Genomic DNA, 70,356 nt, shown 5'->3' with positions numbered 1-70,356 from the left:
ATCCGAAATGAGAAATACCGGGCTCTAATACCAATTGTTAGGATCAAGAGCACTAATAGAGGGGGGAGGGAGGGGGGGGGGGGTTGTTGTGAATTAGTGCAGCGGAAAACTTTCGACGATTAAAACTGCGTTCGTACGATGAAATCGTTTCCGACGTAAAACCGTTTTCGGAAACTTAACTTGAAAGTGAGTTCATAAATGAGTGTAACAAAAGTAATGAGGAAGTAAAGCACATATCGAGGTTTGCAGTAAGGTAAGCAGCAAAAATAAATGCAAACCAGAGAAGACGAGAGTTTATAGTGGTTCGGTCAATCGTGACCTACATCCACTCCTCCGATTCCTCTTCCGTCGAGGCCACCGGCATCCACTAACGATCTTCCTTTACTAGGCGAAGATCAACCTCCTTCTTACACCCCTCTTCTCCTTTTACTGGGTTTAGGAGACAACCCTTACAAGCACTCACTCTCCTCTCTTAAACAAAATTTTAACACTTAAGCTAGAGGAGGGAAATTCTACAGATTGCAGCAGCGTTTTCTCTCTTTTAATCTCTTTGTGCTTGTGTTTTTACCCTGGGATGGGAGGGGTATTTATAGGCTCCAAACTGGTTTGAATTTGGAGCTCAAAAATGTCATCTCCTGGATTTCCGGGGTCCTGGCGGTACTACTACCTAACTGGGGCAGTACAACCACTTGACAGCTCGGAGACTGAGCCTCTAGGCGGTGCCACCGCCTGATAGGGGCGGTTGCACCACCTAGTCTCGCTCAGAGACTGAGCCCAGGCGATGCGACCGCCTAACTGGGGCGGTTGCACCGCCCAGCTTTCCTGGGAGACCATCTCCTGGGCGGTGCCACCGCCTAGTAGGAATTCTAGTCCGAATAGGTTAATCTATTCGGCCCAATTTGGGTATGTCAAGGGCCCAATTGCCCCCAGATTAAGTTAATGGGATCACCTCCCATTCCTAACTTAATCTACATGTTAACTACGATATTTCTTAAGACATTTACTGCAACTTGCTCCGGTGCGTCAATCGCTTCTTCCGGTGAACATCCGACGAACCTTCGGTGATGCTCCGGCAGACTTCCAGCAAACTCCTGGACTTGTGACGATCCACTTGGCGAGTTCTGACGAGCTTCTTTGGCAAACTCCTGGACTTCTCGGATTTGTTCTCGCAGAACCTCCGACGACCGTCCGGACTTCCGTCGAACTCTCGAACTCCCAACGTGATCATAGTCTTGACTCCGGCGCAACTCCTGTTACATGTCTTTCTTTCATCGTAGTTAATCCTGTACATGTAAAACAAAACTTCGATCAAGACAATTAATCCTAAGCAATTAACCAAGTTGTCCGGCATGTCATTGGTCCCTCGACGCTTCGTCCGATTCTTCGGCACATCGTCCTCTCCTGTAGCCTATTGCCCAATCGGCCAGTTGACTCCGCAACTCCGATATCCTTGGCACAATACCCGCTCTTCTTGGCCTGATGCCCGAGTCCACTGCCCGAAGCCTTCTGTCGATATGTTGACCGATCCACCGGTCCGACGTCCAATCTTCTGACATGTTCCTCTAGCACAACATGATTCTTTCTGCTTTAATTATCTCATCCTGATCGAAGCATCCTGCGTCACTCAAAACACAGATTAAAACATAAACACATATCAAGTGATTTCATCATCAAAATATGAGATTCAACAAAGGCGACATGCTATAGTAAGGGGGTGGAGGAACTATCGAGGTCCGTTGTTGATGCTTCATCAATGTTAGGAGAGCTCATCGGGGCTCTGTTGGACCTCGTCCAGCCTTCGGTTCATAGCTTGGAGTTGAGCTTTTATCGAGGGTTCCTTGGAGTCGTCAGATTGAGCCTTAGAATTTGGTAGGGCTTTGATATGGCTTGGCGCAACACTGTGCTTCGTAGTTGAAAGGTGTAGCATGGGGTCACTTGCACCTTTTGGCCGAAGAGATCATTGGAAGTTGAGGCGTGGACTCCCCGGTTGGACTTTGAGAAGAAGAGGTGTAATCAATGGTTTGAGGGCGAGTCATTATGCTATGGCTGTTAGTTAAGTCAATTGAGAGAGAAGTGGGGTGATGGTTTGCATCATGCTGGTAAGAGTTGGGACTTGCTGAGTGAGGCTTAGGAATGCTTTTGACGAGATGAGTGAGGGGTTTGTCTCTAACCCTGGGTGAGAGCCTCGGATCATTGAGCAGGCACGAGTAGGGCCCCAATGTCTGGGCCGAAGTGGAGGCGTCATTTTGTTGAAATGGTGTACGTGCCTTCTCTGCTCGAGGGTTTATTGGGAGGAGTGGTAGAAGGATATTCCTGTGATATTCGACTCTTATTCTAGTACCAAAATAATATGTCATAAATATCGTCGACTAGTGAGTTGGCCCACTTGGTTCACTACCGAAGGTGCAGGTTCTTCCAGGTGTCTCCTCGTAGCTAAAATTTGGTGCTGACATGGAGGACTGACGAGGGAGGTTCATTGGGGGCGACCTGGTCTTAGAACGGAGAGGCCGGGTAGAGGAATGAGAGTCTTGTTGTAGGGTCATCTCCTAGCTGCCAATGGTCCTGCACAATAGGTCTACGCTGGGAGCTTCCCAGCTCGACCTCTCCGATGCTTAAGTCAGCAAGAGATGGAGAGGGAGGAAGACAATAGTATGAGCTATGTAAATGAGAGAGTAGAGAGGCTACTGTTTGTCTCCTCAGCTTAGCCTAGGGCATGACTTTTATACTTGAGCGTCGAGCGGTCTGGTCTTGTGTTAGCCAAGGCCCCCCTTACTCTGAACGTCAGATGCATTAATGAGGGTGGCTTGCTATCAGCCATTTATGTAGAGGCATGAGTCGAGATGTCAACCAAGAGGTATCTAAGGAAGTTGAGGCATGCTGTCATTAATGATCGTTGGTTCCCATGCCTTTATGAGGGTGCTAATATTATCCCTACCACCTTTATCCTGCCAATCTTCGCCCCCATCATCTTCTCTCTACTACCCTCACTTATACATGGCCATCTCCACCATTTGTGTCCTTACTCTTATCCTTGTCCACTACTCTTGAGGCATCATAAAGACCCCTCGCCCCCCATTCACTTCGCTCCACCATTCGTGTCATCCATCTTGATAGAGGATATGCTTGCTCGTTATTACTGTTGTCGTCGTCACAACATTCGTTGATCGACCAATTAAAGAGGGAGGCTAGGTCAGAGGCTAACACGTTGATAGTAATGACATCGATGTGCCACTAGGCAATGCCAAAGGTTGCTAGTGAATGACAATGAGGTCGAGTAAAGATGAATGTTCTAATAATGATAGTGTAGTGACGTTAAGATCATAACGAGTGATAATAAGTCCAATGAGTAATAGTAAGTATTAGTGAAACCGGATAGAGGCAGATATACCGGTAACAATGACATCGATGCACCACTAGGTGATGTTAAGACCGTTATAACTGACAAAGGAGGGAGACAATAAAGACTAGTGGTAATTTTATATATTAGAAAATAATAAATATTATTTAAAAAATAGATAAAAAAATTGCTAATAGGGAAAACAAAATTCTGGAAAATTGCCAAAAATTTTTTTTGCGCTTTCCAATTCTATTTTTCAGAATCCCTTCACTTCATATTTTTAATTTATTTTTTTATTTGTGTTAATTGAATTAGATCACATCTGCATATCGGTCTAGCAATTGGTAAATCCTTCTTTCTCTTTGCACTCATTTCCAACCAACCCGCGGACTTGCCCTCTCTCTGCCATGCTGAGGTCAAAGTGCGACTCGCATCAGGACGTTTCTATAGCTAATCACAGGACAGGTAGGCTCGAGGGTACACCTGAAACTTGTCTGTGACGTAGCTCGTGTACCCGTACGATCTCCACAAGTGAACGGCTTTGATGTTGGAATTGTACGGTTGCAATCAAAGCCTAATTGGAGAGGATCCTCGCCTGCCTTTCTTAGCGTCGAAGCAATCGGCTTCCGAAAGCCGCCCTCCCCAAATTTCCTCCACCAGATGAGGGCAAAATGGTCAAATCAGTCATCCAACTAGGCAAAGAGTACGCCGATCCCCTGTAAAGCGATTATCTAATCTAATCTTGCAATTTCCAATCACAACCGATGCTTCTCTGGGTCCCATTCTTTACCAGAGAGCCCCAGACGTATGCTTCCAATAAAGTCACTCTGATTGCCCGTTGATGCATCCGTATACTGGAGATGATCCCTTCGCTTAAGAGCTATACTTTTCATACTAGAGAATCAGTTCTCATTCGACTTACCTTTTCAGTGACTGGCCGTGGCTTACGTGGGACCCTTTTCATTGTCGAAGAGACGCGATCGGGTGGGCGGTGGAAGAAGCCCAAGGTTGCTATTCCCTACCACGGAATTCACAGACAAAAGTATTCAACACGTCCCCGACGGTTCCCACCATGGTTAGCAGTGGGCCCCATGCGAGGTTCACGTTACGACCTCACAGTCCGGCGAGTAAGATGCAGGCGTAATATTTACCTGTATCATTCAATTTCTTACATAAGAATCCTCCTTTCTCCGCCGCTTCCATCGCAGCCCCCTATCATCGGTGAGAGAGAGCAAAGCGTGGGAGGACGACGATGTCGTCCTCTTTCGACGCCATCGATGGCGAAGACGCGACGCCAAAGGGTTCCTCCCGCCCCTTCGATGACGATGGCTACGTCGGCTACGACCCCCGCCTCCCCTCCCAGCGCTTCGACGCCTTCTCGTCCTTCTCCCCCGCCGCCGCCGCCGATGGTGAGGTCGACGAGGTTATCGAGGAGGATCCCATAACAACCGTGGAAGTCGGCGGCAGCGCCGGATTCCCTCCCTCGCCTGAGGGCTTTGGGTATGTCGCCGATCCTATCCAGGAGTTCACTTCGGAGCCGGCCCCTTTCTCGATGTTGGATTCCAACGGCCAGGGATACGTGGAGGTGGACGATGGGGGAGCTTTCACTTCAGACGGGCCGATCCTGCCTCCGCCCGGGGAGATGCAGCCGGACGAGGGGTTTATTCTGCGGGAATGGCGCCGGTTAGTCCTCCCTTGTAATTCGATGTGCTTATATAGAGATCTATTTCTTTCTACTATATCTTGGATTGGCTTGTTGTTATCGTATATGCGGTCTTTGGTGTCGGTTTTTCTTGTTGCTATAGGGTTGCTTCCGTATTTGTATTACATGGATAGATTAGAGTTGGAGTATTGGCATAAGAATGATGAAAAGATTAGCTTTTATCGAGATGTATTGCACATGTCCAAGTTGATTTCCTGAAGACGGGGAAGGTGATGAAGGTTCACGCGGTTTGTGGCTCGGAATCGAGTGCTTACTGCAATGCTTTGGGTTTAGCAACGACCTTCTTATTGCTTATATCTATAGGTCTCTCTTGATACCTAGTTGTTTGTATATAGTGGTTGGTAATATGAATGTTAAGTGATTGAGAGCAAAATCGATTCACTTCCTTATTTAAATATTTATCATCTATACTACTGGAACTAGTTTTTCATTTATTTTTGGGAAAAAGGAGTTCTTAACCTAATCCGGTTATGTCGTACCTTCTCATGGTGCCTTTGGCTAACACATGATGGATTGAAGTTGGACTTACTACTTTGGCTTACACATGATGGATTGAAGTTGGAGTTACTACTTTGTCTCCCTCCATAGCGTTTAGGAAGATCTTGATATGTCCACGAGTGTTCTTTTTGACATGTTATCTATCACTATTGCTGCATCTACTGTGTTTTGATGTTTAAAGTTGGTTCTTCTGTAAATTACATTTGCTCTGATTGTTCTTTTGTCATGTGTTGTACGAATTAGATTTCTTGGAATTTTGAAATGACAATGCATGAAAAGATAGAGAATTTGGGAGAAATGGTCATCAAGATGAGTGGATTAAACTTACTATTTCCGTTGATCATGTCGTTGGACTAGTTCATGATGAATTGGAATTGGACATACTGCTGTGGCTGTCTCCATAATCTTTTTGCCCCCTATCTAAACGAAAAAGTGTATAGGCTTTTTGATAACATCACAGCCAGGCTTGATTCTATGTCAATCTTCATAGTTAATACTATGCATCAAGGATTTTTTTTTTCATTATGAATTTTCATTTTAATTTAGGTTAAAAGTACTTTATCTTCATCTACTATGTGTAGAAGTTGAAAGTTTGTTTTATCAGCGAGTTAGTTTCTTTGGGGCTGATTATTCTACTGGTCATTTGGGAGTGTGTCTAAAATTATGCGATAGCTATGAACTGTTTGCAACAAAAAAGCAACTGCCTTACTCAGTAAATGAAGTTACACACAAATTTGGAAAACTTTTGAAGACAAGGATCTAAAGTTGATCTGGACTGATTTCCATTGGTTCTTGCTGTTTTGACCAATGATACCTCTTGATTGCATGTATATTCAGGCAGGTTTGGTCTATCATAGCTCATCCCAGTCAATTCTTAACCATTTCTGGTAGACCCTTGCACTGATCAAACAAATGTTGTCCTTTTTATTAATTTCAGGTCATCTAGAAAAGAAAAGAAGGATCTACAATCTATTTCATCTAATCATTACAATCTAAATCTCTTCAGTTGATGGACTGGTATCATTTAGATTATGCTGTAACATGTGTAACATCTTTCGATAGGAGTTTTCATGTTATAAGTGCATAAAGATAAATGGCTTTGGATTCTTATATGATTTAGGAACCATAATGTAGAACTAATAGATGCCGTTTTCATTTAAGGCCCTAGGTTGTGATAACTCATATTTAGGTGCTTAAGATTATAGGGGTAATTTTTTAAATGTGGCCATAGTATGGCAGGGGTCAAGGTATATGCGGGCGCACATTTTCAAAAATGTATAGTCATACATATGTAAATAAAAAGTACAATTAATTTTTTTTATCATTAATTGTTAAATATATGTTGAGACCAAATAAAAAAATATGAGGCACTTGTTTAGGAACTTATTTAATGATAAGTTATAAGAAGTAAATGTCTAATCCATGAATAATATTTTATTATAGATCATATATCATAGTTTAAGGTAACAATTTTCCTCTACACAGTTAGGTTTGGCATTGGTTAAGACCAAAGTAAGAAACTTCTTTTCTGCCTAGGAAAATTTTCTTTTTTTTTTGGCTTGTGATATTTTACTTGAAGTGCAAACAGGGCACTTGTTCATGTAGCTTCTCTGATAATGGAAAGAAATTGTGGGATCATTGACAATGGAAACGAAAAAAAGAGACTATTATGAATTTATGGAACTCTGAAATATTGAGTAATTGATAAGGAAAAAAAGACTATTATGAATTTATGGAACTCTGAAATATTGAATAATTGATGTGTTTTCTTTACATGGAATATTTTTTCCTTTTGAGTTTTTCTATAAATCAGCTTAAACATGTATTATTGTTTTCTTGAGAGAAAGAGAAGTTTTCTGGGTTAAAAATGTTGAATTGAGAGCAGATCAATATTTATGCTAGCTCCATTACTGTCTGAAGAAAGAAACTATAAGCCAATAGGATCTCTTATTTCCAGGATTTTTTTCATATATGTTCCACTTTATTTTTGTTGAAGCAAAGTGTTAATATTGTTCAATCGAATGCCATGCAGCCAAAATGCCATTCTGCTTGAGGAGAAAGAAAGGAAGGAAAAGGAGCTGCGCAACCAAATTATTGTTGAAGCCGAGGAATACAAGCATGCCTTTTATGAGAAACGGCAACTGAACAGTGAGACAAATAAGAAGCAAAACAGAGAAAGAGAGAAGGTATCTCTATTGATGTTATCTATCGTACACTTGTGAGAGAAAGTACCTTTTCCTGATAGTTTGCTGAAGAAACCCACTTCTGTTATGATTTGTTGGCAGCTTTTCTTGGCCAACCAGGAGAATTTCCATGCAAACGCAGACAAGCAGTACTGGAAAACAATTGCGGAGCTGATCCCCCGTGAGATAGCAAACATTGAGAAGAAGAGAGGGAAGAAGGACCAGGATAAGAAGCCATCAGTTGTCATCATACAGGGGCCGAAGCCCGGCAAACCCACCGACCTCTCTAGAATGCGTCAGATTTTGCTGAAGCTGAAACACACTCCCCCTCCGCACATGAAACCCCCTCCACCACCACCTCCTGCAGCTAAAGATGGTGCTACTGGTGCCAATGCTGGATCCAAACAAGCAGCACCCGCAAATTCAAAAGAAACTCCTGTGCCATCTTCGGAAGGCCGACAGGCATAGAGGGAGTGTCAGTATGACTGTTTAAGCATGTTGTTGAATAGGCAATAGCGTTTATGCTATATTAAGGTTGTGTAAAGTGCAGTGACTGAAATTGGAAGCAGGGACATGGTTTTTTGTTTTTCTTTCTCGACTATATTTCTGACTTTTTAATGCTTCATCTTGTAGAGATCCATCATAGGTTAGGGCTGGATCTGTATGCTTGTGACATTCTGGTTTTCTTTATCAGGTTATTGCATCTTTATAATTTGAGTAAGATGATCACTGAAGCCTTATCTTTCTTGGTGGTGGCAACAGACAACAGGATTCTCTGTTGATAGGATGTCTAAGAGTTGACTTTTTGTGAGTGATGGATTGCTTTTCCTCGGGCCTGGCTACTATTTTGTGCGATGACATTAACATGTCCTTTTTGTGGATTATTGAGATTTTAATAGACTTTTTCCTTAAAAAAGAAAAATTCTACAGAAATCAAATGCATGAACAAATTCATTTCTTTGTTAAAATAGTTTCTTTATATCAAAACTCTCAGATTATCTTATTTGACATCAATATCTTTTTCAAATTACGGATTGGTTTCATTATTTTTTTTTTTCTTGTCATTGACTTTGTATGAGATGATATCGAAAGCTAATAGTAAGCTTGTATGAAGTAATCCAGAGAGAAATTGTTGACATTATGATTACAATTTCTTGTAGTGGCCATAAATGCAAAGTCAGAAGCATTGTCGTGTATATATGGGAGATATTGGAAACTCTTATGGCAAGGATGGTCTATCACGTTAGGATCACGAAAGGATTCGTGGCCGTGAGATTGGGAACGAGCGGCTACGATCGTTCCAACGACATGTCTGTATCCCATTGGTTGGTTCGTTCAAAACTAGGGTTCCTATTGGTCCACGTTGCGCGGATGACATGTTCCCGTTGAAACGGATCCAAATGGCCCTAACTCTTGGATTCCAACCCCAGTATAAAGAACACTCGGATCCCTCGAGACCCGAGGTGAGACTGCAACAAAGCAAGGGGAGGGTTGCGAGCGACTGAGAGACATTGGAGGGAAAGCGGAGATGGATCGATCGTTGCGGAATCGCGGGTCCGCGATCCTGTTGGGTCTCTTGCTTGGTACGTTCTTCTGATCTGATCTCAAGGCCTCGCTTTCTCTTTTGATTTGATCTCGTTGCTCCGATCTTCATCTGTCTGCCTCGATCTGTGATGAACGAATGTCAGGGAGTTGATCTTTGTTTCGTTTATAGCCTCAGATCGATTCGATGTATCATACTGTAGTAAGATCTACAGCGAGGAAGCAGGTTACTTGTGTGGACTGTATCATCTTCTATTTGTTTCGGATGATTGATCCTTTAGATCTATGGGTCTTAGGTTGCAACAAAGTTAAAATTTCTTCCTTCTCTGAAATGTGTGATAGATTCTTTCGCATTCGATTTTTCTCCTAATGCTTGAAATTGTATGATGATTGCTTGAACTGTTTCAGATAATCGGGGTAATGTTAGAAGAAAGACATGTTCCGGTTATAATGGTTTGTTATGAATTGAACATCTATCTCATCATTAATTTATGTTCCTTGCTTAGTATATCGCTAATTTGGTTGACATAAGTTTTAGGTGCTGACACCAAGAGAAATGATTTCTTTTACGGTGGTAGAAGCAAATCGATTCTGCTGTCGATTTGACTTGTTTTAGCTCTGTCAGCAATTTTCTGTAAAGGTTTTTTTCTGAGAAACTCTCCAATGAACTTAAAGTTAATATAAATTATTTCTCAGTTCATTATGCAATCTCAGGTTTAAGTATTGTAATTAATTTGAACTAGAATTTAGAAATATTGACCTGCTTCCCCTTTTAGAAAAAGGAAAATTTTCTTGTTGATAAAATCAAGTGGGGTTCCTTATAGAGTTAATAGGTACTTCTAGTTACTAGACTTGAGATATCTAATTGGTGCCTTTTCTACTTGTCAATAAGGTAATCACTTTAATTGATTAAAGCAATCTTGAAAAATTGCCTTGCTATAGGCTGCTGGAAATGTTACCTTTATTGGACCTTTGGGGTTCTGCCATTAAGTTTTGTGAATTTTTCTGTCAGATCAGTCCTGCATGTTTCCAGGTTTGTACAGAGTGTATATGCAAAAATCCCTTCCTCTATAAATCCATGAGGACAAACAAACTCCTTGTTTGATGTGAGATCAAATTTTGATCCTTGGGGCTATGTCATACTGGTTGACAACCTCATATGCGAGTATATAGGTATTTACTTTACTATACATAAGATGATCAGTGTCGACAATCATTTGTGCAGGTATGGGATTTATTACTTTTGTATCTTTTGTGGCCATTGTTGTTGGTTTTTTTTGGGTCAAAACTTACATGGAGTGTTGAAATAGCGCACAGCATTTCTCTAGCCCAATCGTTGAAGGTCATTCAAGCACAGATATCATACACAATAGTTCTTCTATTAAGTTTCATGCCAAAATTCCAAGAACAATATGTAGACAACTAATTGAATTTCTTATGGCAGAAGCTTGCTGATTTCATAAAAAGAATTTTGTCTGAAAAATCTGTTGTGTTCTTAAACATCATGAACTTTTTACCTTTAGCTGTCTGTCAGCTTAATGTTTCTTTTAGATCACATAGTTGCTCAAATCTGTTATATGAAAAGCATGAATAGTTGCCCTAGGTTAGGCAGAGTCTTATTATTTTTCTGAATATATCTGCAGGATCTTTGTTTGCATTCTCAATTGCAAAAGAAGAGGCCATCAAGTTGGGAACAGTTATTGGGATAGATCTTGGCACCACCTACTCTTGTGTTGGTGTTTACAAAAATGGTCATGTGGAGATCATAGCCAATGACCAAGGAAACCGTATCACCCCTTCTTGGGTGGCTTTCACTGACTCTGAGAGATTAATTGGTGAAGCTGCAAAGAATCAGGCAGCTGTGAATGCCGAAAGGACCATTTTTGATGTTAAAAGACTTATTGGAAGAAAGTGAGTTTGTTTTCGTAATTATTGTTTATCCTGGGATCCTTTCTGTAATCCCAACAGGTTTATGTTATTAGATGCTTAAAAATTTGTGTTCTGCAGATTTGAGGACAAAGAAGTCCAAAGGGACATGAAACTTGTCCCATACAAAATCATTAACAAAGATGGCAAACCTTATATCCAAGTCAAGATCAAGGATGGGGAGGTTAAAGTTTTCAGTCCTGAGGAAATCAGTGCAATGGTTCTGACAAAGATGAAGGAGACAGCAGAGGCTTTCCTCGGAAAGAAAATTAAGGATGCAGTGGTGACTGTTCCAGGTATAAAGAATTCTATGATAGTTTCCCTTCTTGTGTTGAATTTTAAGTTTTTATCCCTGGGAGGATTCTTATTTTTCATCCATTTGCTGCTCCAGCTTATTTCAATGATGCTCAAAGACAGGCAACCAAGGATGCCGGCATAATAGCTGGATTGAATGTGGCTAGAATAATCAATGAACCAACAGCTGCTGCCATAGCATATGGCATGGACAAGAAGGGTGGTGAGAAGAACATCCTTGTTTTTGATCTTGGTGGTGGAACATTTGATGTTAGCATCTTGACAATTGACAATGGAGTTTTTGAAGTTCTGGCCACAAATGGTGACACTCATCTGGGAGGTACTTGTTTGTCTCTGAACAACTTGTTTCTATCTGCAAGGTCAATATAGATAGCACCACTTCTAGTCAAGCAGATAATGAAAACTGTTGGCATTCACATGAACTGTCTGTAGGAAATGATTCCAATTGAACTTTTAGTATTTGCTAGATTATACTCTTTGAAATCGGACATATATAGTGATCTTTGATAGGGCTGCAAATTCATTATGGAACTTGAAAGCTAGAATTTAGCAGTAGTTTGTTGACATAATCATCTTTTCCTCGCCAAATAGTCATTTTCGTGTTGTGAAAAGACTGAGTGATATGTTAAGCATTTGAGATTACCAAGAAATGGCTTCCCAATTGAGTCAGTGGTCCTCTGGTTAAACTATGCAATGCACATTGTTCATAACTCTATACTTTTTCCCCTTGTGGTCACAGGTGAGGACTTTGATCACAGAATTATGGATTACTTCATTAAATTGATCAAGAAGAAGCATGGAAAGGACATCAGCAAGGATAACCGTGCTCTTGGGAAGTTGAGGAGGGAGTCTGAGCGTGCCAAGAGAGCCTTGAGTAACCAGCACCAAGTCCGTGTTGAGATTGAATCACTGTACGAAGGCTTGGATTTCTCCGAGCCTCTGACTCGTGCCCGTTTCGAGGAGTTGAACAACGACCTATTCAGGAAGACCATGGGGCCTGTGAAGAAAGCTATGGAAGATGCTGGGCTGGAGAAGAACCAGATTGATGAGATCGTTCTCGTCGGTGGGAGCACTAGGATTCCAAAGGTCCAACAACTTTTGAAGGATTACTTCGATGGAAAAGAGCCAAACAAGGGGGTCAACCCAGATGAGGCTGTAGCATATGGTGCAGCTGTGCAGGGAGGCATTCTGAGCGGAGAAGGTGGCGAAGAAACCAAAGGTATCATTGTTGATCATCCTTGAACTTTTCCCATTTTGATTCTTATCCTGTGTCAACTTCATTACATTCTCCCTTTGCAATCAGACATTCTTCTTTTGGATGTGGCACCTCTTACACTCGGGATTGAGACTGTTGGTGGGGTGATGACGAAGCTAATCCCAAGGAACACTGTCATTCCAACCAAGAAGTCTCAGGTTTTTACCACTTACCAAGACCAGCAGACTACAGTCTCCATCCAGGTACTGCCGATTTCTTTATCCTTTCTTGATTTCAGGCACGTCTCTTCTTGCTCCTTGACACACTGTTCTGTAGGTCTTCGAGGGTGAGAGGAGTCTCACAAAGGATTGCAGACTGCTTGGGAAGTTTGATTTATCTGGCATTGCACCGGCGCCAAGGTTTGCCTTTCTTCCGCCATTCATATTACACACTTGATGTCTTAGTTCTTGCCGGGAACTCAAAATTCTTGTTATGACACAACAGGGGCACACCTCAAATAGAAGTTACTTTCGAGGTTGATGCCAACGGCATTCTGAATGTTAAGGCAGAAGACAAAGGCACCGGTAAATCGGAGAAGATCACTATCACCAACGAGAAGGGTCGCCTCAGCCAGGAAGAGATCGAGCGCATGGTTCAGGAGGCAGAGGAGTTCGCTGAGGAGGACAAGAAGGTGAAGGAGAAGATCGACGCTCGTAACCAGTTGGAGACATATGTCTACAACATGAAGAACACCATCAACGAGAAGGACAAGCTTGCCGACAAAATCGAGACCGAAGAGAAGGAAAAGATAGAGGCAGCACTGAAGGACGCCCTGGAGTGGCTCGACGACAACCAGAGTGCCGAGAAGGAGGATTACGAGGAAAAGCTCAAGGAGGTTGAAGCTGTTTGCAACCCGGTCATCTCTGCAGTGTATCAGAGGTCTGGTGGAGCACCCGGAGGTGGCGCAGATGGCGGTGATGATGACGATTCACACGACGAGCTTTAAGCAGCAGACCTTCTGATCACGACCCCATGGGAGGAGGGGGAATTCGAGGTCGAGCACTCTTTCCTTCTGTATTTTTGTATTAGCTGAAGGATTGGTACTTTGTTCCGGAATTCTTTTGGAGCTTAGAGTAAGTTCTGCTTTTATAATCAAACATTTTGTTAATTTGGATTTACGCTTTTATCTAGCTTTCAAAATATTGGATTTAAGTGTTTATTATCCTATTACAATCTTTTATCCTGTCATCAGAATTGAAACATGCACACATAAGGTCTTATAATTGGTGCTATAACAATATAATGATCATCCACAGTTCTTTTCTGGTTCTTCATGTGTTATGTTAAGCAAGCAAATCAATGTCGTACTCACACATAAGAGAACATCATGAGATATAAGCCGAGCAAGTCGAACAGAGATGCATATTAAGTCTCAAGCTTCATGTACGTCACATCTAAATCTTTACGAAAAAAGAGCCAAAGAAAGCTCCAAGAAAGATCGAGAACACTTAGAGACCCATTCATTACCCGATTCACCTGTCAGCCACATCAAGAAAAGGTGGAGAGAGCGAGGAGAGAGAGAGAGATGTGCGATCAAGTGGCCGTTGCACTGCTGCCGCCTCCACGATCGCCGCCAGATGAACTGCCGCCTTCTTCTATGCCATGGCTGCAGGAACCGCCGCGGCCCTGGTTGAGCTTCTTCACCATCACCTTCGTCATCATGGAGTAACCATCGAGAATGATCCCCATGTCCTCCAAAGTACGGATGATCGTACTCATCATCACCTCGACCTCTCTCTTGTCCCACAAACCGTTTAGGGTTTTGACCATCAACGTCAAATATGGGAAGGTGGAACTCATGATGCGCAGGCCCTGCTCAAGCCAGACCAGGCTTCGATCCTCGAGCTTCGACATCTCGAGGAGGTCTGCAGCGGCGGAAGCGCCTCCGGCCATGTAGAAGGAGTACTGGATGGTGACTCGGTCTTCGTCGGAGAGAGAGTGGAGGCCGAAGGATGCGACCGGGGGGCATGCGGGAGTTGCGCCGGGAGGGGTGGTGGAAGAGAGGGGTTGTTCTTGAGAGGGCGGTGGTTGGGTTGAGGGACTGGACGGAGCATCGGAGGAGGCGGCTTCAGCGAGGATCTCCAAAGGTTCGGAGGGCGGCGATGGGACGGCGGTGCTGGAGGAGCCGCGCTGCTGCTTGGACTTGGAGCGGTGGCCGCTGTTCTTATTCTTCTTGGGTGCCATGGGAAGCCAAGAGAGAAAAGACTGCTCGCACGCACACAACAGAGAGAGACTATTAATAGATATCTTGGTTTAACATTTTTATAAATTTAAAATATGATTTTATATTTCTAATTTTTGGGGAGAAATATATATCAAAAATTGTAATTTTAAGTTGTTTATAATTTTTGGTTTATTATTATTTTTTGGAATTCTTTTTTGTAATGGTACCATAAATCGAGTTCACAATTGGGTGCGGGTTGAGTTCGAAACAAATGTATGTATCAGAATCGAGTTTGGCTTCAAACGCAAGTAACTAAGTAAACATCTCATTTATGTTTTGGTAGGATGGAAATATGTAGCTATTGTCCATATAAATTACAAAGGGTTGGATTTAATTATATTTGGTCAACCTAATTAGCCTCCCATTTCCCATTTCCCATTCTCTCTCTCTCTCTCTCTCTCTCTGCTCCATGGCTCCCAAGAAGAACTCCGGCAGCGGCTCGAAGACCGAGGAGCAGCCCGGCTCCGCCAGTCCACAGCGGCTGGTGGATGATGTTTCGGCTGCTGCAGAGGCCATACGCAACATGACACTGGATATCCCACATTCGCTGAAGCAGGAGATGCTCTTCCGACGCCACTGTGTCCCGACTATATTCTCGGCGACCAATTTGCTCTACGGATTGGCGGAAGAAGACAAAGACGAGAAGGTAATGGAGACGATCATTCGTATTTTGACCGATCTGGACGCGCTGCTCTTTGGTTACTGCTCCACGATGAGGAAGCTGGCCTGGGAGGTTCAGCGGCAACAGGGGACAGAAGGGGGCGGTGCATCTGGTGGCGGTGAGGCTGGTGGTCCGACGAGCACTTGAATCCTCTCTTTTCCGCCTTCTTGATTCGGTGTTTCGGCTGACAGATGAACTGTTCTTGGTGTCGAATGAGTGCTGGCTTCCGTAACTGGATCTCTGTTCTTGTTCTGTGCCTGTAGAACTTGAGATCCTCTTGATGTACCCTCTCTAGGGATCTGCACTTCTTGATTTGGGGTATTGGTGGAGACATGAATGGACTGCTGTTGGTTGCAAGCGTTCTTGATCTTGGGTATGTTGTTACAGCGCACAGTGGTGGTTTTCTTGTTGTGTTCATAAGATTGAGGCAGTGCATTGGATGTGTTCCTCGTTTCGATCAAAAGCTTTGGGAACTGTTGGGTGCTTCTTGTAGTTGTGTGCCTGTAGAAATTGAGATTCTGGGCTGCATACGTGAAAGTGTATTCAATAGCTAATCTCGTGAAATATATATATATATATATATATATAAATATATATATATATATATATATATATATATATATATATATATATATCGTTGACGTATGTGTCCGGACTCGTATGCATAGGGTTGTTCGAGATGCATCCAACGTGGACACATCAAGCTCTCGATGTGCCTTCTGTATGATGATCGAGGTCGGAAGAGATTTTTCGACCCGATCTCTGGAACGTCCAAGTTAATATTATGAGGTGTATTAATGCGTGAATACGGATGCAAGTGGTCGAAAGAATTAAACCCCCTCTCATCTTGTTGAAGACGAGCTTACTTGGTCACAAAGAGACAGAATATTTTATAAAATATTCTGTGGGATTGCAACCTCTTATCGCTCCCAACGATTTCTTCTTGGTCTCTTCTCTACTTGGGCGACCAGGGGGGATAACCTCGAATTGTCTACCTTGGATATGCTTTGAACTCTTGTCCATGCAGGAGTCCAAGTGGAAGGTGACTTGGATATTTTTCTCTCATTGATGACTCCACATGGTAGCTATATGTCAGATGATGATTAGTTGATGGTATAGTCCTTATCATTTGCACAACCCCCTCCCCCCCCCTTATGGCATGCTTCAAGACTCTTGTGAGAGGGGTTCAATGTGTAGCGTTTAATTTATCCAACATAAGTGCATTCGGGATTGCCTCCCAAGCGATGTTGGTGGTGATCCATTATCGACTATCCCTCGTGGCATCAAAGGTGCACGTTGGTTGGGCGGAGTGGGTTTTTTGACCTCCTTGTCCCTTCACGACCTCTATGCTTTGGATGGAGGTGAGGGCCGGTCTTCTTATCCTCCATACCTCAGAGAAAAGCGAGAGTTAGCCCTCTCAACCTCCACACCTTATGCATATTTTTTCTTATATCTTTGCTATAGTTGATTTTCCTTTACATAGGTTGAGTTTTTTCAAGCTCGTATGCTTCGGGCATAATTTGCCTTATTTCTTTGTCGTGGTCGATTTCTCTTTATGAGGGTCAGGTTTTTCCGACTTATGCCTCAAGCATATTTTGCATTGTGCCTGTACTAATTTAGATTTTTCCTCATATGGGTTGGGTTTTCCTGACTCATGTGCCTCAGACATATTTTGTCTCGTGCCTCCACCATGATAGATTTCTCTTCACATGGGTTAAGTTTTCTTGACTCAGATGCCTCGGGCACATTTTGCCTCGAACCTTCATCATGGTGGATTTCTATTCATATAGGTCAGGTTTTCTCAACTCATGCACTTTGAGCATATTTTTCCTTGTGATTCCATAGTTGCAGATTTCTCCTCACTCAGGTTAGGGTTTTCCTGACTCACATGTCTTAGACATATTTTACCATACACCTATATTGTGACAGATTTTTCTTCACACAGGTTGGGTTTTTCCAACTCATATAACTTGAGCACATTTTACATTGTGCCTTCATTGTAGTTGATTTCTTCTCACAGGGGTCAAGTTTTATTGACTCATGAGCTCAGACGTATTTTGCTTTATGCCTCCACCGTTGCGGATTTATTCTCACAAGGGTTAAATATTCCTAACTCACGTATCTTGAACATATTTTACCATATACCTCAGTTATGACGAATTTCTTCATATATGGTTCGGGCTTTTATGACTCATATATCTTAGGCACATTTAGCTTTATGCTTCCGTTGTGGTAGATTTCTTCTCACATAGGTTAGGTTTTTGCATGTGGGTTAGGTTTTCACATCTCACATACTTCAGGCACATTTTACCTCGTGCCTATACCATAGTAGATTTCTCTTTGAACGGGTCAGGTTTTCTCGACTTATGCACCCCAAGCATATTTTTCCTTGTGCTTTTATCGTTACGGATTTTTCTTTATGTAGGTCGGATTTTCTCAACTCACACGAACATATTTTGCTTTATGCTTCTATCATAGTAGATTTCTCCTCATGTGAGTCTGGTTTTCCAGACTCATGTATCTCAGGCATATTTTGCATTGTGCCTCCATCATAGTGGATTTGTTCTCACGTGGGTCTAGTTTTTCCGACTCATGTGCCTTGAACATATTTTGCCTCATCCTCTACTGTGATGGATTTTTCTTCATGCTAGTTCGGATTTCTCAACTCATGCACCTTAGGCATATTTTGCCTTGTGCCTCCGCAATGGTAGATTTCTTCTCATGTAGGTTGGGTTTTCATGACTCACGTGCCTCGGGCATATTTTACATTGTGCCTCCTTCATGAGAGATTTCTCCTTATGTGGGTTGGGTTTTCTCGACTCACATGCCTTGGGCACATTTTGCATCGTGCCTCCACCATGACATATTTCTTTTCATGCAAGTTAGGTTATTCTAACTCACATGCCTCAGGCACATTTTGCCTTATGCCTCCATCATGTCAGATTTCTTTTCATATGGGTTGGGTTTTTTCAATTTACGCACTTCGGGCACATTATGTCTTATGCCTCTATCATAACAGATTTCTCTTCACACAAGTTAGGTTTTCTTGACGCATATGCCTCAGACATATTTTGCCTTGTGCCTTCTCCATGATAGATTTCTCTTCATATAGGTCGGATTTTCGAAACTCATATGCCTTTATCACATTTTACCTTGTGCCTCCGTCGTGGTGGATTTTACCTCACATGAGTTGGGTTTTCTCAACTAATGCACCTTAAACATATTTGACTTTGTGCTTTCGTTGTGACAAAATTTTCAAATGTAGGTCTGGTTTTTATGGCTCATGTGCCTTAAGTACAATTTGATTTGTGTCTCCGCCATGGTAGAAATCAACTTATGCATGTTGAGTTTTCCTGAATTAAGTGTCTCAAGCATATTTTGCCATATTCTTCCGCCATGACGGATTTCTCTTCACGCACGACAAGTTTGCCCGACTCTCGCAACCCGGGCACATTTTGTCATGTGCCTCTATCATGACAAATTTTTCTCCACGCACGTCAAGTTTTATCAACTCACATACTTCGGACACATTTTTGTCTTATGCTTTCACCATGATGAATTTCTCCTTACACGGGTTGGCTTTCTCGACTTACATGCCTCAGGAACATTTTGTCATCTGCTTCCATTGTGCTAGATTTTTTCTCACATTTTGTCTTATGCCTTCGTCATGGCGGATTGCTTTATATGCTGGTCGGGTTTTGTCGACTCACGTGCCTCGGGCATATTTTGCTTTATTCCTTTATTGTAATAGATTTCTCCTTACATAGTTCGGGTTTTCTTGACTCACGTTCCTTGGACACATTTTGCCTTGTGCCTTTACCACGGTAGATTTTTACTCATACATGTTGGGTTTTACCAACTCACATGCCTCGAGCTCATTTTGTTTCATGCTTCTGTCATAGTAGATTTCTTCTCTCTCGAGTCGAATTTTTCTAATTCATATGTCATAGGTACATTTTGCCTCGTGCCTCTATCATAGTAGATTTTTCTTCATACGGGTCTGATTTTTTCAAATCGCACATCTTAAACACATTTTGACTTGTGCCTCCATCATGGTGGATTTCTCCTCACACTAGTCAGGATTTTTCTGACTCATGCACCTCAAGTGTATTTTGCCTTGTGCCTCTTCTATGGTAGATTTCTCTTCACATGGGTCAAGTTTCTCAAACTCACATGCCTCGATTACATTTTTCCTTCTACCTCCATTGTGGTTAGTTTCTCCTCACATAGGTCGGGTTTTCTTAACTCACATGCCACGAGCACATTTTGCCTCGTGCTTTAAGTTGAGGTTGTTAGTTGAGAGCCTTAGTTTTTGGAAAGTATCAAAGAAGAGGATATCAATAGTGCTACCTAGAGCATTGATCATCCTCACAGGGACTAGCAAGGCATCATCGTGGTTTGGGTCAAGGTACTCCATCTCTTTCTCTGTAAAGGTTATCTCCCAATCGTCCCCCATCCTCAGTTGTTTTTAATTGTAGCTCGGGTGTAAGTTTTATAACCTAAGGAACTGTCTCCTCCTGAGGTAGGTTCACCTATGATGATGTCAATCTATCTCTCCAATGACTCCTAAGGTTGGGGTGAAGGTTCTCGGTGTCTTCAGACGAACTACCCGAGGTGTCCCCGATATATGAGTTCTTCAATATGCAATTTCAAGATGCGACAATCCATCGTGTCATGGCCTAATACTGATAGAAGCGATAGTATTTGGATCTATCTCTTTTCTCCAACAAGGTCTTTATCGGTTGAGGGTCTTTTAGGAGTCTCTTCTCTTTTATCTATACAAAAACTTCAGTTCTAATCATATTCAGGGGTTTAGCTCGGACCTTGGGCAAGGCAATTAGGGTCATTCATTTCTCCTTCATTGTGATGACCTTGGGATCGGGGCGGATTGTAGTCGCTCCTATCTTGGCCTTTTGTGTAACTTCTCATACTTATTTGAAACGATTACCCCGATGGTAATGTGTTGATTGATCCTCAGAAGTGCATATGGTACCATTATCGGTAGCCTCTCTACCAATGACTAGAAAAGTCTAGAGGGCTTGAGTCACATTATGAAAACTTGTATTATGAGTGATGGATGGGCATTTTCCACACCTTAGATTTTGTTGGTGATCCGAGCGATAAAGTTTAAAAGCATTTCCTCCTCCCCTTGCCTAAGTTCGCGAAGCACTATCACCGATGGCCTCAGGTGCATGTTCTTGAGGAAGTGAAGCTCGAACTCCCTTGAAAGTTGGGCAAAAGAACTGATAGAGAGTTGCCAGCCATAGGTGCCCTACAAGCCAATCACGTGAGTGATGACATGTGTGATTTGACATATAATCTTTTTACTTATTATTATTATTTAGTATTTTATCATTTTATTTTGCTTATTACATGAATATATTGTGATGTCCATGGATTTATACAATGGGAATTAGATCATAATGAGATCACGATAATAAGATTGATTCACCTTTAGATACATATTCTAAATAATCCCGATTATATGTTACTCGAGAGGGACATCGAGATAACCGAACATATTGGTGTACTGCATACCCATTTGTATGATGGATATTATTTGTCTTATAGCTACGTATGTAGGGACACTAGGAATACAATACAAGTGCTCATTGGAGAATGAGTTTACTGATTGATCCACTTACGAAATGTTGGATGGTTGATGATATCTTATTGTTAGACAACGATTTCGTCATCTCAGTATTATATCTGGTCCTTAGACTTAAGACACCAAGAATGTCCTGTATGAGTACCCCACTCTTTAATACTAGACAAATAAGTCTGGATGTTCTAGACCTAGCACAACTAGTCATCGGGAGTGGTAGCTAACCTTACGAGGGCTATTGAGTATCGATAGAAGATTATCCTCTCTCGATGTCATGAGAAGAATATCTCATACGTTCTTGCTCACAAATCCCTGGACTTTCATTCAAATTGAAAAAGAAAGAGTTCTCCGAAAGAATTCGATTAGAGTGAAATTCGTATAAAAATTGTATGGGCCTAATAGTACCATGCCCGGTATATGGTCTCTGGGATATTAGATAGATGGAGGACTATAAATACATGGTAATTGAGGACAGATAGGTCTAAAGGATTAAATTCCCCTGTATCGTTTGGGGATTGTAGCGTAATGGACTAGTATGTCCGTAATTGATGAGTCGAGTGAATTATTATAGAGATAATAATTTACTAAGCTAGAAGGAGTTCTAACATGTATAACTCACGACCAGCTCGATATTGGGCTTAGAGGGTAACACACATATGTCAGGTATTGCGACGAGTAGAGGTTCGAATATAAGATATCCACCGGAACCCCTATCTTATTAGATATCCAATAAGCCCCTGAATTATTAGATCCTATGGATGAGATCAAATAAGGGATTATTGGGTAGAGACCCATTAATCTAAGAGGCTTGGGTAGTTAGATGAAGATCTATTACCCAATATGGCAGGATCCATTAAGGTTAATTTGATAAGGGGCATCTATAAATAGGAGGGATCCAAAGACCCATAGGCTAGAGGTACTCATACTACAGCTCCTATTTGGGGCGTGTGGATAGCAAGAAGGGGCAAACCCTTCTTGATTATGTGATGCATGTGAGGAAAAGTTTTGGCCAGCGATTTGAGAAGTATTTTCGTAGCTCTTGTTATGTGGATCACCACTAGAGAGGAGGACAGTTGACCTCCTTCATCATCTCTCATAGATCTGTAAGTTTTCAGAGATATACGATCTTCCTAGGTAATTCTCTTATGCATGGTTTTTCAGTTTTGCAAGTTTTTGTGTATCAACTTTTACATGACGATGAAACCTTCTTTTCTGTAGGAATTCTGAGATTTTACTTTTTTGTTCTTCTGTTGCATATGTGATGTCACCTCAGATTTCCCAACAATAGAAGCTTCAGATGGATGTATCATTCTCATGTTAGGTCTCTTAACGTGGTTGGGAATGCATGACATATTAAGGCATCTAAAGCACGTTAAGAATGCATGACATATTAAGGCATCTAAAGTGTCGTACAATGAAATTTAGGAGTAAAAAATAGTAATCATTGGGTCAGTACTGTAATAGAATGCCTCCAACGATAGGAGGCGAAAGTTCACTAGGATTGGTTCCTCCTGCATTTTCTGAATGAATGAGGATCGACCCAAGGTGGTGTTGACCATCGCTTCCTCTTTGAATTATTGAAACTCTTATTGCATCTCCTCCAGGCATTGGTTCATCTGTTATAGTTAGATTTACAATAAATCCTGTGTTGAATCTACTAATTGGGTCTTAAATTTGGATAGGGTAGAGTGGTGGCGTAATTTATTAAATTCTATAGTTAGGGAGCGAAGTGCCCCCTCGGCTAGCAATTCGACGAGCCTCGAGTGCTCCAGCGATGTTGGCACCATGTCGGGTGCGGGAACCTCGATGGGTATCGATGCTGGTGGCTGTTGAGTTGTTGACTACAATTGAGTTAGTAGCGTCACTTGTTGGGCTAGTTAGTATAAAAGTGAAACGATAGCTTATATCATGCATATTAGCATTTACACATATTGGGTGAGGTTCAAGAACACTTCGATAGAGACGAGTAAGTGGCTCAAGATTATACTCAAGGGTGAGAGGCCTAGGTCATTGAACAAATGCCAGTACCATGTTGACGTTTACGTCGAAATGGATGCATCCATATACGAAAAGGGTGGCTTGTAGTCTCTTCTCTTCTCTTTTATCTATACAAAAACTTCAGTTCTAATCATATTTAGGGGTTTAACTCAGACATTGGGCAAGGCAATTAGGGTCATTCATTTTGCCTTCACCGTGATGACCTTGGGGTCGGGGCGGATTGTAGTCGCTCCTATCTTGGCCTTTTGTGTAACTTCTCATGCTTATCCGAAACCATTACCTCAATGGTAATGTGTTGATTAACCCTCAGAAGTACATATGGTACCATCATCGGTGGCCTCTCTACCAATGACTAGAAAAGCCTAGAGGGCTTGAGTCACATTATGAAAACTTGTATTATGAGTGATGGATTGGCATTTTCCACACCTTATATTATGTTGGTGAACCGAGTGATAAAGTTTAAGAGCATTTCCTCCTCCCCTTGCCTAAGTTCACGAAACACTATCATCGATGGCCTCAAGTGCATGTTCTTAAGGAAGTGAAGCTTGAACTCCCTTGCAAGCTGGGCAAAAGAACTGATAGAGAGTTGCCAGCCATAGGTGCCCTACAAGCCAATCACGTGAGTGATGACACGTGTGATTTGACATACAGTCTTTTTACTTATTATTATTATTTAGTATTTTATCATTTTATATTGCTTATTACATGAATATATTGTAATGTTCATGTATCTGTACAATGGGAATCGGATCATAATGAGATCACGATAATGAGATCGATTTACCTTTAAATATAGATTCTAAATAATCTTGATCATATGTTACTCGAGAGGGACATCGAGATAACTAAACAGATTGGTGTACTGCATACCCGTCCGTATGATGAATGTAGTTTGTCTCATAGCTGCTTATGTAGGGATACTAGGGATACAATACAAGTGCTCATTGGAGAATGAGTTTACTGATTGATCCACTTACGAAATGTTGGATGGTTGATGATGTCTTATTGTTAAACAACGATTCCGTCATCTCAGTGTTATATCTGGTCCTTAGACTTGAGACACTAAGAATGTCCTGTATGAGTACTCCACTCTTTAATACCAAACATATGAGTCTGGAGGTTCTAGACATAGCACAACTAGTCCCTGGACTATTGAGTATCGATAGAAGATCATCTTCTCTCGATGTCATGAGAAGAATATCTCATATGTTCTTGCTCACAAATCCCTGGACTTGGTCATTCAAATTGAAAAAGAAAGAGTTCTCTGGGAGAATCCGATTAGAGTGAAATTCATGTAAAAATTGTATGGGCCTAATAGTACCATGCCCAGTATACGGTCTCTGGGATATTAGATAGATGGAGGACTATAAATACATGGTAATTGAGGACAAATAGGTCTAAAGGATTAAATTCCCCTGTATCGTTTGGGGATTGCAGCGTAATGGACTAGTATGTCCGTAATTGATGAGTCGAGTGAATTATTATAGAGATAATAATTTACTGAGCTAGAAGGAGTTCTAACATGTATAACTCACGACTAGCTCGATATTGGGCCTAGAGGGTCACACGCATATATTAGGTATTGCGACGAATAAAGGTTCAGATATAAGATATCCACAGGAGCCCCTATCTTATTGGATATCCAATAAGCCCTTGAATTATTAGATCCTATGGATGAGATCAAATAAGGGATTATTGGGTAGAGACCCATTAATCTAAGAGGCTTGGTTAGTTAGATGAAGATCTAGTACCCAATATGGTAGGATCTATTAAGGTTAATTTGATAGGGGGCATCTATAAATAGGAGGGATCCAAAGACCCATAGGCTAGAGGTACTCATACTATAGCTCCTATTTGGGGCGTGTGGATAACAAGAAAGGGCAAACCCTTCTTGATTATGTGATACACATGAGGAAAAGTTTTGGATACCGATTTGAGGAGTATCTTTGTATCCCTTGTTATGTGGATCACTGCTAGAGAGGAGGACAATTGACCTCATTTATCCTCTCCTATAGATCTGTAAGTTTTTAGAGATATACGATCTTCCTAGGTAATTCTCTTATGCGTAGTTTTTCAGTTTCGCAAGTTTCGCAAGTTTTTGTGCATCAACTTTTACACGACGATGAAACCTTCTTTTCTGCAGGAATTCTGAGATTTTATTTTTTTTTTCTTCTGTTGCATATGTGATGTCACCTTAGATTTCCCAATAATAGAATCTTTAGATGGATGTATCATTCTCATGTCAGGTCTCTTAATGTGGTTGGGAATGCATGACATATTAAGGCATCTAAAGTGTCGTACAATGAAATTTAAGAGCAAAAAATAGTAATCATCAGGTCGGTACTGTAATAAAATGCCTCTAACGATGGGAGGCAAAAGTTCACTAGAATTGGTTCCTCATGCATTTTCTGAATGAATGAGGATCGACCCAAGGTGGTGTTGACCATCGCTTCCTCTTTGAATTGTTGAAACTCTTATTGCATCTCCTCTAAGCATTGGTTCATCTGTCGTAGTTAGATTTGCAAGAAATCCTATGTTGAATCTACTAATTGGGCCTTAAATTTGGATAGGGTAAAGTGGTGGTGTAATTTACTAAATTCTATAGTTAGGGAGCGAAGTGCCCCCTCGGCTAGCAATTCGACGAGCCTTAGGTGCTCCAGCGTTGTTGGCACCACGTCGGGTGTAGGAACCTCGATAGGTATCGGTGATGGTGGTTGTTGAGTTGTTGACTACGATTGAGTTAGTAGCGTCACTTGTTGGGCTAGTTAGTATAAAAGTGAAACGATAGCTTATATCATGCATATTAGCATATACACATATTGGGTGAGATTCAAGAACACTTCGATAGGTACGAGTAAGTGGCTCAAGATTATACTCAAGGGTGCTCCAGCGATGTTGGCACCACGTCGGGTGCAGGAACCTCGATGGGTATCGGTGTTGGTGGCTGTTGAGTTGTTGACTATGATTGAGTTAGTAGAGTCACTTAATGGGCTAGTTAGTATAAAAGTGAAACGATAGCTTATATCATGCATATTAGCATTTACACATATTGGGTGAGATTCAAGAACACTTCGATAGGGACGAGTAAGTGGCTCAAGATTATACTCAAGGGTGAGAGACCTAGGTCATTGAACAAATGTGAGTACTGTGTTGACGTTTACGTCGAAATGGATGCATCCATATACGAAAAGGGTGGTTGTTGCTGTTAGAGCTAGCCCCAGGATATTTACCAAAGGGTAATTTTGGCAACACAACAAAGATAATAAAGCGGAAATAATAAAAGCGACAAGAACAAACAAAACACCAGATATACGTGGTTCGGTCAAATGACTTTGACCTACATCCACGGAAGAAAGAGGAGCAAATTACTATTATAAAAGAGGGACACTTACAAATGCCTTAGGAAATGTTCCTAGGCCATAAAACACCTTCAGCTTCCTAAACAAGAAGACTTCAAACCATAAGCAGGTTTTCTTGTGATGCCTGCTGTACTTCTTGTGGTGTCTGTGGTACTTCTCGTGGTGTGTCTAACATCAAAGCTCAGGCCCTTATTTATAGTTCCAAGATGAGACAACAAGTCTGATTTTCCCGATGTGGGACTATGGGACTTGCCAAACTAACAAATCTCCACCTTGGCATGTCCCAACAAAACTTGCTCCACCTTCTTCACAAAAGCCCCAACGGGCAATCACCAACAATGAACACCAACCAAGTCCAAGCACTGCTTGAACTTGTAAACCGAAACATGCTTCGTAAGCATATCAACTGGATTGTCCTTCGTATAAATTTTCTGAACAAGGACCTTTCCCTCAGCAATCAACCACTTAGCGGAATTATCAAAAGAAACTGCATCTGAATAGGTAGTAGGCTCACCAACTTCACTTGTCTCTTTTGCAACAGACAAAGCATATGCAACCAAATTTGCATATCTTTGTGGTGGTCGAATATCTCTCCGTGGTCTATCCTTGGCTATGGAATATTGCTCTTCCTCTGGATCATCTGCGTCAGTAGACTCAGGACCACCTATTGGCATTCTTTGAGTAGAAGAGTTCGACTTAAAAGAATCTGAACTACCAATCTCAAGCTCCACCTGCTTCTGCGCACTATCATTTATACAACTAGTAGAATCCTCTTTGGAAGATAACATAAACAATTCATCAAAAGTAACATCTCTACTGATTATAAATTTTGGGGATTTGAGATCAGAACACCATAATCTGTATCCTTTCACCCCAGAAGCATACCCAAGGAAAATGTACTTTTTAGCCCGAGGCTCTAATTTTCCTTCATTTACATGCATATATGCTGGGCACCCAAAAATTTTAAAATCAGAATAATCAGCAGGAGTACCTGACCAAACTTCCTCCGGAGTTTTAAAGTCAAGTGCTGCAGAAGGAGTGCGGTTGACAACGTAACAGGCCATATTAATCGCCTCTGCCCAAAAGTCTTTTGTCAACCCTGCATTTGAGATCATACACCTCGCTCTCTCCAAGAGTGTTCTATTCATACGTTCTGCCACACCATTTTGCTGAGGTGTCATCCTAACAGTGCGATGCCGAACGATTCCTTCATTTTTGCAAAATTCTTCAAAGTCACCTTCACAAAATTCCATGCCATTATCTGTTCGAAGCCGCTTAATCTGTTTACATGTTTGCTTCTCAATCAAAGCCTTCCATTGTTTAAAGATTAGAAAAACATCATTTTTATGCTTCAGAAAATAAACCCAAACTTTCCTGGAATAATCATCAATGAAAGTCAACATATACCTGGCACCACCCTTAGACTGAACTTGAGCTGGACCCCAAAGGTCTGAATGAATATAGTCAAGAGTACCTTTCGTTTTGTGAACTGTCGGAGAATTGAAGCTGACTCTTTTCTGCTTTCCAAAAATGCAGTGTTCACAAAAGTCCAGTGGCCCAGTACTCTGTCCGCAAAGTAGACCTCTTTTGCTCAATATGCTCAAACCTTTTTCGCTCATATGACCCAAACGCATATGCCATAATTTGGTGATGTCAGAATCAGACAATGATGATGACGAAATTGCAACCGAACCTGTGACAGTAGTTCCCTGCAGAATATACAAGCTACCAGACCTACAAGCTTTCATAACAATAAGGGCATTTCTAGAAACTTTCATAACTCCACCTTCAGCTGTGTATTTACACCCAAAGGCCTCTAGGGTGCCTAAAGAAATGAGATTCTTTTTCAAATCAGGAACATGTCTAACATTAGTGAGCGTCCACACAATACCATCATGCATTTTAATTCGGATTGTTCCTCTACCAACGACATCACATGCGGCATTATTGCCCATCAAAACAATTCCACCATTACAAGATTCATATGTGGAAAACAAATCCCTATTGGGACACATGTGATAAGAACAACCTGAATCTAAAATCCATTCATTTTTAGACTTTGTCCTGTCATCAATAGCAAAGAAAATATTTCCAAAATTCTCATCAGATGCTACACTAGCTTCAGCGGATTCAATAGTTTTCTCAACAAATTTTTCCTTTTGCTTTAATTTATTTTTCAATTTAAAGCAATCAGATTTAATGTGCCCCATTTTATGACAATATCTGCATTCCAAATTTCTATGTTTGGATTTAGATCTAGATTTAGATCTACTACTGTTAAATTCTCTTTTATCCATTCTCCCCCTAACAACCAGACCCTCAGCCTGATTCTCTCTACTTTCCCCAGTGATATTCTTGTCTATCTGCTCCTTAAATTTCAGTGCAGATTTAATTTCTTGATAAGAAACTGTTTTTTTTCCATAAATCAAAGTATCACGGAAATGCTTAAAAGATTGGGGAAGAGAACACAAGAGCAACAAAGCCTTATCCTCATCATCAATTTTTGCATCTATATTCTCCAAATCCATAATCAAAGAATCAAACATATCAAGATGCGAGAGTATAGATGTACCTTCAGTCATCCGAAGCATATATAGACTCTGCTTCAAGTAGAGACGATTCTCCACTGTCCTCTTCATATACAAGGCTTTAAGCTTGTCCCACATGCTCTTAGCCGTAGTCTCCGTAGCTACCTCCCGTAAAACCTCGTCAGAGAGGTTTAGAATGATGCTGGATCGGGCCTTCTTATCCATACCCGCAAGATCTTCCTTTGACGTACCATCTGGAATGTTCTCAGCACCCTGAAGTGCCAAATCAACTCCGTCTTGAACCAGAATGGCCTCCATCTTGAGTTGCCACATGCCGAAGTTGACATTTCTATCGAATTTCTCGACAACGATCTTTGATATTGTCATTGTTGCCAAAAGATCCCAGAACCAGGCTCTGATACCAGTTTGTTAGAGCTAGCCCCAGGATATTTACCAAAGGGTAATTTTGGCAACACAACAAAGACAATAAAGCGGAAATAATAAAAGCGACAAGAACAAACAAAACACCAGATATACGTGGTTCGGTCAAATGACTTTGACCTACATCCACGGAAGAAAGAGGAGCAAATTACTATTATAAAAGAGGGACACTTACAAATGCCTTAGGAAATGTTCCTAGGCCATAAAACACCTTCAGCTTCCTAAACAAGAAGACTTCAAACCATAAGCAGGTTTTCTTATGATGCCTGCTGTACTTCTTGTGGTGTTTGTGGTACTTCTCGTGGTGTGTCTAACATCAAAGCTCAGGCCCTTATTTATAGTTCCAAGATGAGACAACAAGTTTGATTTTCCCGATGTGGGACTATGGGACTTGCCAAACTAACAGTTGCCCTCCCGAGTGAATATACTATGGGTGGGTGATAAAGCCTTCTCGCTCGAGCATTCATTGAGAAGGTTAGTGGATGAGCATTTCTAGTATATCATGCCCTCCTTTTAGTGCCACAATAATAAGAAAAAAATATCGTTGATGTTTGTGATACCTAAACATGATACAGACTCATATGTGCAAGGTTATCCAAAGTGCATCCAAGATGAAAATGTTAAGCTCCCAAGGTGCTTTATGCATGAAGACCAGAGTCGAGAGAGGTTTCCCGATCTAGTCTCTTGAACGCCTAAGTTAGTAACCCAAGGTATATAAGTTCGGACATGAGTAGTCAAAAGAAGTAAACCCCTCTTATCGTACTGAAGACGAGCTTTTATACTTGGTCACAAAGGGGCAGAATATTTCGTGAAATATTCAACGAGGAGGTAGCCTTTAACTGCCCCTAACAGTCCCCTCTTAGTCTCTTGTCCAATGTTGGGTGACTGAGGGGACAATCTTGAATTGCTACCTTGGACCTACTTTGGACTCTTGTCTATGCGAGTAGATGGGTGGAAGGTGACTTAGATATTTTCCTCCCACCGAGGACTCCATATGGTGACTACGTGTGGAATGATGATTAGTTGATAGTATACTTCCTGTCATATATATATATATATATATATATATATATATATGATAATACTTTTTATTTTTTTTAAATTTTCTTATATTTAATAATTATTAGGTAAATTAGAAAAACTTTAAATTTTATTTTTTTTCTAGAGCACCTCTTATTTTTATAAAAGATAATATTTTATAAAAGAACAATATTAATCCTGACCTTTGTCTTATCAATCGTCACTTTCATCTCACAATGACACCCTATGTCCCTTAATCGCCTTCACCCTTTTGAGTTATGTTGAGGTCCTCTTCAACCATAGTAAGACCTCTTCATGAAGCCCACATTGCCCCCATAGTGAGAATCTATCGCAATGCTCTACTGCCTTTGCCCTTGTCACCCTTTTTGTTTGTAAGGGCACTTCATACAAGTCCAACCTCACACCCCATAAAGCCTCGACTATGTGCTTTCATCATAGATTAGATCGCTATCAATGTGATTGATAATTGAGGAGCTATATTAAGTAAAATTATATATTATTAAATTTTTAGATAATTATATTAAGTAAAGGATTACCAATAACAATATCAATGTCCTTGTTTTATTCTCCATCATAATGACTTGTAGGGTATGAATAAATAATTCGTTGGACATGACATTAAGTAGAATTAAGTAGAATAGAAGAGCCACTATCAAATAAGAAATGGCTAAACCATAGGAAGAACATAACCGATTCAATAATAATAACCATTGGATCTCTATCAACGTTATTGTCATATTAAATAAAATTATATATTATTAAATATTTAGATAATTATATTAAATAAAGTATTGTCAATAACAATATTAATGTTCTAATATTGGGGCGAATTGAAGAACTGATCCAATCTGCGACACTGATTGGGGCGAATTGAGTTGGCTCGGGCTCGGTTAGCTTAAGATTGGGTCGATCAATTAAAATAACATGTAAACGGCCGACAAGTCAGGAAATTATGAACTTATGGATCAAAACTATCAAATTGTTACCATACAATTCTCTGTAATAAATATTCGTCAAAGAATTGTTACCGGACAATTCTGTCTTGGCGATCGCATGGCGCCCAAGAAGAACCGCGCTCGCCTCATCGAGGCCAGGAAGCATCTCTGCCCCTGCAGCAGGGCAGTCCAATCCCCGGGCGCCGGTCCTCCGGCAGCGACCTCGGAGCTCCCCGGTCAATCCGTCACCCCGCGCCTTTCCTCCACTCGTCCAACCCAAGAGACACCATCCTCTCAAGAAACATTCTCGGTGCCTCTCCGGGAAGGAGAACAAAGCTTCGAGTTTGTCAATTTCATGGACTCCGGTGTGGTTTGGATCGACCCAGACCAAATGGAAAAGATGAAGCTCGACTGCTCGTCTTCACTGAAGCGTGTCACGTCTCAACTACTCATTGATATGCCATATGCAGAGGGGCTGATCGACGAGCTGCAAAGATTGGTGGACGGAGACAAAAGCGAGGAGGCAATGGAGCATATCATTTATCTTTCGGAGGCTCTGGAGGTGATCTTCTATGATTACAGCTTCGATATGAAGCATCTGGCATGGAAGTTTAAGCGCCAACTTGGCGGGCGGTTCCTGCAGTGATCGCAGAGAGGAAAGGAGCGGCCCATCTGGTGGCGGCCGGTCGCTGTGAGGGTGGCGGTGTCATGTGCACTTCAATACTGCGCGTCTCTCTCTCTATCTCTCTCTAGAGGGCAGTTCTTGATCTTGGGATCCTGTTCTTGTTGTGTTTCTATAGAACTTGGAGATTTCTTGTTCTGCTGCAGTGTGGCTCATAATGTGATGCAGTTTTCTGGTGGCAAAATATACTACAAAGAATTGTGTTCTTGTGTCTTGTGGTTCTCAATGTGATGTAATCGCTGCAATATTATCTCAGTACAAGTTTTGCCTCTTGGTCGTGGTGTTCCAATAATTAGGTACAATCTTGCTTGAATATAAGACATTGTGGGAGAAAATGTACATCAAATTACTAAGATAGAGAGACATGAGACATATTGTCTCTTTATTTAAGCTTGCTACAATATCTTTCAATTACATGCCATCCAACACAAGTTTATGACAGTACAAATCGAGCCACTTGGTCACATCGATCCAAAGAATTTAAGCTATTTTATTAGCATAGTTTCTCTTTAATTTAGAGGAAAATTATATATATATATATATGTAATATATATATATTACATATATATATATATATATATATTACATATATATATATATGTAATATATGTAATATATATATATATTACATATATATATATATATGTAATATATATATATATATATATATATATATATATATATATATATATATATAAACCGAAATCCAAACCCTCTCTCTCTCTCTCTCTCTCTCTCTCTCTCTCTCTCTCTCTCCATGGATTCCAGGAAGAAGTGCCGCATCGACTCGAAGGCGGAGAAGCAGCCGGCCTCCGGCACTTCCGAGGGTGCAACCGTCTCCCCTGTGGATGATGCCATCGCCTTCGATGTTTCTGCTGCCGCTGCGGAGGGCCGACGCAAGAAGAAACAGGACATCCCGGCTTCGGTGAAGCGTGCCACGGGCTGTCTACGCCAAACTCTCCCCACTGTATACTCGGCGGTCGATGCTTTCTCCGATTTGGTGGAGGAATTCGAAGACGAGACTGTGGCGGCCATGATCGTTGGGGTGTTGGGCGATCTGGAGACGCTTTTCTTTGTTTACGGCAACGCGATGAACCGGGTGGCCCGAAATATTCAGCAGGAACACAGGAGAGAAGGCGGCGGCGAGGCTGGTGCCGCTGCAACTGGTGGCCACGAGGCTGGTGGTGCAACGAGAACTTGAAACTTTGGTCGTCCTCTCCCATGAGCGTTTCTTGATTCGGTGTTTTGGCTGACAGATCGAGTACTTGCTTGCATTACTAGATCTCTGTTCTTGTTCTGTGCTTGTAGAACTCGAGATCCTTTTGATGTATCTTCTCTTGGAATCCTGCAACTCTGCCTATTTCTGAAGGATCAGTGCTAGAGTCTGCAGCAATCTTGTTGTTTTGGATCCCATGCCCACCAAGGTTGAGATTTCTTGTGCGTTCTTGTTCTGATGAAGCAGGGGTTACATTGTCATCATCTTACAAAACCACATCTTTAGTGCTAGTAGCTTCTTGATGATCAAGAAGAATTACTACTTCAGGGATTTTCCAACATCAATCAATGTCAAGTCATCTCTCTCTCTCTCTCTCTCTCTCTCTCTCAAGAAATGGTCTTGAAACACCTAAGTAGTCTGGCACTCAAAATCACATGACACAGACAGACAGACTCATGAACAGGAAGCAAAATAATATTGCAGCAAAACACAGGCAGCACTGCGACATTTTTGGTACAGGACAGAAGAACACAATACTTGGTATTATTTTTTGCCAAGAGAAACTAATGAAACTGTCAGATTAACTGCCACTGCAGTAGAACAAGAAATCTCCAAGTGCTTTTACAGACAGAACCCCAACAACAGATTGCTTGCACCATCAACCAATCACCCCAACTTCTGTACACTGAACAAGATAACCCAAGATCAAGAACACCACATCGAGAACTTCCGAGAGAGAGAAAGAGGGGGAAAGGTTGAAGACTCAGCACACAGCAGTCAAGTGCTGGTTGCACCGCCAGACTCACCACCACCACCCGCAGTACTGCTGCCACCTCCACCACCACCCGCAGTATTGCTACTACCGCCACCGCCACCCGCAGCACTGCTGCCACCGCCACCACCACCCGCAGTACTGCTGCCACCGCCACCGCCACCCGCAGTTCTGCTGCCACCGCCACCACCACCCGCAGTACTGCTGCCACCGCCGCCGCCAGATGCACCGCCGCCGCCTTCTCTGCGGTGGCTGCGTTCCTGCTCGAGAATCCTCACCGTTCTCTTCAGCAAACTGGTGTAACCTCTGAAAATATTCCCCACAGCCTCCAAGGATTCGGTGAGATCAGCCATTACTTCCTGTCTTTCTTGGTTATCCGGCAAATCTTCTAGCTCTCTGGTCATCGACATTAGCTCCGGGAAGGTGGAACCCAGCGTGCCAATGCCACGCACGAGCCATCCCAGGCCATACTCGTCGGCGACCGTCATGTTGTCTACAGAATCTGCAAGAGCGGCCATCTGGGGATCAGCCTCGTCGACGCCTCTTTCTTCTACTACTTCTTCCCCTTGCGAGCGGGAGTGGGGGCCGACGGATGCGACTGAAGGAGACGCGGGGGTTGCACCCTCGGGGGCGGCGGAAGAGGTGGGTTCTTGAGAGGTGGTGGCTTCATCGTGGAGCTCCGTAGTGACCGGGAGAGAATCTTGGGGCGGAGACGGGACGGTGCCGCTGGAGGAGCCCGGCTGCGTCTTGGACTTGGAGTCCCGGCGACGGTTCTTCTTCTTCTTGGGTGCCATGAGAGGCAAGAGAGAAAGACTTGCTTCTCACACTGAGAAAGAGAGTATTTAAGGCTGTGAGAAATCCATTGTTTTGCTAATAACATTTCAAGTGTGTATAATAGTCATTTTGATGGATGATAGGGCGTATTTTGGCCCTATGTGAACCACCGACAGACTCAATACCGACGCAACACCGTGCGCCTCCAGAACTGTGAGGTGCATGTCACATCAAGCTCCAATGGTGCGATTGTACAGCCTAACCACGCCAAGAGCTGGGGGTGGTGCCGTCTGCTGTTAGGGCAGTGTCGTCTGATGCCGCTCAAGCACTCCTGAAGATGCCATCTCGTCATAGAGGTTGTTCCTCCCCCAAAGTCAACGGCCATGCCGAACCCGGGCTCGACCAATTCCTGAATGTAGGTATAAATACCCTCGACCTGATCCAAGAAGGGGAGGAGAAAAAGATCAATTGATCACTCTACTAACTTGCACGTCGGAGGGGCGTTGTCGGGTGATCCCGACAAGGGCCATTTTTTATAGGAAAACATGGCCACCTCACGAAGACGAGCTGCCAACCACCCGAGAATTGCCATCCAGTGCACGAAGGAGAATAGTCAATCGGTCCGGATCCCGACCAACGCCAACCAGCACTCCTTCCTAAGGGCACGACCACCTCACGAAGATGAGCTGCCAACCACCCCGGAGAAGGAGAGATGTAGCTCAGCATACACGGCGCCCGGATCAACACACCAAGGAACACTAATCAACACCCCATCGCGAGGGCCCGGTCGACCTCGGCATCCAGCTCCGCCAATAGAAGACTCCTGACATTGACCCATGGACCAGGCCATGCTGACTCACCATGTTGAATCTCATATTTTAATGATGAAACCACTTGATATATGTTTATATTTTAATCTGCGTTTTGAGTGATGCAGGATGCTCCGATCAGGATGAGATAATTAAAGTAGAAAAAATCATGTTGTACCGGAAGAACATGTCAGAAGATTGGATGTCGGGCCGGTGGATCGGTCGACGTATCGACAGAAGGCTTCGGGTCATGGACTCGGGCATCGGGCCAAGAAGAGCGGGCATTGTGCCAAGGATATCGGAGTTGCGGAGTCAATTGGCCGATTGGGCAATAGGCCGCAGGAAAGGACGATGCGCCGAAGAATCGGACGAAGCGTCGAGGGACCAATGACATGCCGGACAACTTGGTTAATTGCTTAGGATTAATTGTCTCGATCGAAGTAAGACATGCAACAGGAGTTGCGCCGGAGTCAAGACTATGATCACGTTGGGTGTTCGAGAGTTCGACGGAAGTCCAGACGGTCGTCGGAGGTTTTGCGAGAACAAATCCGAGAAGTCTAGAAGCTTGCCAAAGAAGCTCGTCGGAACTCGCCAAGTGGATCATCGCAAGTCCAAGAGTTTGCCGGAAGTCCGCCGGAGCATCGTCGAAGGTTCGTCGTATGTTCGCCGGAAGCTCGCCGGAAGAAGCGATTGATGCACCGGAGCAAGTTATAGTAAATGTCTTAAGAAATTCATAGTTAGCATGATGATTAAGTTAGAAATGGGAGGTGATCCCATTAACTTAATCTTGGGGCAATTGGGCCCTTGACAGACACAAATTGGGCCGAATGGATCAACCCATTCGGACCCAGATTTCTTGGCCAGAGGTGGCATCGCCTGGGTCGGTGGTGGCACCGCCCAGGGTTCAGTCTTCGAGCTCTGGCCGGGCGGTGCAACTGCCTCTAACAAAGGTGCAACCGCTTGAGCTCTGGCTGGGCGGTGCAACCGCCCCAGTCAAGCGGTGGCACCGCCTGAGCTCGGTCTCTGAGCTCTGGTAGGAGGTGCAACCGCCCCTGACATGAGGTGGCATCGCCCAGAGGCTCAGTCTTCGAGCTCTACCAGGCGGTGCAACTGCCCCAGTCAGGCGGTGCAACCGTTAGACCCCGGAATTTCGAGAGATGACAGTTTTGAGCTCCAAATTCAAACTGGTTTGGGGCCTATAAATTCCCCTCCCATCCTTGGGTAGAAGACACAAGCACAGAGAGATTAAAAGAGAGAAAACGCTGCTACAAACTCTAGAATTTCCCTCCTCTAGCTTAAGTGTTAGAATTCTGTTTAAGAAAGGAGAGTGAGTGCTTGTAAGGGTTGTCTCCTAAACCAAGTAAAAGGAGAAGAGGGGTGTAAGAAGGAAATTGATCTTCACCTAGTAAAGGAAGATCGTTAGTGGATGTCGGTGGCCTCGACGGAAGAGGAATCGGAGGAGTGGATGTAGGTCACGATTGACCGAACCACTATAAACTCTCGTCTTCTCTAGTTTGCATTTACTTTGAATATATTATCTTTACTGCAAACCTCCTCAATAGCTTACTGCCTTCTGCGCATCTACGATCGTGTTTCAAAGTTCAGTATTTTTCGAATCGGTGTTTAGACGTAAATCAGTTTTATCATACGAATATCATATTTCAGTTTGCACTTACATTCTGATTTCTATCATAACTGCAAACTACCTTCATAGATTCGCTTTAACTGCATCTCGCTTGATCACAAGTTAAAGTGATTTACGAATTGGGTTTTCTATCGAAATCGCTTTTATCGTACAAACACAGTTTTAATCGTCGAAAGTTTTCCGCTGCACTAATTCACCCCCCCTCTTAGTGCTCCTGATCCTAACACACCATCCACGACACATTTGTTCACTAACATTTTGGCACTAGAAGGAGGGCCTTGTCGTATGAGCATCCCGTAGGAGCTCTCCTTGAGGGAGAACTATCGGCCAATCACCCTTCTATCAGGCTCAGAGATCAGCCCCTCCCTGTCCTTTGTGATGGGGGGAACCCGACCTTGATGCTAGATCACTACTGGCACCCGTTCAACAACTCGGACTTACCACGGGACCCTCGGCCGTGTCGCTCGAGGCGTTCCTCAGCTTGACTAAGCAAGTACAAGCGATGGTAGGGATGAAGCAGATGCTTGTCCTTGCTCATTCCCTAGATCATGTAGCTAGCAGCTCCCTCGATTGACCTGACCTAGCAGAGGCCGAGCATGGAGCAGGTCAGGATGGGAGAAGCCCAAGACCAAACGACGGACCCGAGAGGTCCACCCAAGCAGAGCATACTCGCACCTTGCCGAGTCACACTACCCCACTTCGAGCCTGACACCGTATCATCTGACTCGGCGGATGACTCGCTTAGGGCCCAATTGTCCTGGGTCAACCAATGTCTAGACGCGTTCTAGCGTAAGTTTCGAAAATCTAGCGAAGGCAGCTCGGGAAGGTCCCCTTTCACTCAGGAAGTACAGGACAAGCTGGTACCTCTCGACTTCAGGTTGCCGACATTGGAGACATACGACAGTAGCTCCGATCCCACGGAGCACATCTCCGCATTCCGGGCTCAGATGGCCCTCTCTAGCACCTCCGATGAATTGATGTGCCAGGCATTTCCGACCACTCTAAGGGGATCGACATGAGCATGGTTCAGCCAGCTATGCCAATCCTCGATCTCATCCTTCGACCAACTCGCCGAGGAGTTTGAGCAGAACTTCCTCTCCAGCGGGTGACCTAGGCCTTCCATTGCCACCCTGCTTATGCTATCCCAGCACGAAGATGAGTCGCTCTCTCAGTTCGTGGCATGCTTTGCCACTGAGATCTGGGGATTCCCGGACGCTCACCCCTCTCTTATCATGCAGGCGTTTCTGATGGGCTTAAAGCCTTCAAGGTTCTTCTGGTCACTGATTGAGAGGCCGCCAGTAGCCATCCCTGAGATGCTCCAGCGTGCCAACCAGTGCATCATCGCCGAAGCTCTGGTGGCAGGAAAGTGCATGAACAACAAGAGGCCAAGGGCGGGACAATCCCGGGGAACAACTTCAGTAGCCCCGGTGTGACCCTGACAGAGGCCTGACTGACAAGAGCTACTACTCCTAAGGCCTCCGCCTCTTCTTTTGAGCACGTTCCATTGGGACTATGGCCACGACACGGAAGATTACCGTGACCTCTAGAATCAAAGCGAGGACTTCATCCGAAAGGGTCACCTCGGGCACTATCTCAAGGAAGCCTGAGAAGCAACTCCACGTCCCAGGGGACATATCAAAAGATGCCTCATCATCCAAAATCTGCCACCGAAAAGCCACTCGCGACAAGAGGTCCACAGGCTCTCCGGATCGGTTCCCGACTTGTGACCCACTAGCCCAGCTCTTGCCCGAGCCTCTCCAGATCAACTCCTGACCTATGGCTCGTTGACCCTGCTCTTGCCCGAGCCTCTCCAAATTATTTCCCGACTTGCGGCTCGCTGGCCCAACTCTTGACCAAGGATCTCTAGATCGGTTCTCGACTTGCGGCTCACTGGCCCAACTCTTGCCCGAGCCTCTCTAGATCGGCTCCCGACTTGTGGCTCGCTGGCCCAGCTCTTGCTCGAGGCTCTCCAGATCGGTTCCCGACCTGCGGCTCGCTGGCCCAGCTCTTGCCCGAGCCTCTCTAAATCGGCTCCCGACTTACGGCTCGCTGGCTTAGCTCTTGCTCGAGACTCACTAGATCGATTCCCGACCTGCGACCCGCCGGCCCAGCTCTTGCCCGAAGCTCTCTAGATCGATTCCCAACCTACGGCTCGCTGACCCAGCTCTTGCCCGAGCATCTCCAGATCGGCTCCCGACCTGCGGCTCGCTGGCCCAACTCTTGCTCGAGGCACACCAGATTGGTTCCCGACCTAAGGCCCGCTGGCCCAGCTCTTGCCAGTGCCTCGCCTGATCATTTCCCGACCTATGCCTCGCCGGCCCAGATTCCTACCTGGGTCACTCTAGATCGCTCTTGAATGGCGACCCGTCAACAACCTAGGCACGATTCCTACCTGGGTCACTCCAGATTGCTCCTGACTAGCGATCTGTCAGCAACCCAAGCATGATTCCTACCCATGTCACTCTAGATCGCTCCTGACTAGCAACCTTGACTGGCGACCCGTAGCAACCCAAGCATGATTCCTGCTCGGGTCGCTCCAGATTACTCTTGATTGGCGATCCGTTAGCAACCCAAGTATGATTCCTGCTTGGGTCACTCAAGATCGCTTCTGACTGGCGACCCGTCACCAACCCAAGCATGATTCCTGCTTGGGTCACTCCAGATCGCTCCTGACTAGCGACCCATCACCAACCAAAGCACGATTCCTACCCGGGTCACTCTAGATCGCTTCTGACTAGCGACCCGTCACCAACCCAAGCATGATTCCTGCCCGGGTCGCTCCAGATCACTCCTGACTGGTGACCCGTTAGCAACCTAAGCATGATTCCTGCCCGGGTCGCTCTAAATCACTTTTGACTGATGACCCGTCAACAACCCAAGCTCGATCCTTCCCCAGGTCGCTCCACATCGCTCTCGACTGGCAACCCATCAGCAACCCATCAACTCCTCCCCGGGTCACTCCAGATTGCTCCTTACTGACCTGCCAAACTCAATTCGGAGCCAAGCTCAAACTCGATCCCCAGATTCAATTCGGAGCTAAGCTCACAACTCGGTCCCTAGATTCAATTCGAAGCCAAGCTCATAACTCGATCCCCAGAATCAATTCGAAGTCGAGATCACAACTCGGTCCCCAGATTCAATTCGTAGCCGAGCTCACAACTCGGTCCCCAGATTCAATTCGGAGCCGAGCTCACAACTCGGTCCCCAAATTCAATTCGGAGTTGAGCTCACAACTTGGTCCCTAGATTCAATTCGAAGCCGAGCTCACAACTCGGTCCCCAGACTCAATTCGGAGCCAAACTCACAATTCGATCCCTAGATTCAATTCAGAGCCGAGCTCATAACTCAGTCCCCAGATTCAATTCAGAGCCAAGCTCACAACTCAGTCCCTAGACTCAATTCGGAGCCGAGCTTAAAACTCGGTCCCCAGACTCAATTCGGAGCCGAGCTCACAATTCGGTCCCTAGATTCAATTTGGAGCCAAGCTGACAACTCGATCCCTAGACTCAATTCGGAGCTGAGCTCACAACTCGGTCCCCAGACTCAATTCGGAGCCGAGCTCACAACTCGGTCCCTAGATTCAATTGTGAGCCGAGCTTACAACTCAGTCCCCAGACTCGATACAGAGCCGAAGCTACCCACTCGGCCAAATCTAGCATCCGAGCCACGCACATCGGCCATCCAACTCCTGAGTCACATCTTGGCCAAATCCAGCGTCCGAGCCACACACCTTGGCCATCCAACGCCCGAGTCGCATCTCGACCAAATCCAGCGTCCGAGCCACGCACATCGGCCATCCAATGCCCAAGTCGCATCTCGGCCAAATCCAGCATCCGAGCCATGCACCTCGGCCATCCAACGCCCAAGTCGCCACTCGACCAAATCTAGCGTCCGAGCCACACACATCGGCCATCCAATGCCCGAGTCACATCTCGGCCAAATCCAGCGTCCGAGCCACGCATCTCGGCCAATCCAATGCCCAAGCCTCATCTCAACTAATCCAACGCCCGAGTCGCATTTTGGCCAAATCTAGCGTCTGAGCCACGCATCTCGGCCAATCCAATGCCCAAGCCGCATCTCGGCTAATCCAACGCCCGAGCCATGCACACCGGCCATCTAACACCCGAGCCACACATCTAGGCCAATCCAACGCCCAAGCCACTCCTCAACGCACCTCGACCAATCTAACGCCTAAGCCACACCTCAGTCGCATCTCGGTAGCCGTAACTCTGAGCCATGCCAAACCCGTTATCCAACCTATGACATGTTAGTTTCGCTTCATTAGTTTCGACACATTGGTTTCGACACGTCGGTTTCGTCGCATCAGTGTCGACATGTCGGTTTCATCGCGTCGGTGTCGACACGTCAGTTTTGCCTCATTAGGCCCTTGTCACCCAATCAGTAGAGTCAATCTTGCCAGAATCACAGGGCACTGCCCCTCTAAAATGCCCCCCCATGAGTCAATCTAGCCTCGCCACGCATGTCTCGCCTCATCGGTTACGATGCTTCGGTTTCTCCTCGACAGGCCCCTATCGTTCGACCAGCATGGTTAGTCCTACCTGAATCATGGGGCACCGCCCCTCTAAAATACCCTCGACGAGTCAATCCAACCTCGCTGCTACAGGTCTCGCCTCGTCGGTTATTTTTTTTTGGTTGCCGATGCTAATATTATTCTAATTGTATAAATTCTAACAATCAGAGCAAAAATTTCTGAAAAGTCGATACTTGGAATTTAAGTATATCCTTTGGCAATTTCTTTTGAAATGAGCCATCAACATTAAATTTTGACTTGTTCACTTAATTAAGTCTTTCCTAGGGACAAATTTATTCGGTTCCAAGTCTTGTTTTTTTAATAGCTTGCAATTTATTATTCATTACTTGTACTTGTTCTTCCTTGTAAGCTGTAACTTTAAAACAAGTATATTCCAAAACATAATATACAAAATCATTAGATTGATGTATCTCTAAAAAACTATAAAATTTTCTTAGATGTATTATATTCCTTTCAGACTTCTTCTTTTATAACTATTGAAATTTCTAATTGCTTTAGAGTCTCAAACTTTTTTCTCCCACAATGTCTTATATTCAAGCAAGATCGTACCTAATTATTTGAACACCACGACCAAGAGGCAAAACTTGTACTGAGATAATATTGCAGCGAATACATCACATTGAGAACCACAAGACACAAGAACACAATTCTTTGTAGTATTTTTTGCCACCAGAAAACTGCATCACATTATGAGCCACACTGCAGCAGAACAAGAAATCTCCAAGTTCTATAGAAACACAACAAGAACAGGATCCCAAGATCAAGAACTGCCCTCTAGAGAGAGATAGAGAGAGAGACGCGCAGTATCGAAGTGCACATGACACCGCCACCCTCACAGCGACCGGCCGCCACCAGATGGGCCGCTCCTTTCCTCTCTGCGATCACTGCAGGAACCGCCCGCCAAGTTGGCGCTTAAACTTCCATGCCAGATGCTTCATATCGAAGCTGTAATCATAGAAGATCACCTCCAGAGCCTCCGAAAGATAAATGATATGCTCCATTGCCTCCTCGCTTTTGTCTCCGTCCACCAATCTTTGCAGCTCGTCGATCAGCCCCTCTGCATATGGCATATCAATGAGTAGTTGAGACGTGACACGCTTCAGTGAAGACGAGCAGTCGAGCTTCATCTTTTCCATTTGGTCTGGGTCGATCCAAACCACACCGGAGTCCATGAAATTGACAAACTCGAAGCTTTGTTCTCCTTCCCGGAGAGGCACCGAGAATGTTTCTTGAGAGGATGGTGTCTCTTGGGTTGGACGAGTGGAGGAAAGGCGCGGGGTGACGGATTGACCGGGGAGCTCCGAGGTCGCTGCCGGAGGACCGCCGCCCGGGGATTGGACTGCCCTGCTGCAGGGGCAGAGATGCTTCCTGGCCTCGATGAGGCGAGCGCGGTTCTTCTTGGGCGCCATGCGATCGCCAAGACAGAGAATTGTCCGGTAACAATTCTTTGACGAATATTTATTACAGAGAATTGTATGGTAACAATTTGATATTTTTGATCCATAAGTTCATAATTTCCTGACTTGTCGGCCGTTTACATGTTATTTTAATTGATCGACCCAATCTTAAGCTAACCGAGCCCGAGCCAACTCAATTCGCCCCAATTATCTCTGTCCGCGTGCGATCGCTTCAGTGTCGCAGATTGGATCGGTTCTGTTCTTCCTGTGGTTTAGCCCTTTCTTATTGGATAGTGGTTCTTCTATTCTACTTAATGTCAGGTCCGACGAGTTATTTATTCTACCCATTATTTTGATGTAAAATAAAACAAGGACATTGATATTGTTATTGGTAATCCCTTTCTGAATATAATTATTTTAAAATTTAATAATATATAATTTTAATTAATATAACTCCTCAATTATCAATGCAGCATCATGATGAAAACTTCACGTGGGGTAGGGTTGAGCTTGCGAAGAGTGCCTTTGTGGACGAAGGTGATTGAGCCTCTCGGTGAGTCATTACGAAGGCAACGTGGATTTCATGATGAGGCCCTATTATAATTGAGAGGCATTGTAATATAGTTTGAAATGATGAAGACGATAAGAAATGACGAGGGACAAAGAGCATCATGACGAGATAGAGGTAACGATAGGACATAGGTTAGGATTAATTTTATTTTTTTAAATAAAATATCATATTTTATAACATAAAATATGCTTTACAAAAAAATAAAAATTAATTTTTTTTGAATTTTCTATATATATATATATATATGCCATATTTCTTATCTAAATTATAATAATACCATGGCACATATTTGATTGAGGTTAGTTACTAAATTCGTTTGGAAGTTATAAGACCCTTAGGTATAATAAAAGAAGAGAGAAAAAAAAGATGATCACTTTAAGAGAGGACCATCGTTCTTGATAAGAGATCGACCTCCTAGAGTTTATCAAAATATTAAAATAATATTTCATTGATAAAAAAAAATAGATTCATCCCTATTTATTTAGAGTTTCATTCGGAATCTATTAGGATTTAGATTCTTAATAATTAATTAAATATCAAATAAATCTCTATCTGATTTTTATTGAACTAGATAAACTCAATAAAATATTATTCAAAACTTATAAAATAAAGAAATATCAACAAAGCACCCAAACAATTCTCGAAACTTTGGATCCAAATGAACACATCTAATGCGTTGCCTCAATCTTATGAACACAACAAGAACGCCACCACTATGCACTGTAACAGCATACCCAAGATCAATAACGCTAGCACCTGACAACAAGAAGTGCAGATCCCAAGAGAGGATATATCAAGGGGATCTCAAGTTCTACAGGCACATAACAAGAACAGAAACCCAGTAAATCATTTGTCAGCCAAGCCACTGAATCAAGAAACAATCATGAGAGAGGAAGAGTGAGGATTCAAGTGCTCGTTGCACCACCAGCCTCACGAGACATGGCTCCCTTCTTCCCTGAATCGGCTCTGAATCTCCCAGGACAGCTGCTTCATCTTGTTGCTGTAACCAAAGAAGAGCATCTCCAGATCGCCAAAGATACCAACGATCATGGCAATTGACTTCTCGTCTTTCTCCGCATCCGCCAACATCTCGAGCGTTTCGATCGCCGTGGTTGAAGTCGCGAGACCAACACGTAAAAGGTCGATGTTGCGCTTCATCAGAGTCCGGGTATCCAGATTCCTTTCGTCTATGACTTCTACACCAGCCGAGGCATCATCCACCGAGACGGAGGTTGCAACCCCAGGAGCAGCGGAGGCGGGCTGCGCCTTGGCCTTGGATCCTCTGCCAAGTTTCGTCTTCTTGGGAGCCATGGAGGCCCGAGAAAAAGACTTGGCGTCCACAGAGAGAGAGAGCTTAGGAATCACTAATGTATTCATAATTTCGTAATGTCTAAGGGTTTATATGCAAAAATGAAGTTGATTCGACCCGATCTGAAACTAACTGAACCGAATACCCAACCGTGTCTGACCCTGTCATGAATCGGGTCGGATCTTTATTTCGTCCCCCGGCTTGGGTTAACAGCTGGCCCATCCGGTACCCAGGTGTGGGCCATAGCCGTACACCTCCCTCCAGCCAATCACATGGCAGGGGTAAGCGGCGGGTGAACCTTCCAATTAAAAAACCTTCCAATTGGATCCCCACCCGGCCCACTTAAATTTGCTCGCTTCAGTGTCTAATTACATGTTTATGTTTCCCCACGTACTTGCCTCGACTGCGACGAGCACAACCGCGAATAACTCCTCCTGAACTGTCACCGCATCATCACGCGCCTCGAGTCCGCCACCAGGAAGAATGGCCGTGCCATCAGCCTCCTCCCCCTCACTTCTCTTGATCTCTCGTCCGCAATCCCTGACAAGGCCAAGCTGCTAGCCGATTCCATGGCCTGGGCCGAGTTCCAGGCCTTCGCCGCCGCCGAGGAGGAAATCCTGTGAAAGGTGGAGTCGGTCATCCAGGAGCACAAGTCGACCGGTCCTGCGCAAACGGTCTGCTAGCTCTCATCACGGATGCCATGGGGATCCCCATGAACCGTACCGCTCTTAAGGAGTCCGAGGAGTTCAAGGAGGAGGTGGCGGAGGCCAAGCTGCGAAAGAACCTCGCGGAGGCGATTCAGATCGATGAGATCATCGCCCTGCTAGTTACGGCGGACGCCACCTCGTCATTCAAGGAGAAGGACTGCTGACCGCTTCACTTAACGAATGGGTCAGCGGTCAGCGTGGACTTTGCCACGAAGGGACATTCAAAATCAACTGCCCAATTTATGGGTGAAATGATATATTTACCCTTCACTTAATCACCAGCACATGATATTATCTGCAAGAATTCCGTTAAAAAAAAGACGGTATCATTAAAAATCGAGTAAATTATAGTATTTTCGAATCTATTGGATCTCAATTTAAAATTCAAAAGTCCAGGAAGTCCAGGACGAGGCGAAATATGTAATTAGCTCTGGCTTCGGCGTATCGCCGGCGGTGCCGTGGACCGCTTGTCGCCAACGCGTCCTCTGCTCTCGCCGTGGCCGACCGCAGTACTAGTCGCGCTGCTCCTCTCGCTCTTCTTCTCCCTCCGCGTTCCGCGGCCAGATCTTGCTTCACGTGAATCACCTTCCCTAGTTTCTTATTCCTAATCGTTTTCTCTAGATTCGAACCGATCTCAACCTGCTTCTTCTTCTACTGATGCTTCTCCAGATCTTGGTGCCAAATCCCACGAGGGTCAGCGGTTCCGCGCTCGTGCCAGATCGGTCCGAGATCCCACTATTCTTTGTAGTGATCAAATCGTGATGTTGGGAGATCCATCGTTCCAGAAATCAATTGGGAGCATGGCTGCGAGGAAACCCGGCGTCATCGCGTTGTTCGACGTCGATGGAACGCTCACCGCCCCGCGGAAGGTTTTCCGATTCGACTTTCGTGGCCTTGAGTTCTTCCTTTCCTGTGGAATTGACTCTTGCTTTCTCTTGGTGGTGATTTCTTTTGTTAGCTGATCACGCCGCAAATGCTGGAGTTCATGCGGGAACTCAGGGAGGTAATCAAATCCAGAATTTTATTGTGTGGCATATAATGTGATAAGCTAATCATGCATAGAGAACGTCAGTCTTGTTGATGCGTTTGCATTGCTTGGGCAGGTTGTAACTGTAGGTGTTGTTGGAGGATCGGACCTTGTTAAGATAACAGAGCAACTTGGAAAAACAGGTCTACTCAATCTTTAGATAATATGTGCACCTTTTACTGGTGCATATTGGCATATACTTCCAACTATTCATCACCACAGTGTTTGCTTTTTTTCCCTTTTTCTACTCCAATAATTCTTCTAAGCTAATACTAAAGATCTGGTCGTGCTTTTTGCTTATTAGGAAAACTGGACTATCAAATAACCATCATAACAAGATCTAGATTTATATCAAAAAGTACAAATCTAATTTATTTTTCTTCTTCTATAACTATATCCAAAAATTGAATTACATATAACTGTAGGATTAAAATGGATTTTAAGAATAAAATTGTCATGTATTTCAACAGAAACATGGCCTACCAACTATGCAAAAATGAAATGCATTTGAACTGTTAGAGCTTCTCCCAGTCTACTGTCTTTTCTTTGCTACTAACAAAAATTTAAAGCGCCTACAGCAACTGTTCTCCATGAGGTAGTCGCTGCTTGAATGATGAATAAGATCAATGTGTATCTCTTCTTCTTGGTAGGGCTAAAACCTCTAGAGATACCTATTATCCTTAGACTTACCCAATTAAGCACTGAGTTCAAAAATCAGATTTTTTATTGACTTAAATGGGGACGTATATTAATCTCTTTTGAATTGATGATGAAATTAGATTCTACTTTTCGTGAATTTCTTTGTGGCTAAGACCACATGACTGCCCTATATGTCTTCTAAATATTCTTTACGAATGAGGTGCGCACCTTGTGATCATCCTTTCTATGCAGTTGTACACGACTATGATTATGTATTCTCAGAAAATGGCCTTCTTGCTCACAAAAATGGGGAACTAATTGGTCGACAGGTAATTGCATCTTCTATGCTGTATTTTATTTGCATGGATAAGTTACAGAGAAGTTCTTTTTTTTTGTGATTAAGATCTCAGGAGAACAAAATCTTGATATGATTAATTGTAGGAAAATTGACTTCTTGTTAAAAAAGGGGGAACTAAAATGGAAGGCAGATAATTGCATCTGCAAATTGTAGTTTCTTAGCTTGGATAAGTTACAAATTAATGTTTGTTGTGATTAAGATCTCATAATAAATAAATCTTGATAAATAGAAGCAATCATTTGATTCATTTCACCTTTTTTTGTATCCTCATCTTTGAAATGGATTTTTTATAGTGTTAGAAACTTCATTATTATTTTTTATATTTTAATAAATAACTGAGACAATAATAAACCCTTTGGAGTGCATACAAGCTATCAGCTTTATTTCTTATTTCTGCAGAAGTTGTAATTTCTTACATTATCCAAGTCTGCCAATATGTCCTTGATTGGCCTTCCTATGAAATTTCTCAATTTTTACTAAGCAAAGTCATGATGTCTAGTTTTCAGACTCATATTAGCAAAATGTCCAAGGATACTTTTACATTTAGAGATGTCACTCATGCTGCATATTAAGAGTAACCAAGGGATTGTCTGATATTGAACCAATTAATTTTAGAAAAGCAGAATGGGAAAATTCATGACACTATACTTGGCATATCTAATTTTTGGTTACGTCATTGTAGCTTGTGATCCCATTGTCTCATGATGAAATGATAGCATATCTCATATTTCTGAAGGTTATTTTTCAAATTTTAACAGTGGAGAGCAGTTCACCTGGTGCCGTCTTAATTGGTATTTAAATTAATGACATAAACCATAAATGACATGAAATTATTGAAATTGGCATGTGAACTTGATTGAATTGAATTTTGGTCCTAATGAAAAATTAGTTTTTTTCCCATCAATTCACAGTGTGATTGATCTAAATTGAAACAATATGTTTTTTTCCCTTTAGTTGATTATTCTTCTTATTCGTATGCAATTATGAATTTGATCTCATTCAGATGAGAATTACAAATGAATCCTTATGTTTTCTTCTGTAGCATTTTGGAAATGTAGATTGTCCAAGCTTTGATATTCAATCATAAACTAGAGAATCTCCAGGAATATTTTTATCCAAATTTTTTTTGTTGTCAAGCACGAATCATAGTCGTGATTCCCCAAAACATAGAGGATTAGTAATTTGAGTAATGTTATCATCTATGAAATTTGGATTTGACTGTAATAATGGTAAGGAATAGTGCCCAATTTAGACTATTATTAGTATTGAATTACTTCAAGGCTGGGAATTGGAACTTCAAGTGCTGCAACTATGGTTGTGATTAGCTATCCTTATGTTTGCAAAAATTTCCCAACCAAATGTAAATGTCTATGGCTTTGATAGTTTGGTTTTATCTACTAGATTAATTTTTCCCCTTTCCTCGAATAATTGAGATTCAAAAAATACACTTTGATGTGTACAGAGTTTGAAGTCATTTCTTGGTGAAGATAAACTAAAGGTGAGATGTATAATTTTGCATCTGCATTTCCTAAAGCATTTTGAGAAGAGCTTAAATTGAATTGTGTATGCAGGAATTCATCAATTTTACCCTCCATTACATTGCCGACTTGGATATCCCAATAAAAAGGTTTTTTAGAATCTCTTTCCTTCTAGAGATTAATAAAAAAAAAGATTATCTGGCATAATCTCAAAGCTCTTGGTTATTCCTTGGTGGTTAGGGGGACATTTATTGAGTTCCGTAGTGGAATGCTTAATGTCTCTCCAATAGGGCGGAATTGCAGCCAAGAAGAGCGCTATGAATTTGAAAAATATGATAAGGCATGTAGTGGTTTTGGTAAAACTAATCATGATGCTTGATATTTTGGTTTTAGACTTGGTCAGTACCTCTTCAAATTGTTGACATTGTGTGATATATTGTCTCTTAGGTTCACAACATACGGCCAAAGATGGTCTCTGTGCTACGTGAAAAGTTTGCACATATGGATCTGACTTTTTCAATTGGTGGACAAATAAGTTTTGATGTTAGTTCTTATATATATATATATATGTATGTATGTATGTATATTTTTACAAGTACATAAAAAAATTTGATTTCAAGATAACATCTGGTTATGCTGCTGTGAACTTCTTGTTGCAGGTTTTCCCACGAGGCTGGGACAAGACTTACAGTTTAAAATACCTTGGTGAATTTCAAGAAATCCACTTTTTTGGTGACAAAACCTACAAGGTAGTCTCTAAAGAATTTTCTTCTTGGATGATGCTTGACCATGTCAAATTGGGAAAACTACATTCAATCGAAGTCTATGGGTTGTATAGGATAGCTGCTATTAGACACACTAGCTGAAGTAGATGCAGATGACTTTTTCTACTCTCCACTCAACTCATTAACTCTTCTGTATGGAAGCTTTTCAATTCATATGTGCAATCTGCTCATGAACTCCAGTTAACTTGATTTTGGGTTAATGAAGTACTTATTGATCAGAAAGCACTTTTGATCTAAATGTGACTAGCATGCAAGAATTGACAATGAAGATGTTAACAGTTAATGCTTAGTGTTTGTATCATCGATAGTTACATGTATTCACCTGCATGTTTATGTTGGTAGAGGCTCTATTTTCTTAAGAGATGGAATTGATACTTTCAAAAATCAGTTTGATGTATAAATGAAAATTTAGCAGCTCTACTACTAAGTTTTGAATAGAGCACATTTGTTGATTTATCACATGATGTTTTGGTACATGTTGATGAATTATTGTAAAACACCTTTAGCAATTTTGATGAGTCTGTCTAAAATTGTTTCTTTGCACATTGATCTTCTTAAGTTTCTTTCATGTAGTTTTTAGGCAGATTAGCTCCCCATCTTATAAATGGAATTCTAATTTTTTGTTCTGTCCTCAAACCTAGCCTTGCTAAATTAAAAATTTCAGATACTTTTAGAGTGGTTTTGTCTTCATGTAACTAGTGTGCTGCTTCTTTTATGTGCAGGGGGGAAATGACTATGAAATTTATGAATCGAAACGAACTGTTGGTCATACAGGTATGCTTTCTGATATGGTTTTAATCCCTATAGTATGCTTTGACTTTGTAAATGACTCGAATTGGTAAAATGACTCATTTATATTCTCATGAGATCTGAGGTGTTTGTCTTTATTATCAAAGCGTGTGATGGAGACTTATCCAAGAAAGCTTCAACATTATTTTTCTTTTGAGAACCTAAAGTTGTAATACACCTGTAACTTTGACAAGTAAAATTAAGATTGTAGTTCTGATCAAGGACCTTCAACTACTTAGTCATCATTTTGTGGATTGGTTGGAATAAATTATGGAGGATATTCTTTAAACTGCTCAGTTCTGTTTAGCTTAAAGAGCAATATGTCAAGGGAGTATATAACTTTTTGAGAAATGTAAATGTCCAGCTTGGCACTTCTAATTGTCATTCTATGGTCTCTTAATAAGTGTTTCTAAACTACATGTACCTGATTTCTTAAACAAAATTCTTACAAGTGATGTAATTTACCAACTCTGATTTAATTTAAATGTGACACTCTTGCATGTTCCAATAGAGAACAAGATGAATTTTCTAAGATGGTAGTAAAAAGATACCTATAAATACTATGGCTAGACAAGGTGAGACAATTATTACTATGATATGAGGAAATTAGGGGGAGATATCAGAAAATTTTACCAGAAACAATATAATGAGATATGAATGTTTTTGTTACACTAGAGATATTGTCTTGTATAAAGCTTAATGTCACAAAAAATCCATGTAGTGAACCCTAATTAGTTGAGACATAACATCTTCCTTAATTGTACTATTTCGAGTTTCAATCCAATTTTCCTTTATCTTCTCTGTCGTTGTCCTTGGCTTGGTAGTATGATGTTTGTTTTAGAAATGTAAAACATCCAACTTGTGACCAAGTGGGACTTCTATGTTGTCACTGTATTCACATAAAATTTATTTGCTTGAACAACAATTTTATTTGTAAAATCATAGCTTCTGAACCCTGTTCCATGTAACTTTACCACTCTTATAAGTCCTAATTCAAATGTCCATCCTTTTCTCGGCTGCAGTTTTCCTCAGTTAGGTAGGATAAGGTTGATTATTATTGGCTACTTTAGTCTTTCTTCTACCACTTCTACAAAATATTGTCTTGTTTGTACATTCTACTGATTATTGTTGTTCACCTTCTGCACAGTAACAAGTCCAGATGATACAGCAGCACAGTGCAGATCTCTCTTTCTGGGAAATTAATCGATGAGCTTATAGCAAGAAGTTTCATATTGTTCAATTTAATATTGTATTCAATGAGCTTATGGCAACAAAGTTTTAACCATTTCAACGACTGTATTTGTATTTCCATCTATGAGGATAATTATTGTGTACCAAATAAAGCCTTCAAAATAAATAAAGTATGACCTTCAGATGTTGCTTGTAAACTGGTGATTGTTCTTTCATAGTTCTTTTTGGGATTGTACTGACTGAACTGCTCACTATAAATAGATATCGCAAAAGGCTAGATTGTGGAAGTGACAAGAATCAATGATTAGCTTCTTGAACATTTAGCAAGTGTGAATAGGCAAGATTAACTGTGATGGAATGCCATCTGAAAAGACAAATCCATGGCTTGTAAATATCTTGGGAGGATAATGAATGACATACAGTTTTTTCCAAGAATGTTCATAAAGGAGACTTAAACTGAAAACAGGTCAACATTTTTACAACTTATTGTGCAACAGTAAACAGATTGTCAACTACTTGTATGATGAACATAATGTTCACTGTCCTTGACTTGGCATTGTTTGTAGTGCACATCTCAGTTCTTATCAATTGCATGTATAGTGCATCCCAAGTGGATACCAGTTTTTGTATAATGGTAGCAACAACTAAATCATATACCAAAATTACCCATTAATTTGTTGTCTAACCTTAGTTGTATTGCCTCTTGAAGGTGACCAAGTACTAGGAAACAGAAAGAAACATCTTGAGTTCAAACTTTTAGTGGCAGTCATAACCATGGAGTTGCTTTGATGGAACAAAGAACAAGAAATTTGCTGGCCACTACACACAGATCCATTTGGAAAACAGGTAAAACAACATATCTGCATCACATTGACTAAACCTGGAGGTGTAGAGTGTTTGTACTCTCTATAATTTAAGGTGCACTTTCACAGAATAATGTAGACTTTCTACTTAAATACAGTTAGTTTAAGAATATAATATATTTATGTGAGCCTTTAATCATCGAAGGGCGTTTGGTCTAGTGGTATGATTCTCGCTTTGGGTGCGAGAGGTCGCGAGTTCGATTCTCGCAACGCCCCTACTTCCTTTCTTTTTCCATCTTTACTCCTTTATTTTCTGGAATTCTTTACATAAATAACTCAATGTGAGAGAGAAAGAGAGAGATCAAATATATCTTATTGCTCAATGTAATGTAGCCAGAAACAGAAGAAATCCTATCAAATTTGGATCATCAATCCTCTCCAATTGTGCTCACAGTATGATAGTAATGCTTAAATGGAAAATCTTTTGTTTTATATGTTTGTATGAGCTATGAAATGAACTTGCTAACATCAAAACATCAAAGAAGTGAAAGAAGAATTAGCACTGGTATGGGGGTTTGTATCAGTCAGATCCCGTCATCTTCCTCCCAACGAACACCTGCAACACCCCATCGGATCCGCCTGCGGCGAGCGCGCCCTCGCCGTCCCCTGCCGCCGATTGCCTCCAGCTCGCCACCCCGACGAACCCGTCGCGGCTCTGCCCCTCCTCCCCTCGGTTCCCGAAGCCCTGCACCCATATTGGCTCCCCCCACCGGAGATCGTACACGAACACCTCGTTGCTCTCCGACCCGCTCCCGATGAGCCCCGCGCCGCGCCACACCGACATGCCGATGAAGTTACGCGAGTTGGCGTGGCCGCGGTACGCCCGGACTTGCCTCCCCTCCGCCCAGTCCCACAGTCGGTGGGAGCCGTCAATCCCCGACGTGACCACCCGCCGCCCTCCCGGCGCGAACCGCACGTACGTCACCGTCCGCCCATGCCCTCTGAGCGCCGCCACTGGCCCTGCAGAGACCGCCCGCAGATCGAACACGTACGCGTGCCGGTCGGCGCTCCCCACCCCGACCCACGGCCCGCCCTCCGGGTCGAATTCCACGCTGCAGACCGCTCCGTCGGCGCGTGCGACCGCCGTGCATCCGCCGTCGGCGCACCTCGAGTCCCATAGCTGCACGGTGCCGTCGTCGGACCCCGAAGCACCGAGGGCCCCGTCAACGGAGTAGTCCACGCACCAGACGCGGCGCCCGGCATGCTCGTCACGCTCGAACACGGGGAAGCCCCGCTCCACGTCGTACTCGGTGACCACGCCGTCGTAGTCGCCGGAACCAATGATGCGGCCACTCGAGTCGGGCCGCCACCGCAGGCTGCTGAGCTTGGCCGGCGTGCAGATACACAGCCGACAGGCAGTCGAGTGGTCGGAAAAGGTGGGGCTCGGACCGCGCTCTTCCGGCAGCAAGCTGCGGAGGCCGTATATCCTGATCTTTCTAGCGATGCCGCCTGCGGCGAGGAGGCGGTCGGTGGGGTCGAACTCGACGGTGCCGATGGCGTCGGAGATGGCTCCGGTGGCCGCCGGGGAGACAGCAGCCGAGAGACGGAAGTTCCATTCGCACCGAGCTCTCTCTTCATGCGCAGCTTGCTGTTGCTGTTCCGACGGCTCCTGCGGCGGACCGGAGACTGCTGGGGAATGGTTCATTGCCTATTCATAGAGGAATGGTGACCGCTGATGCTACTGAAACGATTGGTGTGCAAGTTGAAGGGGTTGAGGGCCAATGACAAGTGGGGGATTCTGGTGGGAGATTTCTGACTCCATGGATCCGTCCTGGGTTGTATGCCTAATTCAGGATTCTTGGATGTTTTTAGAGGATATAATCCTTGTGGGGAATGGTCAATGTTAGCACGTTTGAAGGATTCTGGTGAGGTAAATGATAGATTGACATGGGAGTGTTTACTTACGTCCTGAGATCAATGTTGCAGTCAATGGCCTCGTCGAGAAAAAGTCAAACAGTGGAAGCCGTTTGCTAAAGCTTCGAGCTTTGTTGGATGGTTGATTCTGTGGTCTGAAAGCAGCAACATTAGTGTCTCGAGCACTGCATGGAGCTTTGACAGGTGAACAAATGTTGCAACCAAAGGCCACAAATCTGCCTTCTCATGTGGAGCTATCACCAACTTGGCCACACAAAGGAGATGGGTGGACACTGGTGTTCCAACATTCCACCATGAGAGAGAGAGAGAGAGAGAGACACACACACACACACACAGAGGTTTCAGACAGTAGCAACAACAGTTCATTCACAGATGGTGTCTTGGCACCAATAATTTTCACAAACATTTAATTAAATTATTTACTCTATAGATATAATATCTTCAAACTGAAGTGATTTACTATCTGTGAAGATTCAAACAAGATATAATTTATGTTGGGTTTAGCTAGTAATTTTTCAGATGATTGAATGATAATTTACTTGAAGGAGAAAGAATTCAAAGGCTGGAAACAAATTATAATTGTCAATTTCTCTACTAAATATAGAAAGGTTGGAAAAAAGAAATTATTTACTTTTACATCTTGTGTTTACTAATTTGAATTTATAGATAGATCTCTTGTTGTCTCACTCTTATTTTCTTGCAGAAACCAGAAAAAGAACAAAGTAGAGAAATTACCTAAATATGCACAGATAACAAAAGCAACATGATAAGATTGAGTTGATTATGAGAAGCAATGTAAAGGAACACTTTTCGAGGGTTCTTTTTCTTCTTCTTTCTTCTATTCATATTCATATTTATGGTGTGTGGGATCAGGTGGATTTGATTGCTGTGGGGTGGTGGCGGCTCCTCCTCTGGGCTGCTTCTTTGGTGGTGCGTCTGCTGTAACGTGGGAGAACGCAGACCTGTCACACCTCTTGTTCTTATCCACAACCATTTCCAGCCGTTCTTCTTCTTCTTCCGACTTGGATGGCGACGAAGGGCAGCTGCATTGATCTCTCGGCGAGCTCTTTTCCCTCGGTCACACCTCTTTCTTCTTCTTCAACTTCTTCTTTCCTTGTCCAAATTGGATCACCATGAAGGACGTTAAAGACAGCTGCATTAATCTCTCAGCAAACTCTTTTTTCCTTGTCCAACTTGGACCGTGCACACTGAAAGATGTCGGACGCGTCTATGTGATTGTGAGTTATATGGGAGTCCATTTCTCAGCTTTGATAGCTTTGAAAGGTGCCGGAGAAGATCTCCGCAGCAAATGACATGTCAGTGATAGATTCACAGCCATGGGAGGAGGAGGAGAAGGATAGTTTGGTGAGCCTGTCACTGTCTCCATGAACCGAATCGAGCTCTCATACGCGGCCACTCATCTGCCTCTATGTTCTTGGAGCTCTGATATCGCTTTGTCCTACCAGGTGGCAGAATCTTATTGGTGGAACTATGTGCAAATCCCCAATAATATAATATGACTATCTTAGAAATAAAAATAAATAACAAAAAAATAATAAATAGATGACTAAGTTAGAGATGGAAGAAGAAGACACATGATACCCAAAAAAAAAAAAAGAACAATTAAGAGAATCAATAGAACATGATATAAATCTAAAACTAGTCAAAAAAATAAAATAAAAAAAGTGTATTTGATCAATAAACATAAGTTAACATCGTCGTATCGTTTGCCTATATTTACCTAGAAAAATAAAAATACTTATTTTTTAAGTATATAAGAATAATAAAATATCAAGAGAAAAATTTTGTATTCCAAAATCATAATCCCAAAAATTTTGTATACGTCAAAATCTTAAGATACATAAGATATTAATTTACGAGAGGTTCAAGAAATATATTTTCAATTAAAGAATAAAAAATATTTATCAGTCCTAATAAATAATAATAATTTAAACTTTGACTACTTTTAAGATGTAAAGGATTAGCCTATTCTTAACCCCTAATTGTGAGTGGAAGAATACAAATAAAAACAGGTGAAGAAGATTATAGTTATCTGTTATTATCATTTTTTCCATGAATTATTGAAATTTATTACCTTTCTAGTTGTTTTCCAATTGACTAACTCATGAAGAGCTAATCACTTGTTTCTTAATTATGGTGGTTTTACACAGATCCTATTAAGATCAAGTAGAATGAGCACTTTAAACTTCATTTGATATCAACTCTTCTCTCTGACAATGCATCCATAGAATGCAGTTTAATCGAGTAGAGATTATTTGGTGGGTGGCATAAGAGAGACAAGAAGAATATGGCTGACAAAAATCTTGATGACAACCACACACTCTTCACCAGAAGATGAAGACCTGCTGTTCTACCTTCAATTTCATTCATTAAAACCTCAATGTCAAGGATAAGAATTCCAACAGCCATCTCTCTTTCCAAACTGTTCCATTCCAACAGTGAACAACAGATTATATATATACATATCCAAATACTTCATGGATCACTTTGGCAGTCAAATATTATCTGATTTGAGAATGTCTTCTTTAACCAAATCTACTGGAAAGTTATGAAAGTAAATATATGTGGAGCATCATATTCTGGAACAAAGCAGTAGGAATCAGACTGCAAAAGCATCTGATCACTTTGTTCTTTGAAGTGAGGGACAAAACATGATCTGTCATCAGAAGATTTTTCTGCCATTTTTTATTGGATTCTATTTTCTTGATTTTGAATTGCAGTGACTCCATTGAAGTTGCAGGAAACACAAGGAAAATGCAAAGAGGAAGGTTTTACTTCTTTAATTTTTTTTTTTTTTTTTGTGTGTATGTTTATTATATCTATGTATCTGGTAATTCATGTTTTGGAATCAGCAAAGAGAAATATTGCAAAGCTATTAAGCTTGACTGGAAGAGAGTGAGAGCTTCTCACATTTATGTTAGTTCACATGCTTGTTGTCAGCCCAATGGAGCCTTTTACTTAATAGTTGAGCCTCCTCTGGAACATAAAAGCTAAATGATGGAAATCTAAACCAAAGACACAGGTTATGTGCCAAAGAACAAAGACCCTTATAGTTAAATTTATATCTCTTTTTTTTTTATCTTTCAATTATCTATAAGAATATTTTTAATTTTATAATATTTTTACTAAGAAAATATTGCCTGTCTTTCTATCTCTCTCTCTCCTCGTTCATGGATCCTATTACTTTGATATCAATTGGGCCATCAAAAGTGGATTAAGGAAAAAGGTGGGTATATCTAATTGAATGACTATTTTCTCCGTTTGAAGAATATAATTGATGAAACTTACGAGGATCAACTCAATAATTAATAGAGCTAATTATATATCATCTTTTGTAATTAGCTACGTTTAGTATTTCGATCTCTATATTTTTAAAAATTTAATTGAGATTCTTATACTTACGAAAATGAAGTATTGAGATCCGGGTTAAAAATATAATTTTACAAGATTAAAAATCAAGGAAGAAAGAGAGGTTCTTCTATTAGAGCAACACGGTTACATGTTACACTTTTATGAGTGTAAAGATTAAATTTTGAAAGCATAAGGATCTGGACAATAAAGGTAACTAATTACCAGAAATAATTTATAATTAGCCCCGATTAGTATAGAGTATCAAAGAATAGAAGATGCCACTGTGAACCTTCTCAATCAATAAATCCAATCATACATACTTCTAATCCTTCCATCATTCCTACCATTCATTCTGATTCACCACCACATGAATCTTATCATGTCTTATCATCTCCTCCTCCTAAATCTTCTCCTCCCTCCTATCATCACAACTTCAACTTTTGAATTTCCTTCTATTCTTTTCTCATTTGTCTTTTTTACTATTATAAAGTAATTCTTAGAATAATAATTTCAATTGAATCACTTAAATTTTGATTGATATCTATATCGAACAATTCTTCGGTATCTTTTTTTTCATAAATATATTTGACTTGGTTATAAGTTTTTTTTTCTCATTTCTATTCACTTTCTTTTTTATCTCTTTATCGAAAAATTCTTCAACAATTTTACTATATATATATATATATATGTGTGTGTGTGTGTGTGTGTGAATTATTTGATTTGAAGGAAGATCCAGACAAACCAATTGTGTGATTCCACTGCCAACCCTACTAGTAGAAGGCCAAAACTTAAGCTTAATCTTAGCTTGGAAGTGAAGAAATGGCAAATGGAGCAATGCAACCTTGGCAAGGAAGCCAAGACTGCAAGAACTGTTAACGCAAGAGACCACAAAGATGTGCAGGTTTCTCCTCTCTCTCTCTCTCTTAACTTTTCTGTTAGTGCTCTCTAAAGTGACTGATGAAAGGAACAGTGTGTCACTTCTCTGCACTCATTTTGCACAGTGAAAGAAGGAAGAAGATGATGGTCTAGGGGGGTCCCCATAAAGCAACCGATCACCTGATGTCTTGAGACTGTCACCATGGCAGCAAACATGGGGTGTGACAATTGCTGCAAAGGAGCAGCAGCTTTGGATGCATGCCTTGCATCATGAGAGCTGGAATCCAGGAACTGAGTTGTTTCAGCTGTTGTTGCTCTCAAGCATTGACTTGGATGAGAAATTGGGACCCAACAGTCCTCCTTGCTACTCTCACACAACCATATCCAAAATGGGATATGATGGTTGAAAGCTTTGGATGCACTTCTACCTGCTATCCACCCAAGTATCAGACCCAACTTTAATGATTAGTTTGCCTGCCAATCTTTGATGATTCCATGAGATGACTTGTAGAGTTAAAGATTGGTAGTTACACATGAGAAATGGTTGATATGTTTCCTTTGCTCCATTGTCTGAATACTCTTCCAACTCCTCAAAGGGTATAATATTATAGTTGCCTTTTCTTTTAAGAATTTACATTTATATATAGACTCCTGAAATGATGTTTGATAATGATAGTGTTTCAAACATAATGTTCTAAATCTGTGACATAATGTGCAAACTTAATCTCTGGTGCATTAAATGATAAATTATTGTTGCAATGTAGGCAGGTCTGACCCCATCCTTCTGCCATTGCTGAAGCTTTGTTTACCAGCATCATTGTCAGGACTGTACAGCCCCCAAGAAATTACTGTGGGACAGTAGAGAGAGAAAGGGGCATGTGAGGCTCATGTCCTTGCACTGACATCTATGTGATCTTGTGAGGATTGCTCATCTCACATGTGCTCACCTCTCCATTAAAGCTCTCTGAAACCAGCAACAGTGGAATCTGAGGTCACTTGAAGGTCCAAATGATGATTAGATCTCCACTAATCCTACTGCTGGTACCCAAGGCATAAAAAGAAGAATCCATGGGCTTCAGTTCCTTAAATTATTGGGGCTGAGGCAGCTAACTTTTATTTCTTTTGGAGTTGGTGATGAGTTTGGTAGACAAGAAGCTTCCTTCCTTCATTTCAGCAAATGATGCTCTCTATGAGATCAGAACAATTTACATGGTGGTCTCTCTCTCTCTCTCTCTCTCTCTCTCTCTCTCTCTCTCTCTCTCCAGATTTAATATTTTCCTAGTCTCATTATGTTGGTAAAAATTAGAGCCAGATTTTGTTGAGCAGTTAGCTTGTTTCATCCTCATTCCATTCATTAGAAAAGAAAACAAAAAGAAAAACATAGAAAAGTTTGAATACTGCCACAGCAAATACTCTTTGTACTTTGATGAGGATACACTCAACAGTTGGTGTGGGAAGGGAGAAACCTCTTTCACAGTTCAGCTTTCTTGATTGTGGTGGTTTAATGGAGGTAAGACATCATTAATGCTCTACTAAATGCAATTAAATATTGGACAGCTTGCACTTTCTTGTAAGGATCCACTCACTTTAAGATTCTTTAGGACAGGTGCATGGAAAAATGTGTAATGTATTCCAACCTCTCTCTTTCTCTGCTAATGTTATCTTTTCGACTCCTAATAATACACCCATTTAAAATGATACCTTTTACATCTTTTTTATTATTGTTAATTCATAAGGGATACTCTTAACATTGAAATTTTAAGCTGATCATATGATACCTCTATTATTTTCATATTATGGACTTAGAAATATTTTCTAAGTACTTATTTTCAAGATTCCTATGACTTTCATTCAAATATTGATCTCGATAAATATGATATTGAAATAATAATTATTCTTAGTATTTTTGAAGTTTTTGGAGACATCATGACACTTGTAGTTACTATTTGGTAGGAAATTTGACGTCTTTTTTTTCTTGTAGAAGAACTTGACCATAAGTTCATGTTATGCTCTAAATATCCAATTTCTAACTCACCATACCAATTGTGATTGTACAACTGGATAATGTTGAAACCTCGGAGTTAACATGATCGAAACAAAATGAGAATGGATAGATAAGTATTGATTGCTCACTGCAAGCACATGCATTTTATATGTTGGTTTAAGTTCAATCTCCAACTATCAATGATTGGTTCTCACTGTTCTTGTATTAAGATACCACCACATGCTATTTGGTCTCATCTCACTGAATGATCAAAGATATTGGATCACTTTCATTTGCACTTATCATTGTGTTGAGAGTGTGGAAAAGAAATCACATAAATATGATCTCTTGATGCATTCCCAAAAGTGGTACTGCTGTCAGATTTGGCCAAATCTGATCTCCTGCTAAGAAAATTATGACATCTTAATTTCCATACTTAATTTTAAGAAGAAAAAATATATCCCATGAGCTAATGTACAAACTTTAAATAAGATCAAATTTCATATGTTAAGACGAAGTTAGTGCATAAAATTTTCATCAATAATGGATTTTTTTATTTATTTTTACAACTTTAAACTTTGATCATCCGTTCGTAAAGAAGTAATTTTCACAATTTACCATCGACATATGTAAAAAAATACTCGTAAAAATACTTTCGATAATCATTTAAGTTCGAATCCAAAAAATTATGTAACTTTTAATTTTTTTTTAAATCTAAAATTTATATTTTTATAAGTCCGAGTATCGTGGCAAAAGTCGAAAAAACAAAAAGATTCATGTAATTGATCCCACAATATTATCATCATTTCAAAAGAATTTTATAGATCAACATAAAAGAGAGTTGCAAACTTTGCAAAATGTCACCAATTGCATAGCAAAATTTATTATCTATAATGCTAGCAAACAAAACATGATGAATTTAAAGGTGAGAGTGTGGTGGTGGTGATGTCCCCATGAGAAACCCAACAGTTGATGAACACAAAGTGGATTGCATGTGCTTTTGTTCTCCCTCCTCTTAAATGGTAGCCTTCAATGGTACAAAAACCAACAGGAGACATTCTCCCCTTCTCTCCTCCCCCCTTCCTTCCTCTTGCCAGCTGCTACTTTAAAGCCCACCTTCACCGACTCCATGACTCTGTTCCGTGTGCTCTCTCCTCCTACTTCACCGCTGAGATCCCCTCTCCCGATTCCCTGCACTTCCTGACACGCACAGTCTTGGGTTCTCGCTTCTTCATGGGAGGTTCTAGAGGCAGTGTGTGGTGAAACATGACGGGAACGATTGCTGGGTTCCAGTTGCTGCATCTTCTCCTTCTTCTTCTTGCTCCCTCTCCTGCGTACTCCTTCCCTCACTATGAAGGTAAGTCTTTGTTGTGGTCAGGATGAGTTGGTTTCGGTATGTGCTTACGGAGATGAAGTGGTTCCTTGTAGTTTCTGCACTGGCCGCCTTCAAACGGGCTACATTTGAAGACCCTTTCTCAGTTTTGTCCGACTGGAATTCCATCGATGCAAGTCCTTGCAACTGGACTGGTGTGATCTGCTCCCGGAATCAGGACTGTGTGGTTTCGCTGTAAGAGATTTCTGGTTGATTTGGTGTTTTCTTCCCATAGGATAACATGTTTGGCGCATTGCTCTGTTAGTTATTTAGGGTTATGTCTAACAGACGTGGGAGATCAATTAGATCTACAGTGAAATCTTCTTGATACTCATCTTCATTTTGCAGAAACCTTTCCGGCCGATCGTTAAAAGGATTTCTTGCTCCAGAACTAAGATTTCTTGGTTGCCTGCAAGAACTGTATGTGCCCTATTGGTGTAGCATTATGCACTTACTAGTTCTTGATGTTCTGTGCCTTTCTTATGCAGGTATTTGAACAATAACTTGCTTTTAGGCACAATACCAACAGCAATTGGAATGTTGAAGAACCTTACTGTGTTGGATTTGAGTGTGAATCGACTCACTGGTCCTATTCCCCCTAAATTTGGAGAATTGACAAGCATCATAAAATTGTACGAATCGGTCACTCTTTGATTCTTGGATGATCTGTGTTTTCTGATTTATTTAGGTTTTGTTGGCTTCATGAAATTGTACGAATCGGTCACTCTTTCATTCTTGGATAATCTATGTTTGTTGTTTAATTTATGTTTTGTTGGCTTGATAGTGTTCCTTTCTCTTACTTTTAGAGATCTCCGTTCCAATGGGTTGACCGGCAATATACCACCAGAACTTGGTAATCTGGGGAATCTTGTGGAGTTGCGATTGGATAGAAACAGACTTGAGGGACAAATTCCAGGAACCACCAATTCAACTTCCTCTGCTTCTTTGCATGGCATGTAAGCGACATTTTGTTATACTTTTTTTCTGTGATATATGTTGACTCGTAAATTTTCTTTGTTTTTGTGTAAGCAATAAAAGATGCAGCCGACCCAAAATAGTTGAGATGACTTCTCTGCCATGCCTTTTCTATTTTTTGTTCTGATAAAATTCATTCTTCTGGAGTGATCATTGACATATACAAGATTGTCTAACATATAGACATTTGGAACTGTAAAGTAAACAAAAAAAAAAAAGGTGGCGATATGACGATTCAATGTGGTTGAAAAATTTTTTCTATAATTTTTTATATGACACATATATAACGAGTTTTTAGCTGGTAAACATGTGCCATGTAGAGCTGCATGAAACTTAAAACCTATCTTATAATTAGAACTTGAGGGCTCATCTGACGTTAGTCTTCTACATGTAAGAAAGCGAGTTAATACTTGAAATATAAAAGATAAATTTCAAGAGGTTGTTAAATGTTACAGAGAATGTATCTAATTTCAATTATAATTCACATTATAAGAGATAGTTCTTTTTTAACCACTAATTTAAGCTCATATTTCTAGTCGTAGGTTTTTTTTAACCACTCTTCCTTTGTCATGAAAAAGTAAAACTTGGATAAAAAGTTTCTCCAAGGTATGCTAAAGAAAGAAGTATATTCTCTGATTTGAACTCAGAGTTAAAGTTTTTATAGCAAAGCTGAAAAATCACATATATATATGATCTCTCAAATTATGCCTACTTAGAGAATATCCACATTCCAAAACAAATATTACTGATGAACCTTGGGTACAAGTATAAACATGATATCCCCGACTTTGCAATCACTTGACAATGATTAGTTTCTATCAACTTATTTCTCATATGCTCTTAAATGATTTTAATGTCTACTTCTAATAAATTTAGGTACACATCTAACGACAGCGACACTGACCTTTGCCAGTTAACTAAACTAAGAACTGGAGATTTCTCCTACAATTTTTTAGTTGGACAAATACCATCATGCTTGAAGTATCTTCCAAGGTAAATCAATTTTTTAATCATTCCTTTTATCTTATCTAAATTTCACAAGTTTTCCTGGATCCATCTGCAGGTCAAGCTTCCAAGGAAACTGTTTTGGTGATAAATACTCAGTTTTGCAGCGTACTCCTCAATCATGTAGCAGTACCATTTCGCTTCTGTATTTTTCCTTTCACAAGCATTTTTATGACAGTGACTATGATCAAGAGGAAATGAACTTCTAAAATTTTTGTTTGCATTTAAGACAAGTCTGAGGAAACCCTGAACTTCTTGTTATAGATATAGAAAACCACTAAGCTCCGATTACTAAAATATGTTTCAATGGTATGCTCCAGTTAGCATGTGCATACATTTAGACCAGATATACAAAACATATATCATATTTCAAGTTTAAATCTACCTGTCCATCCATGTCTTCTGGCGCTACGACTATAGCATAAATTTCTAAAGAAAACTTAAGAGGACTGGAACAGATGAACCAAATTACGTAGTTCATCTGCTTCCTTTGTTTTGAACCTCGAGCAGTACTTATGGATGACAAGACTCTGAAAATCGCTTTGCACTTCTCTAATACAGACCAGCTGACTATCATATTTGATTGATTATAGGACTTCTTCAGCAGTTGAGGTATAAAATGATGAGCCATAATTTGGTTGGATACTAATGTCTAAACTGTCAGTCAAAAACTTCCTGTAATCTATATATATGAGTTAGCAGAAGTCGCTCAATACATCTACTGAGAATTATTTCTTGCAGTTTGTGGAATGCAGGATCCTGCTAATTTCTCAGAAATATTTTTTAAAATTTATTTAGGAACAATATTTTGGTACATCTTATCAATTAATTGCTTGCCGTGGTATCACTTGAGAGGTTGTTTAATGGTAGTTTATATATCTTATGAAGGTGTCTCAAACAAAAGCCAGGGGATGACCAAGGAGACAGATAAACAATCTACTGAGGGGCACAAGCACAAGAGTCCACGGCAACCAGAATGGCTTCTGATTCTAGAGGTCACTACAGGAGTTCTTGTAGTTGTATGCATTATTACAGGAATATCTACTGCTGTTAAAAGCTGTAAGCTAAAATCCTCTGTAAAAGTTCCCTGGAAGAAAACTAGGCATTGGAAGGATGTCATACCAATATCAATAGGTTAGCCATAACCTTGTACTGTTTTCATACTCTTTTGCTGAGTTGCATAGCTTTCAATATCAGTATCTGACAAATCTGATTAATTGTTCCAAAATAGATGGTGAATTGTTGAAAAACATCCCAAGATTTAGTCGAGAAGACCTTGAAACAGCTTGTGAGGATTTCAGCAATATAATCCGATCTTCTCCAGACAGTGTAGTCTACAAAGGAACAATGAAGAATGGGACTGAAATTGCTGTCACCTCACTATGCATCTTGGAGGACCAGTGGACAAACTATCTTGAGTTCTCCTTTCACAACAAGGTAATTAATTTGTGCAATTTATTTTGATATATAGGAGAATTTTCTGTAGAACATCAATGAAACTTATAGCTTTTCAGGTGGCAGATCTGGCAAGGTTAAATCATGAGAATATAGCAAAAGTGTTGGGTTACTGCAAAGAAAATGAACCCTTTTCAAGAATGCTGGTACTTGATTATGCGTCTAATGGGACATTATATGAGCATCTACATTGTAAGTCAGATAACATGCCATCCTATTTATGTGATCAAGTATATTAGAATAGGATAATTATCAAAGTCATCTTATAGCTTCTTAAATTTAGATGGTGAAAGATCCCAGTTATCTTGGATTAGATGCATGAAGGTAATACTAGGTGTTGCTCGTGGGTTGCGGTACTTGCACATGGAACTGCAACCACCATTTATAATGTCTGAACTGAGCTCTAATGCAGTATATCTTACTGAAGATTATTCGCCAAAGGTATGAAGACTTATTGTGATATTTCACAAAAGCATAAATTTGCTAAAGGTTAACTTTTGTTTCCAAAGATATGTAAGCTTATGTTTTCTAGAACATTAAAACCTCACTAAAGTTTGCTTTTGCAGTTGGTCGATTTTGAGAGTTGGAATATGATATTCTCAAGATCCAAGAATAGAGATAGTTACATCGCAGATGAAGACCCTCTTTCTGGATACATGGACTCTCAAGAGCAACAAGACATGGAAATTCGCCAAAATGTATTTGGCTTTGGAGTGCTTTTACTGGAAATAATTAGTGGAAGGCCTCCATATTGCAAAGAAAGAGGGTGTTTGGTAAATTGGGTAAGGAATATATTATATAGTACTGTTACTTGAATCAAAAACCCCAATTTTCCTTATTAACATGATGCTCTTACATAATGCATACTGCAAAGCTGTATTTGCAACGCAAATATTTCCTTTCCATGTAGATTAGATCTTAAGTTGCTAATGAACCTTGGAACTTAATTGCGTTCTAATCAAAATCAGTAACAGAGGATTCAATTTTTAGATAACAAAGCCAATTAACCAATAGATCATTTATACTTGCAAGATTTGCATCTCACTTTTCTCTAAAGAACTTGCTTCATGTGTTGCTGATGATTTAATTATGAATTACCATATGATTGATGTTTGCTATAACCTTTACTGCATTCTTCTGCATCATCCAATATCCTATATTGATGATGTAATGGTTTCCGATTTACTGCAGGCAACACAGTATCTTCAACACCCAGAAGAGATAGGAAAGCTAGTAGACCCTGAACTGGAAAATGTGAAGTCAGAAGACCTTGCAGTAATCTGCAGTGTGGTGAGCCTCTGCTTCGAATCTGATCCCGTGAAGAGACCGTCGATGCAAACAGTAAGTGCCATGTTGGAGAATGGAATTGACTTGTCAGCAGCTGCCATTCTCAAGGAGTCTTCTTTGGCATGGGCAGAGCTAGCTTTGTCTTCATAGCTGCAACCCTTCCCCATCATGTAAATCCACACAGCACACACAGGAAATACCTAATTCCTGCTTCACTTGGTCATCTGTTTCTTCCTTCGATGTACAATCCGTTGCTTGCCTGCTGAAGCTGTAAAAGTGAATGCAAAGGGTACAGAAAGATTTTATTGTGTACACTTCATTGTTTGGCAAACCATTGAGATGCTAGGTCTATGAAGGTTTGCTGTGATTTGGCATCACTTAACAGCTTTCTTTTTCTTTCCTGAATGAGATGTGATGCTTTGTTTTTGTTTCTGTTGCTTCTTTATAACACCAGGCAGAATAAAATGATGACTGCTTCAGTTATAATAGATCAGTAATATTGATATGACCAGATGAAATAATTGACTTATTAACAAACAGTCATGACCAGATGAAATAATTGATTTATTAATGATCGTTTGTCATTTTTGTTTGTTTTTATATGTTATGTTATGTTTTGTTTTTAAGGAATAGTTTTGTTTTTATATGTTTTTAAAGTAAAAATTATGAGTAGGAATAGTTTGCAAGTTTGAAAAGCGACCATTGTAGTAAAACTATCCTAAAATGATTCAGTTTTTATATGCAATGATCTATTTTTTATTGATTGTGGTGTGAGGTGAAATATCAACCATCTCGGTATCTTAGAATCACTTGGGTGGCACAAGGCTAGATGAGGGTTTAAGGTAGTGTTGGCCATTAATTAGATTCATAAGTTCACGTGTAAAAGTCTACGGAAACTTACTAATGCGTCACACCTAATGAGTCGTTTATGGACTTGTGACTGTTCGTTAATTTTCTAAAGTCATTAATTTTTTTTTTTCACTTTTCTCTCTTTCACATGTGTTTGTTGAATTACTTGTAAAATTATCTGCTCGTTTTTGGAATTAATCAATTTGCTCTTTTATAGGTTCTTCGAAACTTGAGTGATGTTGCAACTAAGTTGATCCTTCGCGGATATATAACACAAAAGTGCCTCATGACTTAGGTAATTACAACTAAGTTATGACATTTTGATATCAGAGCACGCAAGCAATTCGAGCAAATAGTAAAAGTTTGTAATCTCGTTATAACGAAACATCGTAACGAATTGAGTAAGATGGGATAAGTTGGACCATTACCTTAAGTAGTCGTAGGTGAGCTACAAATGCAAAGTGACTCTTAAGCTATTAGAGCTACTCAAGAGGAGCACGACAACAAAAATCACGAGCAAAAAGTTGACTATTATTCACGAGTGGAGGAAGTGCAATCCGAAGCACCAATCGAAAAGAAAAGCCATAAGAAGAGACTTACAGCTACAAAAGTCCACCTTGATGTTTTTGAAGTGAGTCTTGAGGAGCTATGCTAAGGCCAACAAAGGCTTCGTGAGATAGAAAACTTATAAGAGGAAGCGAAACCTCATATCGACAAGATCGAGTCATGAGTTGATCAATTAACAAAAGACACCAAAGACTACATACAACACCTACATAAAGTCGTAGTGGAACTTGCATATAGGATTACATTACTTATTATGGCTCTTAATGTGAGTGGGAATAATACCCATGTTACTCAGCCACGAGACTTGAGGGCACTCGATCCACATTGCTATATGGGTTCCAGGGATACAAAGAAGCTCATGATCTATCTGTTTGATATGGAATATTATTTTTGAACTATAAGACCCCGACTCTAAAGAAACTAAAGTTTTGATAGCAATAGTGTATCTAAATGGGGACGTAAAACTTTGGTAGCAAATATATTTAAAAGAGATCCAAAAGGTCGAAATGGACACGAGAGAACTTAAAGTGGGAGTTCAGAACTCAATTGCTACTTGAGAACACCGAGTTTGTCGTAAAAAGTAAGCTAAGATAACTTCATTAAAGCACTTTCATTTAAGATTACTAAAGCAGTTTTCAACACTAATACTGGATATACAAAATATGTTCGAGAATGATAAATTGTTTAGTTTCCTCAATAGCCTAAAGCCATGAGCACAATAGGAACTCAATTAAAGGAATGTTATTGATCTGGTCAGGACAATCACAGCTACATAAAGGCTCATGATTTTAGTCACTCGAAGGCTTCAGGGAAGAAGAAATGATCTTAATTAAGCAAAAGAAAAAAGTTCTTACAAAGAGTCAAGTTCAAAAGGCAATGCCCTAAAACCTAGTAGATGCTTCTTATGCGAAGGATCAGATATGGTCAGATAGTGCTAGCAAAAATAGGTACTCAATGCGTTGATAGCATCAATCTATCCCCCTAGATTAGACAAGGGCAAGGTCATTGCCCTTAATTTGAAATCCTACAGTGACAATGTGGAGTCGCAAGGACCCTAGATGAGAGCAATGCATTTGTTAAATGTGTTGTGGGTTCAAGTGGGAGAGAATGTGAAGATGAACTAATAGAAAGCAGAGAGCAATAAGCTGATGTACGTGGACATCAAGCTAAATAACTAAATAACTCATATGATGGTAGACATAGGCGCTACCCATAATTTCATTGTCAAATAAGAAGTAAGGCAACTTATGCTAAACCTAAGGAAGAGCCTAAGTCATATGAAGGCTGTGAACTCAAAGGCTAAGAATATCTCCAGGTTAAGAAAGGGTGTCCCTATCAAAATCAAGACATGGAGCATAAGCACAAGCATAATGGCAGTCTCATTGGATGACTTCGAAACAATATTTAAAATAGAATTTATGCACGCGACAAAGATGGTATCAATCATTATTCTTAAACTTCTAATGCCTAATAGGAGGCCACGACTCTTTCATAATTTTAGTTTCTTGAGGAATTAAGATATAATAAATATCAACTAGGTACGAAAAGATGAATTAAATTTTATAACCGTAATAAAGATGGAGCCACTTGATATGGAGCCCACT

The 70,356-nt window shown here is 41.4% G+C and overlaps 6 protein-coding genes and 1 non-coding gene across 10 annotated transcripts; 5 read left to right on the top strand and 2 right to left on the bottom strand.

Annotated features, from left to right (window-relative positions):
- The first annotated feature begins 4,511 nt into the window (after positions 1-4,511).
- Positions 4,512-8,462, top strand: LOC135623557 (clathrin light chain 2-like). The gene is made up of 3 exons (XM_065126666.1): positions 4,512-5,020; positions 7,591-7,744; positions 7,844-8,462. The coding sequence occupies exons 1-3, from the start codon at positions 4,590-4,592 to the stop codon at positions 8,207-8,209; spliced, it is 951 nt and encodes a 316-aa protein (XP_064982738.1). The 5' UTR covers positions 4,512-4,589; the 3' UTR covers positions 8,210-8,462.
- Positions 8,463-9,167: 705 nt separating this feature from the next.
- LOC135623556 (luminal-binding protein 2-like) lies at positions 9,168-13,931 on the top strand. The gene is made up of 8 exons (XM_065126665.1): positions 9,168-9,324; positions 10,927-11,194; positions 11,291-11,505; positions 11,601-11,843; positions 12,264-12,743; positions 12,828-12,982; positions 13,056-13,138; positions 13,224-13,931. The coding sequence occupies exons 1-8, from the start codon at positions 9,270-9,272 to the stop codon at positions 13,723-13,725; spliced, it is 2,001 nt and encodes a 666-aa protein (XP_064982737.1). The 5' UTR covers positions 9,168-9,269; the 3' UTR covers positions 13,726-13,931.
- A 20,315-nt stretch (positions 13,932-34,246) lies between these two features.
- Positions 34,247-35,035, bottom strand: LOC135622069 (glycine-rich RNA-binding protein GRP2A-like). Its single transcript, XM_065123706.1, has one exon. The coding sequence runs from the start codon at positions 35,033-35,035 to the stop codon at positions 34,247-34,249; it is 789 nt and encodes a 262-aa protein (XP_064979778.1).
- An 11,344-nt stretch (positions 35,036-46,379) lies between these two features.
- Positions 46,380-52,456, top strand: LOC135623554 (phosphomannomutase-like). Of its 2 annotated transcripts, none has more exons than XR_010491434.1 (12): positions 46,380-46,581; positions 46,675-46,874; positions 46,964-47,008; positions 47,109-47,175; positions 47,924-48,000; positions 49,492-49,527; positions 49,601-49,656; positions 49,748-49,847; positions 49,955-50,076; positions 50,167-50,256; positions 51,015-51,066; positions 52,229-52,456. XR_010491434.1 is itself a non-coding variant. In XM_065126662.1 (12 exons), exons 2-12 carry the CDS (start codon positions 46,767-46,769, stop codon positions 52,282-52,284), a joined length of 783 nt encoding a protein of 260 aa, XP_064982734.1. In that variant the 5' UTR covers positions 46,381-46,581; positions 46,675-46,766; the 3' UTR covers positions 52,285-52,456. The 2 variants fall into 2 exon arrangements, 1 of the variants encoding a protein (XP_064982734.1); XM_065126662.1 differs by having other exon boundaries at positions 46,381-46,581; positions 49,955-50,050.
- Positions 52,457-53,279: 823 nt separating this feature from the next.
- TRNAP-UGG (transfer RNA proline (anticodon UGG)) lies at positions 53,280-53,351 on the top strand. The gene has a single exon. It is a non-coding gene; the product is annotated as a tRNA-Pro (tRNA).
- A 66-nt stretch (positions 53,352-53,417) lies between these two features.
- On the bottom strand, positions 53,418-55,223 carry LOC135623552 (WD repeat-containing protein RUP2-like). Its single transcript, XM_065126661.1, has one exon. The coding sequence runs from the start codon at positions 54,778-54,780 to the stop codon at positions 53,656-53,658; it is 1,125 nt and encodes a 374-aa protein (XP_064982733.1). The 5' UTR covers positions 54,781-55,223; the 3' UTR covers positions 53,418-53,655.
- A 7,017-nt stretch (positions 55,224-62,240) lies between these two features.
- LOC103998781 (probable LRR receptor-like serine/threonine-protein kinase At1g63430) lies at positions 62,241-67,730 on the top strand. 3 transcript variants are annotated; one of them, XM_009420362.3, is made up of 13 exons: positions 62,241-62,599; positions 62,671-62,809; positions 62,963-63,034; positions 63,103-63,246; positions 63,421-63,570; positions 64,466-64,582; positions 64,653-64,717; positions 65,483-65,728; positions 65,826-66,031; positions 66,109-66,241; positions 66,333-66,490; positions 66,616-66,831; positions 67,241-67,730. In XM_009420362.3, the coding sequence occupies exons 1-13, from the start codon at positions 62,509-62,511 to the stop codon at positions 67,484-67,486; spliced, it is 1,983 nt and encodes a 660-aa protein (XP_009418637.2). In that variant the 5' UTR covers positions 62,241-62,508; the 3' UTR covers positions 67,487-67,730. The 3 variants fall into 3 exon arrangements, with proteins under 3 accessions (XP_009418637.2, XP_009418638.2, XP_009418636.2); XM_009420363.3 differs by having other exon boundaries at positions 62,243-62,599; positions 64,653-64,702; XM_009420361.3 differs by having other exon boundaries at positions 62,243-62,599; positions 64,653-64,720.
- The last annotated feature ends 2,626 nt before the right edge of the window (positions 67,731-70,356 follow it).

Source organism: Musa acuminata, chromosome BXJ2-9, assembly GCF_036884655.1.
Source record: "Musa acuminata AAA Group cultivar baxijiao chromosome BXJ2-9, Cavendish_Baxijiao_AAA, whole genome shotgun sequence".
Taxonomy (NCBI): Eukaryota; Viridiplantae; Streptophyta; class Magnoliopsida; order Zingiberales; family Musaceae; genus Musa; species Musa acuminata.
This window is presented reverse-complemented; position numbering and strand designations above follow the sequence as displayed.

Excerpts from the sequence above, each read along its gene's own strand:
- LOC135623552 (XM_065126661.1), bottom strand. The coding sequence starts at position 54,780 with ATGAACCATTCCCCAGCAGTCTCCGGTCCGCCGCAGGAGCCGTCGGAA.
- LOC135623554 (XM_065126662.1), top strand. The coding sequence starts at position 46,767 with ATGTTGGGAGATCCATCGTTCCAGAAATCAATTGGGAGCATGGCTGCG. Across the intron at positions 49,657-49,747 it reads TTGGATATCCCAATAAAAAG|GGGGACATTTATTGAGTTCC; the intron begins GTTTTTTAGAAT and ends CTTGGTGGTTAG. Across the intron at positions 51,067-52,228 it reads ACGAACTGTTGGTCATACAG|TAACAAGTCCAGATGATACA; the intron begins GTATGCTTTCTG and ends CCTTCTGCACAG.
- LOC135623556 (XM_065126665.1), top strand. The coding sequence starts at position 9,270 with ATGGATCGATCGTTGCGGAATCGCGGGTCCGCGATCCTGTTGGGTCTC. Across the intron at positions 11,844-12,263 it reads TGGTGACACTCATCTGGGAG|GTGAGGACTTTGATCACAGA; the intron begins GTACTTGTTTGT and ends TTGTGGTCACAG. Across the intron at positions 13,139-13,223 it reads GGCATTGCACCGGCGCCAAG|GGGCACACCTCAAATAGAAG; the intron begins GTTTGCCTTTCT and ends ATGACACAACAG.
- LOC135622069 (XM_065123706.1), bottom strand. The coding sequence starts at position 35,035 with ATGGCACCCAAGAAGAAGAAGAACCGTCGCCGGGACTCCAAGTCCAAG.
- LOC103998781 (XM_009420361.3), top strand. The coding sequence starts at position 62,509 with ATGACGGGAACGATTGCTGGGTTCCAGTTGCTGCATCTTCTCCTTCTT. Across the intron at positions 63,571-64,465 it reads TCTGCTTCTTTGCATGGCAT|GTACACATCTAACGACAGCG; the intron begins GTAAGCGACATT and ends TAATAAATTTAG. Across the intron at positions 66,832-67,240 it reads GAGGGTGTTTGGTAAATTGG|GCAACACAGTATCTTCAACA; the intron begins GTAAGGAATATA and ends GATTTACTGCAG.
- LOC135623557 (XM_065126666.1), top strand. The coding sequence starts at position 4,590 with ATGTCGTCCTCTTTCGACGCCATCGATGGCGAAGACGCGACGCCAAAG. Across the intron at positions 5,021-7,590 it reads ATTCTGCGGGAATGGCGCCG|CCAAAATGCCATTCTGCTTG; the intron begins GTTAGTCCTCCC and ends AATGCCATGCAG. Across the intron at positions 7,745-7,843 it reads AAAACAGAGAAAGAGAGAAG|CTTTTCTTGGCCAACCAGGA; the intron begins GTATCTCTATTG and ends ATTTGTTGGCAG.